This window comes from Battus philenor, unplaced genomic scaffold, assembly GCF_028537555.1.
Source record: "Battus philenor isolate CCGP_79_NKW_IND1 unplaced genomic scaffold, ilBatPhil1.0.hap1 SCAF_23, whole genome shotgun sequence".
NCBI classification, from domain to species: Eukaryota; Metazoa; Arthropoda; class Insecta; order Lepidoptera; family Papilionidae; genus Battus; species Battus philenor.
In genome coordinates, this window is record NW_027181686.1 from 9,171,649 (window position 1) to 9,243,737 (window position 72,089).

At 33.0% G+C, this 72,089-nt stretch overlaps 1 non-coding gene across 1 annotated transcript; it reads right to left on the minus strand.

Annotated features, from left to right (window-relative positions):
* Positions 1-19,912: 19,912 nt before the first annotated feature.
* On the minus strand, positions 19,913-19,985 carry TRNAR-UCG (transfer RNA arginine (anticodon UCG)). The gene has a single exon. It is a non-coding gene; the product is annotated as a tRNA-Arg (tRNA).
* Between the last annotated feature and the right edge of the window lie 52,104 nt (positions 19,986-72,089).

The window sequence follows — 72,089 nt, forward strand, 5'->3', positions numbered from 1 at the left end:
AAGTTATTGGTTGGTTGCATTCCAATAGAAAAAAAAAAACATATTTCAAAGTGATCACTTTATACTGCTTGTTTTAAAATAGGAACCCAAATCTTTAAAGCTTATTGCTCACAAATGAACAATAGATACAACATTTTTCACCTATAAACAATAATTTTGTATATCATACTAACCTGTTAGATCTATATTTAAATATTTAATGGAATCAGGCGTTACCTCGCGGAAGCCCATCCTAAGCAAGAAAAGGACCAATATTTAGCCACTACCGCACATGCGGCGGCAGTCGTGCAACAAAATGCACCGCCCGCCAGCCCGCTAATAAATGCGTATGCGGCAAACAATGCGAATCACACAACCGCCACCGCCAAATTACTCAACACGTGTTTCACCCCTCCACGGGGCATCTTCAGTAGTTATGTTACACCGATTAGTGCCTCTGTGTTTGGCAAAAGGAGCTAAATATTGATCTATATTTAAAACCATTTGTATAAAGATATTACTTTCAGATTTAATACTTATTGTTGACATATTGCTGCAATATTTAGTACATTTTTTTAACTTATTATTTACCTTCGTAGCGTAGTGTATGTTTATTTTACTTTAAGACATATACGTTGCAGTCGCCTGCCTACTGCTTGCAATACGCTATTGCAATAACTACAACTTTGCTAGTTTTATTTATTACAAAATTCGGGTTGAGTTGATAACCTCGTGTTACAGTTATAATATTAATATTAGAATAACTGTAACATGAGGTTAGCGAGTTCAAAGACAAATGTACATGTCTTCGTTGAGAATAATAAGGAAAAACATTAAAAAGATTTTATCGCGTATATGAAATATCATAACTAGATTGTTACGTTTACAATGAAATCCTTATTGCTAAAGGTATTTAAATCTTACTAATCTTCAGTTTAAGTTTATAAAACATTGTATTTGATGTGCTTTAAGTTGTGATGCTAGCCGATTTAGGCTTTGTGTAGTTTCATCGAAATCGAGTCCGCGGAAACAGATGTTCCACGGACTAAATATTTATGCTCGTTGATCCCAGTTGCATCGAAGACGTACGCATGAAGATGATGCTACGCATGATGATATCCGTGTAGGTATATAGTGTAGTGAATGAGGTGTAGTGTAAGTTATGCTAAGCGAGGACTACTCGACAGTCGGGAGCGACACGGGTCTCTCCTGACCGCCCTCACTTGAACGCGAGCTAGGCGGGCGCGGCCGCAGTGTCACGAGTATAAGTGTGATGAATGTTCGGTGCATCGTGCCCTGTGAGGGCACGACCTGACGTCTATATAAGCCTATTACGAGAGTAGAGCAGTTGTAGCTTAGTGGTAGAGGACTAAGCCTAGCGACTACAAGTCGCGCGTTTGATTCCCGAAGTTCAATCTTACATAAGTCATACTTTGTTCATTAATTATAAAGAATTGCGACTGCTCATAAATAAGCTTCCAGAGGATGGGCAACAGCGTCCTCTGCGTACCATAATACCACACTGCGATCGCGAAGCGTTCCCATTACAGTATACCCCCCTATAGATATTTTTGAGGGAAACCTTGCAGTGGTCATTTCTGGGTTGAAACATCGACGAGAACAAACATTCATACTATTTGTTTTTTTTTTTTTAGAGAGATCATTCAGGTCTTATCCGCCACTCGTGTGTAATTCAAAGAAGAATGTTGTTTATATAGGGTCTGTTAATGGATTCTGTTCCTCCTATTATTTTTCTTCACGAATAATAAGCACTGTTACAGTATGCAAACATGTCTCTATCAAAGATGAATCTACTAAGTTACAATACCTAAGTTTATTGTCATAATTGAAGAGTATTACATATGTGTATTTATATTAAAATTTGTCTTTGTTTTATTTGGCCACCAATAACAGGGGAAAGTTTTTACCGATTTCATTTTTATATTACTAACTGATGACTTTGAAAAAGATTGTAATTAGAAACTAGAAAATTGTGCAGAAATTTGAAAAATGTCAGAAAATATATTGATTTCATAGTTAACTATGAGCTGTGAGCATTTGAAAGTTTACATGCGGCAAATTTATATTGTAGTCTAACGCTTACATGTATTTGTATTGACCAAAAACTTATTTATTTATTTAACTTTTAATCCACAAGTAAACTAATCCCATTTAAATATGTTGCATCTATTTATTTTCTTATTAGGAAGCGACAGGCCAATTATTTCTGGCAGTAAAATGTTAAAAGGGATAGCTAAAATAATTCGACTAATGTGTTGGTTACCGCAAATTTTATTGTTTTGTTAAAGGTGAAGTCCGGTTCTTATGACGCGTAAAAATTGTAAAGTGTGCGAAATATAAGAATATCGTATTAGGATGAAACAAAAAATATTGTATACTACAAAGCAGCGGTGGCTAGCATGCGGCTATTTCAAAGATAATTGTGGCTCCCGATAAATGTACCCGATTTAACTTTTTATTTTTGTATCATAATTTAAGACTAAAAATATTGTCGTGAAATTCAAACACCGATCAGTATTAAACCAGCGTCTGAAACAATCACAGAGAAGTGCTGTTACCAATTGTTCACGAAATTTTAAAGAATTAATAAATTTTTAATCATTGCAATTATATACATGTTTTTTACTTTTATTTATGTCAAGGTATTTCTGTGTCTTGATCTCATTTTGCATAACTTTTAAATGCATATGTTTACGGTTCTCGAAAAATTAAAAATTTCGTAAAATAGTAATTTTGATAGTTATCAAGAAGCTTGGCCACCTCTCCTATATCTTATATATCCTATAAAGCATTTGGAATGAAAATTCAATCACATCACTGCTAAACTCTTTCAAAATGTTAATTTATTATAATCTTTATTTGTTATTAAGTTATTAATTCTTTTAATAAAATTGTTACTCTCAAATACAGTTTTTAATTATAAAATATATTGAACTGCAACAGTGACAGTGGCTTTTGACAGCACGAAGTCTGTCAGAGAACTTTGTTTGATAGTAGGATGAAAGTAGTAAAACAATATGTCTACTTATCTTACAGTGTCAATGAATAAACGATGTCAACGTGCAAATGTGGCAATGGGACAAGTGAGTTGTTATTATTTAACGGTCTAAAATTTTACAGCGGCCGTACCTGAGTTCCGTATATCTTTTTATAACTGCATTACATAAAAGCTGTAAAGAAGTAATAACAAATAGTAGCCTAGCGGTAAAAGACTTAGGTTTTCCATCGTAAACTTTAAGGAGTAAAGAGGTTCTGTATACTAAATGAAATGAACCAAAAAATGGCTTTTCCAATATCGTTCTTTTTTTAAAAAAATCCCTTATATTGTGTAAAAAGTTCTTATTGAAAAAAAAATACAATTTTCCGTGCGATTGCATATACAATGTCGACAGTCGCAAAAACAGTGGTTAATTATTTGCGGCATCAACAAAATTAATGTTAATATCCAACTATATTGGAAAAGTGTAAAGATTATTTTTCCACGCACAAGTATATTCAATTATTATTGTTTTTTTATTAATTATATATTCAATTAACTATCTAAGACTTTTATATATTAGACTAGACCACGTCTATCGGGTCAGCTTGTAATTTATAAAAACCAAAACATCGTGATCGCTGCATATTAGAGATATTCCGCCCTGATTTCAATAAAATTTTCATTCAATTGACAAATACACATACGTCAAATATCCAAAATACTTCTTTTAATAATTGATGTATTGCCGGAATAAAACTGGTTTGAATATTTGTCAAAGTCACATTTATACACACGCCAATACTGTTACATATATTCTCCAAATTCGTTCATAAATCATTCGATTTTCTTACTGTAATTTGTTATGTTCTGATAAATATATTGTACGTGTTCGACGAATTGCAAGTATTTAATGTATCAGTATGCATACATTGTACTGACATACCTCATAATAGAAAGTGTGTTGTAAAAACTGTGATATTAGTAACATACTGTCATTGATTTTTTTTATATTATGACTATTATAGCTTATTTCCTGTCTAAATAATACTCTTATAAAAGACTACTTCATTATGGTAATCAAAGGCCTCCCGCCTGTGACTTGCAGTGGGTGTCTAAAAGCTGAAAAAAAAAACATGACAATATATCTCTGTTCATCTGAATTTTTTAAATTTGGAATATAGAAAAATGTTTATAAGATATCTTTATTTTCATTTATTTACTTACTTTCTCACCTGTTTTACTTATAGTAATTACGTGTACGCTAGAATAACAACGTTGGAAGAGGCAGCTCTGGTTTATTCCAGCCTTGAGAGGCTTTACTTCGACGGTCACAGCTAAAATTTAAATTTCTCGTGATAATAATTCTGCCTGTAGTAGTGTAGTAGTAATTGTGCCTATTTGACAAAAAATGGGATTTTATCGAACTCTATAATATTATATAATGACATCTTCTATCTTAAAGCTACATAAGAGGGTTTCTATCCAGTCTGGCCTGAGAACAGACCAAACTATTTATTTTTTCATCACTTTCATAAACGTCATTAACATAGTTTTTAGAGAAAATTATTTCCAAGCTTGATCATCTAAAAAATAAGAAATAAATTGTTTAACGTAATTATAAAATTTATTGTATTGTAGAATGAGTTACTAATTATAATGAGAATGTATAAAATTTATTGTTTTTAAAGTATTAGATTTTAGTATAGCTTATTCAATACTTTTTTCGAGGCACCCAATTTGTATTAAATGATGTTAGAGAATACGTAGAATTGCATGAAACTCGATGGCATTATTGACAGAATAACGTTTTACAGAACTATAATATTTTATAGAGATCTCAAATAACAATCAATTCGCGTGGGTTACATTCGAAGAACTTTATGCGTTGTAATAAACTATATTCTTCCGCCAACACAGTGCTGGTTTCATCTAATATGATAGCAAACAATTTATTACATTGTCAGCATAATAATAAAATTCAAATTCGTTTAAACGCCAGTAATTCTTTTTAAAATTACTGTATCGGTTGTTTAACGAGGAACCAGCTCTTAATTCTCAGAAGTTATGTGAACTTTTTTGTACCAATGACGTCATTTCTTTAAAAAACACCATGACTTTGGAAATTAATTTATTTAAGACAACGATTAATTTATAATTTTGGCGGCGAAAGGTATGCTACAGTTTTTCTCCTTGACGGCTTCTTTCACAACGATTTACCTATACTAAAACATATATTCGTCGCCAGTTAACATAGTGCTCTTTCAACCGCATCTAGGAAAGTGAAAGAGACAGAAGTTTGTAGTGGACGTTATATGGTTTCTTTTTTGATAGACATATGATTAATACCATACGTACAAAATCGTAATTATCAGAAGGTGCGACTAAATACAAACATTATTATTTTGACCTGCATATAATTGAAATAAGAGATAAGGATATTCTATCCTTGTTATCACTGTCCAATAAGTTGTACATTTTTTAATGTAATTTTTTTATATACATCAAAATATTATAATTGAGATATCGACCGGCATGTCTTTCTTGATACATATTATATTAGATAGTATAAATGTGTTATTACTCTCGTAGTACTCTGTACTCTCGTACTCTGTACTCTTGTAGTACTCTAGTCTTTGCATTAGGTTAGCCAACCTACATCGCGGAGTTCAGAGTAATTATATCAATAAGTAATGGTACTAAGTATTCTATTATATGTACGTAGCGAGTTATTTAATTAGCACTTGAGATAAATTTCTGATCATCTTTTAAATCATAGTAACGTTTTCGTATACTATGTTCAATTTTTTTAATTCAAATTCGAAAATTCTTTATTCAAAATATGATAGATTACATCTCATATTAACCGCAAACTGAATATATCAGCTGTTCATATATTATATGCTACAGATCTGAGAAATAAGGGGAACAAAACTCAGCAGGTTTATAAATATATTTTTAATTATTTGTAATTATATATTTAATAAATATCGAAATATTTTGAACGCAATCACCTCATTTTCAAGGTGTAATATCTACTATGAAGTCATTTACACTGTAGTAACCATTATCACAAATGTTTTCAGAGATTTTTTTTTAAATCTAGCAATGGAAGTTTCATAAACATTATCTGGGATCCTATTGTAAAAGTATAAAAATATAAAACGTTATAAGGCATCGATAAGATCAGACTCGACTTTGCACCTATTAAATTTTAATTTTAAAAAAAACGTGTTATTTCAAGGCTGCGCATATAACTAGCGTTTTCATTTGTAATTACACGAATTGTTATTTAATATATAATGACTATAATATAGTACACATATCATAATTACTTACACTACAGAGGGTGTACATTAGTACAGGACGTACTTACTAACTGGACACTTATAAAAGATACATACGAAACGTTTACATCGAACTTCTCTCTTTTACGAACATTGCAATGTGTACTAATTTTTACTATTCCCTGGGAAATAAATACTCCTGAAGCTTCCACAACTAAAATAAACATGTACTATGATCCAGTCAATAAAATAACAAAGAATAGATTCATAATGAGTTTATATACAGTTGAGGCAGGAGCGGGAGGTATAACAGCGATGTTTCTATACAAACTGCTGTAGATTTTGGACCTGTCAACAGCTACCATCAACTCATTTCTAGAATAGACTCGTCGTAAGTGCTGCCCTCTGTAACACATTTGCCTCTCTCAGAGACATCTATGGGGGAGAATACCATAATCGCCTCGCATCATCGACGGGTTGGCGATCCTTCGTGGCAATACGCAGAGGACGTTGCTGAACATCTTCTGTAAACTTGTTTGTAAGCAAACGATATCCTATATAATTAATATACAAAGTGTAAATTATATAAGATTGCATGAATCAAACTCGCTACCAACTATCACAATTATCAGTCCTCTACCACTGAGCTAGCACTGCTGCTACTGCTGGAACGGGCTTCTACCGCAGTAGTAGTAAAACTTGATTAGGTACCGACTCCTCTCCCTCTTTTCGGTGAAAGTAAAAACTAATCTCTATAAACATTTTCGGTGAAAAGGTGAGTCAATGCGTTGTCTATCGCCAAAATTTCAATTCGTTTATGTTTAATAAATCAAATATGTGACGCCTAAATGTGCTTCGAAATTAACACAGACACGTTTCATCCTTCGTCATACGGTACTATGTGGTCATACTGCAAGCCATATATTTCCCCCAAAGATCGCCGCGATGATCGGTCTAAGGCTGCCCGCTTGTTACTGGAAACTTTCCGCGATTCTTAACTATGCAGGGAATTTACTTTTAGAGGCGCCTGACCACGCCGTCTCTACCAGCTCGTATATTATAAATAAAAATAATAATATTATATTAGTATAATAAAACCATTCAATTTTACACAATAGTATATGAGGTCATAGCAAAGTTAATCAACAGGAAACATCTCAACAAACATTATCCTTAACCACTCCGTCGCCCTACTCACGAATAATAAATCCGGGGAAAAACAAATGAAATACAATCGAAATTTATATATTAACGACACCGTCTGTATCTCCGTCTGTACGTATTTTTAAAGTCTAAAACTTTACAAATGCTAATATGACCTTGCTTTAAAGCAATAGAGTCTAAAATTGAAGCACTATTGTGCTGTGAACACACGTGTGTTCATGAATACCTAAGTAATATTTAAAGCACATCTCGGTACGACACTCGCCTTGAATGTTAATATTTCTATCAGAATATTTTAACCCTAACGTAAAAGGGAAATAACATTTTACTTTGAGAGAAAGGATATTGAAGAAAAAAAGGAACATGTAATTCAAAAGGACATTCATCTCGTGATTTAAAAATGGTTATTAATCATTATTTTGTCAGCCGATAGACGCCCACTGTAAGGCATAAGCCAAGGCGTCTCCCACGGACCTCTATGACGGTCAGTCTTGCTCTGCCCAAATTATCTGGACCCCTATCTACATCTAAAGGTTCGTGGTCGCCACTAAAGAACCTTTCAGTCCCACTGATCATCGGTGCTTAGACCTGCCTCAACGATCGCCCCGATGACCTAGTGGGAGGCGTATCCGCACCGCGCCTACGTAGAGGTCGCCACTGAAGAATCTTTTGGCCCCAACGACCTAAGGTTCGATGTGCCCCGCCCACTGCTACTTCAGTCTGATTAATTATTTATTACAACTGAACGATAAACACGAAATTAAATACCTTAAAAAATAATTCTTTTATACGGTTTTTATTTACAAGAACTGGTCGTTAGAGCGTCGTTTTATGCAAACGTATCTGCATTCGTAGTCTGCTAAAAAATTACTGTTGACTCTATATTACATAAATTATAATACGTGTAAAGAAATTATCAACTTAAAACAAATTGACATTTACGGAGTTAAGCTATTAAATACGACATGTGTATGTTATTCTAACTTCTAGATTACTATCGAATAGTGAAATGAAATAAATTTATGAAACAAAAAAGGTGTCCTTGCATCTAAATATTTATATTTTATTTTTTATGCCTTCTATATTGAATTACCACCTTGTATTGCGTAACTGTATAGGGTCGCACAACATACTGTCAGGTAATGAAGAATCGCACCAAGTTGCTTGGAAAGTTGAAGTAGAGATAGTTAGGCCATAAAGGGCGCAGAATGGATGACTGCTGTTGACTTAATGTTCTGGAGTGGAGATCACAAACCAGCAAGCGCAGCGTAGGATGTTCACCCACAAAGTGGACGGACTACCTTGTTTGTAGTAGCAGTAGTAGTAGTAAGTAACTGGAAGATGCTGAATGCAGGCCGCTTCCAATCGATCTTGGAACGAGGCATGGGAAGAAATTGCTTTATTGATGTATCGGGGATATTGTAAAAAACCTCAAAAATCTGGGTTTATTGTTAGCTCTTCCCAAATTAACAAAAAAATTTGGAACTCTTGTGGCATTATAATAAAGGATGCTATTTAGGACAACAGAGTCTGATTTTAGTTTTTATGAAATTGGGTTCTTCTGGTTTTCTTCTTAATACATAGACAAGTGTTCCCTGTTGTCCTTTGTTGATAATGAGTAAATCAGAAAGTAAATCAATTTATTAAAGAAAATTATTTATTAAACGCAGCTGGTTAAATTTTGTTTGTTTAAGTTAAAGAATCTTGAGAATAGATTACTTTATGCGACGTAATGAAAATCAGCGTAATAAAAATCGCTCAGAGTATTTGCCTGTCGGGAATTTAATCTTTGAAGCGTTACTGTTAAAACAACTTACGAATATAATCAGAAAATTAAAACACGATGTTATCTATCTATTTTATGTTTTATATAAATATTCATAAATGAATAGTTTCAAAAATAATAAATATCGTAATGATTAATATAATAAGGAAAATTGGTACTGAAATTCGTATTCATTTATATTATAAATATTTATTATTACTATCTGTCCCTGCTTACTTTGAACTATCAGAAGTAACAGACCAGTTGCCATTAAAATAAAAAATGAAACAATCTTTAGATTAGGCACTTTTCACCGGTAGAAAGGCTTTATAGCATTATATCAAAAAATGAGAGAATATTTCCAATCACCCTGTATATCAGTTGGTTATAATACGTAAACTAATTTTATATGAAATGAAATAAAATATATATTAATTATTGAACTATGAAGTTGAAGATGAAGGTTTCATTACCTCAATAACTACGCACGTTACGGTGTTATCGGTGTATGAAATAATTATTCTCACACATGCTTTGCAGTGGAAATTAACGTCGCACTAGAAACCTTGCAAAAGTGACTTAACATCGGCAAAGTATCGGATGCTTCTATTTTAATATATTTATTGCATAAAATATATATGAAAAAAAAATCGCTATTAAACAATGTCGTCTTAGCCCTTAGATGCTCACTGCAAGGCATTGGCCTGCTCTAAGGATATCTATGTAGGGATATGCCATAATCGTAGTGTGTGTGATATTATGGTGGGTAGAGTTCCCCGCTACCCATCTTTTAGAAACATCTTTGTAAGCAGTGACGATCTTATATTATTAATGAACAAAGACCCGCAACTTTAGATCGCAAGTCGTAGTCCTCTATCGTCGGGCTACCACTGTTCTATGAACTAATATTTTTTTTTATGGGTGATAGTGAGCCGTCTCGTCCTAGAGAGAAACGGGGTTGGTCATGAAATTCCGCAGAACATTCCCAAAATGAATTCTGTAGAAAACTGACAATCTTACTACTCGCAGGCGGTGTTCAAATACATTTATTTGGTTGATAGTAGTTGTGATGTGTTTACGACTTATATAAAAATTATAAAAGACATATGCTAATAGCTGCTGTCTTATTACAGTTTTTTTAGCTATGGTACAACGACGGATCAAGGGGCGGGCAAGCCTGGCCACCAAACCGAGTGTTGCCTGGGTTGTTGTTGTGTGGAATGCCAAAAAAAAAAATATTTTACGAAACTTCTTGTATTTAGCACGTATGCAATAGGAATAATATATTTACTTTTTAAAGGTGCTCTTTATGCAGTTACATTAACAATTAATTTTGTAGAAATAAGTTTTTTTGATATAGTTCTTTACTGGGCTATTTAATTTTTTTCGCCTTTTTTAACAAATGCTCATAAAAATTTATTAAATTTGTATATTCTTGTACGAAAGGGCGTAAAATTTCCCTGGGCTTTTTTAATTTCTTAAGTTATTTATGGTCATCTAAAATTAACAATTTATCGAAATTTTTCAATTGAGATTGATGTTTATCTTATGATTTTTAAATAAGACACCCATTCTTTATTTTCTTTAAGAGTAACATATACAGGCATATAAAACATCCATTCTTTTATTACGTTTGCGGAAAAGTAAAGCTCATATGCGGGTCCGGTCCGAGTGATAGAAACGTTGTCCATTTACTAAACCTTATCGAATTCACATCAGAATATCTAATACGAAAGTTCAATCAATTTTCTAATTCGGAATCCGGAAATTCATTCGTGAGTTCCAGCTTTTCTTCGTTTCAGAATATTAAATTCCACTGTTAAAACAAAGATAATTTTAGATATTTACTTACAAAATTTAGTTATAAATCCTGCGTTTTTTTATATCGTGACTGTCATTTGCAATTCATTAGATGACAAAAAATATAATAATTACTTTACTCTCGCCATGTAGACATGGTATTCTTATTCCTCTTTAAGTGTCTCTTTGGTCTAGAAGGTTGACTTAATGCCAAAAGTAATTTTCCGCGTTGCATCATTTTTACTTTTTATTTTGTCCTCTGTGTCCTTTTAAAACCTTTCCATCTTTATGAGTTTACGCAATTGGTCCTATAGTACCAAACAAAAAATTAAATTAAATTGATGACAACCGCGATAGTTACAGCGGTTTTTTCCGTGTATTTATATTTATTTAAATACCAATAAAATTAAAAGAAATGAATGTCATATAGCCCAATAGCGTAAAAATAAATTATTTTTTCATATAAAATTTTTACAGAAAAATCATGTAAAGATACGCAGAAGAACCAAGGTCAGCTCGAATAGGAGAAGAGCGTCAGCTCGAATAATTGCTCGAAGATGGCTGTTGGGGGAAAAGGATCTCGAGTGGCCACTAATAGCAGGTAGACGCGGTGTGTAAAGTATAATAGTAGTGTCTTCCACTAGGTAGAGAGTCGATCTAGTTATGGTTGCAAGAAGTCGCAGGATGCGGGCAGCCTAAATCCGTTTATCGTGGCGATCTTTAGAGGAGGCTTTGGGTGGCTATTGGAAAAAGAAAAACAAGAAGAAAAACCGTTACGATTGTATAATTGTTTCTAAATTATCAACATATTTTACGATTTATTTTCTACTAAAAAAAATAATTTTCCGTTTGTAATACTCTTCTATGCAGCCAATTATCAATTACAATAGATTCTAGAAATCATCATGTTGACGTCATTGGTATTTCGTCTAACTACGTCATAATCGGTGTGTGACAAGCAGTTGCTCGCTTCCGCTGTTCTTTTGGATGACGCGTCCAGACAAGCCGTAAAAAGAACGCATCGGCTTGCCACTTAGCTTGGTCGTTATCGCGAGGTACTAAACCATATATCGTAGAATACTTAGAGTAATGTAACGTTCATCTAAAATGCAGTAAAAGTTATGTCCGATTTAAAAATATTATATTAAAATAAGATATTTAATTTAATTTTTATGTAAAACTATTTTACGCCATAGTCAATAGAAATATGAGATGTGGCAATATTAATTGAAAATTATTACGTAATAATTTGGTATTCATAATTACGACTAAGTGCCTAATGTAGAGCAATACTAATGTGTTTAAGAACTGTGATTTGATGAGTCAAGGGTATTAATAAATATATATATATATATATATATATATATATATATTTATTAATACCCTTGACTCATTATATATATATATCACTCTTATATATATATATATATATAAATATATATATATGTATATATATTTATATATAGCTCACCTCTGTTCATAAACGTTGAAGAATACGATCATAGAGAAACTAATGGATGAACTGAGGGGACTAATCTGGATCCGCATGTACATTATTTCACTGTACCCTCTCTCCTAACGTTGTAAAGACCACGTAGTGACCACGCACCGGCAAGCACATCATAAGTCGACCATCCACAAGGTGGACAGACGACTTTATAAGATCGTGTTCAATCCGTCCCCTAGTAAATCTATAAAGAAGTCTATGTCCAGCAAAATGATCACGATTCTCTTAGTTTCCCCAGATATGAATTTTTTTACAGATTCTACAAATAATTAATTTGCAATTTTACGTCAATTTTTATCAACATACGAATACAAGTTGTTCAATATGGATTTTGATAATTTCACAATGATATTGATAGCCTAAATTTTTTAAAATATTGTACTTTATGTACTCCGTACCCCGGCGACTCCCGGCTCCACTACTGATAATAAAAAAATACAGAAATAATCTATGCCCAAGTGAATTAATAAACAAATCTCAAAATACTTAAAGAGAATTATTATCTTCATTAGCTGCGGGACGAAAAGAAAAGCATAAAAAGAAGAAAGGAAGAAAAAGAAAAATAACTTATTGATATAATATAGTCGAACTAGAAATGAGGAGATCCGTAGAAGAACCAAGGTCAATGACGTAGCTCGAAGAATTGCTCCTCTGAAGTGTAGGTAGTAGCCGTTGAGGCTGGAAGGTTTTTAAGTGGTGACCACAAGTCGGCAAACGCGTCATGAGTAGGTCCACTAGGTAGACCGACGATTTATGGTCGCGAGCAGTCGCTGGATGCGACCGGTGCCTGTCCCCGTGGCTATCTTTGGGGGGAGGTCTGTGCCTTGTAGGCGTCCATCAGCAGAAAAGAAGAAGTAGTCTTGTTATCTCCATCTGTAATTAGAGATTAGAATATAAAGAATGTTTAACGATTGTAATAACTAATCATGTTAACATACGTATATTTTAAACTATGTTCTCTGTTGGCTATTAAAAATAAATGAAAATTAAAAAATATAGGGAAAAGCGACGTTATAAATGATCAAAATTAAAGAAACGCAGGTCGTTTGAAAAGCAGGAAACATAAAAAGTATTAAGTGTAAAAATAATTCATTTAATTCGTAATTATTGCAAAAACAAAGGAACCATTACTAAATTTTCTTTCATTATTTTTTTGACCCGCAAAATGACTAGCATGTATCAGTGGGATCAATAAAAAAGGTTAAGTATCATTGACGTAAATAATCTATATTCCAATACCGCATAAAGTACTTTTAATATTTCAATTGTAAATAAAGACTGAACTAAAAATATATTTATGGATTTAATGCAATTGTTTCAACAAATTATAATATTTTTACTGCTGGAAAAACTACTTGTGCTATTTACAATTTAAGTCGTAAAGTGTTTTCAAGAAATAAATTTAAAGAAATTAATATAATAACTGTTGCTTCTCAATGTAGTCGTAAGAAAATACCGATTTTCCCAGCGACGTACGCAATATAAATACGAGAAACAAAAACAAATTTTTTGTGCCAAAAGCTTGAATTCATCGACTTTATTAAAAGCAAGCCTTTCTATGGGCAATGTATATGTATGCATTTACAATTTGATTCTAGAAAATATTCATAAGGCTTCTGTTACTAGATTTAAAAAGTGTGAAAGAACTTTTGTGTGCTAGGTTAATACACTGTAAATATCTTCATTTCGCCTCAAGATCATTTCAATGCTTCTTAAATATGTAATTTCATATTATTATAAAAAACTTAGTCTCTCTGTTTCTTTCGTTCGTTCTTCTCAAGTCTGAGGTATTTCATCCGAACAGACTGGTAGACTCAACTTCACGGTAACAAGAGATATAATCCACCGTATATTGAATAAATAATTCTTTCATTTGAATTGTAGATTACACAAACACGACATGAGTTCTGTTCGACTGCGTTCGCGCAATAACACGGTAATCACCCGTTATATGCAAATTTACTATGTCCCATGCGAATAACGTTTATCAGTATCAATAGCAATGACGTTCCTCAACCAAATTGAAATTTCGGTGACGGTACACGAGTTACATGATGGTCGTCACGATTTAGTTTTAATAGCAAATAAAAGAATTAGAAAAATTAAGATTCTGTTCGAGTGTCGAATAAAGGTTTTCCTCTTGCGTGTTCTGATGAAGTAAGCATCTGCGCATGCAGCATTTACGTTTGTCTTCATTTTTAATTAACAATTACAATTTTTAATGCCTTATATATATTTCTATTTTTTGTATATATTTACATACAAAAAGGTATTTATTAATACATACATATACACAAAACCCACGTACTTATTTGTGATTTTTTATTGAAACGAAATTACAACAACCTGTATTCTAAAAAATTTTACTGTAGGATTTATATGTAAATATTAAAGGATTGCTGTGGAGTTTCTTCCTGCTTTTTCTCTACAACTATAACACCTTGCGAAGCAGAGACAAAAATGAAACGAATTAAAAAATAAATAATTTATAAGTTGACGATCAGTAAGATTTCTGTTAGAAGTTCTGATGTTGAATAAACGTATCTTATCTTTATCTTTTAAGGACATTGTCTAGTATGAGCTTTTACCGTCAAGCTATCGGTTACCCACATTTATAAACATTGCGCTCCCAAGTTTGTAACTGTAACCTTTAATTTTATTATATTATTATTATTTATTATTAATTTCACATTTTTTTATTTTGCAAATCGTATATTTAAATATTAATAGTATTTTTTACAGCAAAGATATATACACATTAATAAACTTAAAAAAATCAACCGTTATTATTATTGAATATTAACTTTATTATCACGCAATTCGTTACTTTCTGTACTTTTCGAGTCTACTGTGAGCGGTCTTTTCGGTTCTCTCAGCTAATCCTACTTCTCAGGCCTGCCATGTATAATATCATGTTCATAACAAAACCATTTGTGATAAGACCAAGGCTACTTAGCCCCACCTAAGCCACAATAAGCAGAGGATCAAGCCTAAATAAGCTTATATATATAGGATAACAAAATTGTTGGTTTTTCTTTCTATTTTTTATACTTTTCTTACACTGCAAGATTTCAATAACAAAGTGATATAATCACTTGCTTTTTATTATAATAATTTATGGTATACTATAATTTTTATTAGATTACATCTTAACACTGCTTTTTTATGTTTTCATTGACGTAAATTGTTAAACATCTAAAGACATATGTTTTTATATAAATATATATAAATTACCTGACAATACGGCCACCCAGCGCACACGTAGCGGTTTCCAGTGACTGTGAGAACTACCAATCCTTAAAAATCTGATAAAGAAGAAAGTAGGAGATTATCGGTAATATTATTTTACCAAAGAAGCCTCTCTCACTATGATGAGAAGACAACTCTTAGAGCTTAGTAACACGACTTAAAGAGGAGGACATAGTAACAAAAAAATCATATCAAAATATACTATTAGTGTATAAACTTTAAAGGTATGAATCTAAACCCCATTTGTCAGTAAAAGGTTTATCAAGTTTTTACGCTATTTTCCAATCAAGCTGTATAAAGTGACCACTCTGAAATGTATTAAATCAGCCTTTTTTTCAAATAGATTGCGACAGGCGGTTCTATAACTTCCTGCAGTACAAAATCTACAGGGACAAATAGTAAACAATAATTCATTTTAATATACATATAGACGGATTTTGAAAACACTTTTTCGTACTTGTTTTTTAGTATTTTTGGATGTCGTCTACCGGACATTAAATGACAAATAAGCTATACATTAAAAGCCTTTTAAATAATTTACATTTATAACCAATCAAACTGTATAAATATACAATAATATGATGTAACAATTTAAAAATAGAACTGAAAAGCCAATAAAGGGATAAATGGATTTCATAATGTGTCGATGCGTCACAAGAATCGTCTAATATCGTAAATCGCCTCCACCTGTCGATATAAACTTCTCCCAACCTTGTCTTTGACCTTAACGGCTTACTTCATTGACCATATTTCTAATTTAATAGACCGTTTTGAATGTAACATTCATCTTGTTTTTACACGTGCTATTTTGGTTTGCAAATTACACATTAGGGAGCGTTTTAATTAAAAATTAAGAAACGCGATTGCAGGTTGAGCATCCTTAACATGAGTTTTTCTTGTACATCACTTGAATTTTAATATATTAATAATATTAGAATTGACGTTACCTTTTACCATTTCATTTAAGTAACTTGCGTGGGTTAGTTAATTTAAAAATTGTGTTCAGTTTTCTTCGTATTGGTACAAATTACTCAATTACAACTATTTGTAGCTAGTTTAGATCGAAAATTTTACGTAAACATTTTACCATTAATTTAATTAAAATAAACAAACTTAAAATTCTGTAAATATCGAATGTAAGAGTGGTAACTTCTCAACATTTCATGCATTCATGCGGGGCAGAAGAAGCTGTTGCTCTTCCTCTGAAAACTTATTTATGAGCAGTGGCAATCTTATATAACTAAAATGCGCAAAATGTGAATGTTATGAGATTGTATCCCGGAAATTGAACCCGCGACTTACGATCGCAAGTCTCAAGCTGCCGTTGGGCGAACTTGCTCTCTTCTTGCTGTCTTGCCACCCCTTAGGTCACTTCCGTAGACCATAAGAGCCATTACACGCAATTTGTGTATTTGTTGATGTTTGGTTTCTTTACAATTCAATTTCGTGCTTTAGATATATGCTTGAGTTTACATAAAACGAGATTTATATTTTTTGGTATTATAAGGTGTTCTAATGTATTACTATGTATTATGGGTCATCCATAGGCATCCCAAAATGTGAAAACATGGCTTCAAATTATCCGTAATGGAGAGCGTCTCCGGGATGGGGCCCAGTTTTTTTTTGGGCCAGAACGACAAGGTATCAATGATTAAAAAAATTTTTTAATATTTGGTTGACTTCAATTAAGTTTGCGATTTAAACAAACACCGTAACAAGCAAAAAAATTTGGAAGTAATAAATGTAATTGTAAAAACAAAGGCATGCATGCTAATGCCTGTGGAATATAGCTTTTATAAAAAAAGTAAGACTAAATCTAAAATAAAGATTGAGATGAGTGTATAAATATTTTCATTATTTTCTTACTTTTTAAATTTTTATTCACACAACCCGCTCATACGGGTGTGTGTGCCATTTGTCTTTAGATATAAAAGGTATTGGTCATACTGATTTTCATTCTTGATGTGGTACATTTTTAAAACACTCATATTTTGAATTATGTAATCATTACATAAGCTTTGTTTTTTCTTAATCACTGCTTAAGTAATTATAACATAATACCTTATAATTATTTCCTACTTTTTAATTCTTAAGTATTTGTTTCTTTGTTTTATATAAATCTGTATTTTATAATTTTCATATCCTTAACTGCTTTGCGTCTACAGCACACAGATCAACTGTTCTGGCTAGATATACACTGTGCTGCCGTTCCTGGCCAGTTCTTTACAATACGAGATGAGACAATATGGTTAGAGAAGATGAGACCACAGTTTATCCGCCGAGATAATTTCTGATAGTTTGCCGTGGTGTAGCGTTCTCTCAATCTCGCACTATATCCTGTGCTTACACCGGCTGTACTTCGGAAAGTCCAATAAAAGGAGCAGTGCACCTTCTTCCTCTTCAGGTCGCACATGGTGTGAATCCGCATGAGCAATAATCATCTAGACTTGGATTGGAGTGAGCGGACTGCCGTGCACGCATTCCGGACTTTCTGCAGAAACACTCTCGTGACTTTCGCAGTTTCATCACCAGAATATCTTCTTTACCAGACTTAGCCAGACTAGCATCTCTTGTCGAAGCTACGTGTGAAATAGGGACTGCATCATAGACGATCTTGGTCTTTAATTTCAGAACTGCTTCATTCGCCAGCTGGTCAGGCCGCTCATTCCTCTCCAAATCCACACGTGCCTTTACCCAAGTTAAACATTTATCTTGTTCAAGTTTTTTCGCCTCAGTCAACTTTGTTCTAATCTCCAACGCTATCGCGTGACTCGGCTATCCTAATATAGGTTCACCTTTGTCGCGTGTGTTACAGGTATATTTGTTTTATATACGTTTTCAATCTCGTCACAGTGGTTGTAGTCATATCCCGGTTGGTATCTCGTGCCCCCGTTACTTCTAGCTATGTGTCGTCATGTAGCTCGGTGTTTGAATGAGGAAGAATATTTATTGAATTTTTTGTGGCAGTTTTAATGTCCTTTACATAAGAATAAGTCAAGTTGTAGATACGTCATCGCCATTACTCAGATATAGAATTATAATTGTTACTATACAAATTACGTATACATAAATATGTAATTATTTTTTTGCAAAAAAAAATTACTGAATCGAAATAAAGTTTCAAATAAGGAATTTATGTACATTAATAATGGTTAATTTTTAAATTTTATCGTCCGCTAAAATCAGTTATCGTTTATATGGACCCCTAGTAAAAAATTTGCATATCCACCGTTTCATTTATTTATTCTTATTTACGACTTTGGGAATTAGTGGTATATGTATTTTGAATGTGCACTGAACAGTTTATAATTACTATCCATTCATTTGAGAATAAAGTATAGTTTTAATACAACGAATTTCACAATTTTTCTTATGGTTATTATTCCAATTAAAATAGTGGTCTATAGAAGACAAATCTTAACTTCCCTTAACAAAAGGTTCCGTAAATATTGTTTTATTTAATAATTTTATCACAAGATTTTCTTTGAAAATATTGTCTTCTAATTTAGTTTGAGAACAAAAAAGTCTAAACAAAGTTTATTTATTAAATAATTTAAGCATATAATACTTGGCCAGTATTTATTGAATGTTCACGTATTTTTTTCCATATAAAATGTTTGTGATGTTTATTCAAGATGCTTTCTTATATAATAGTGTAAGGCAAATTTTTAATTTACTGTAATAAGTTTTTATTTTGAAACATCCTCTAATGTGACAATTTTATCTTAAAAAAAGGCATTCGCTCTTTTTAATAGTCTTGGGTGTCATACACAGTAATATAATTTTCGTCTGCATCTTGATTATCCTGGATTATTAAAACACTATATGGCAGCACATTGTCTAAACTCTAAGGTGTAATATGGGTTCACTCAATTACACGAGATCTCTTCACATCAAAATGTTCATACAATATATTTATCAATGTCAAAAGTGAAATATTTATTGTGTTTTTTTTATTCCAAAGACAAACAGAACCTTAAGTTGTATTATTTGTTCAAAAATGATACATTTATTATACCTTAATAAAAATTTAATAAGCTATAAATTTTAAAATGTGTTAAAATTCATTAATACTTTAATATGGGGGATATTGAAACAAATTGCTTGTAATGTTTTTATATTGAATATTAAATAACGTTTTAGTTTAAAAAATAAAGTTTAGTCGACCGTGACAGGACTCGAACCTGCAATCTTCGGATCCGAAGTCCGACGCCTTATCCATTAGGCCACACGGTCGTTGCAAACGTTGGCGAAATAAACGTTTTGTTCCTTCTAATAAAGCCTTTAAGCCGTGACATCATTCATGTCGTCACGAGGTCGCTCACCCGACCTTTGCCGAGATAACTCGTTAGATACAAACCGTGATATATAGTACTACGAATACCTACGCCAAAACATTAATTTAAATCTATTCTTTACGTTAATAGACAAAACTAAGTTTATTAAATCCTTTTACCTGTGATAATCTCATAAGGGGCCTATACAGGTATCCCTTAAATCAAAGTCATTGGGTTATGAGGTTGTGATTAACTATATATAAAATATATTGAAAAATGTTTAAAATGTACGACAATTTTTTTAAAAAAAAGTTATATTTTCATGCATTTTCGATTTCGATTTCGATCAGTCAATAGCATTATAGATTTATGTCATAGAAGTGTAGCTCAAATGAAGGTGAAAAAGATATTAAAAAAGAAAATAAAATTATAATGTTATTGTAGAACATTACAGGTTAAATAAATATAATTTGTTTTTTTTTATGGCCATTAAATTATAAATACGTAATTTATATTACTTGCAGCATATATAGGTATATAAAAGATGTTATTTTAGTTTAAAAAGCAAATTTTAAATTAAATGAAAATTGATTTCATAGTTAAACACCGCGTACTGAATAAAGATAACGAACGATTCGCGTTTATCTGTGATCAGTCTCAGACATAGCATATTTGTCCCTTCTCCATTGTCACGTTTATAGCGCTCCTCAGCAGGAAATACCCCATCCTTCACAATCTGTCGCCATGTTTTTGTATCATGGCGTTTCAGTCATTTAGTTTAGCTAGTAGTTGCTAATGTGGTAGTTAAGTCATTTTGGCAGAGAGCGAGCAGTGGTTATCCAGCGATGGACGACTGAGAGTTGCGATCGTAAGTTACGGGTTCGATTCCTGGAATACAATCTCACATAATCAATACTATGTGCATCAATTAGTATATAGTGTTCCCATTGTTCACAAAGGAGTTTCCCGAGGATAAGCAGCGTTCTCTGCGTACCATAATACCCCATTGCGATCGCCAATCCGCCAGCCAAGCGTGGCGATTACAATATATCTCCCATAGATATATTTGGGAGAGGCCTATCCCTAACGCGTATAGCGTCTGTTTGGCTGAAACGACGAAGTCTTCCGGGTTATTTACTTGTCACTGTATATTATTTATTCCCTGCAACTTTTAACCCATCCTTAATAGATCTTACGTTCAATACTTCGAGGATCTCTGTATTGGTATTAAACCATGCGCGTTTGAAATGGTTCAAAGGATACAATTTAAATTTAAAATTGAATTAACTACAGATAATACCTGATCCTATTTTAGTACGTAGGCATGCTGTATAATAAATGCACTACATCGGTATTATTAGTGCCTTACAGATAATGACTTACATTACAGAAAAACAACTTACTTATTCTTGGTTGATGCTGTTAGCCTGGGGGATTTTACAGCTTCACCGGAGCTAAGTTCACGGAGCGGAACCGTGTCTACCCAAGAGACATGCTGTGTGACATAGTATTAATATTGCGTGTATGCGGCTTGTGACGGCAGCGTGGACCACAGGCGAGTCAAGGAGGTATCCGGGTGCAACCTTGGTTCGCGATTAGGGAGAGTGCAACCGCCCCCTAAAAACAAGCATTGAAGTTATAGTCAAACAAGGCTCTTCTCGTTTAACTATTATTCAGAACTGATGTAATGAATTCAAATAGGGTAGAGAGAGTATTGAAGAAGATCTTATGGTTTACTAATTAATGTCACTATTAAAAAATCATTTTTGAATGGAAAACATTTATTGAGATAGTTGTGATTATCGCTTTCATGCGTACACCGAGAATACATTGTACGTCGCACATGTACAAGGCAATTGGTTACAGGTGTAAAACCTTTTAATGTACAGCGCATTGATCAGCAAAAATCTTTAAAGCTTTTACATCTATATCTAGAAATATGCTACATTAAATTACATGAGCCCTGTCAGTACCAAGCTTGCAGGGACAGATGGTAAACAATAATTAATTTTTATATGTAATAATCCGAATTTCGGAAACGTTTTTTAGAGTTATATAATCATTTTATTTTTCCAGATTTCTGAAAATGGTGCGATTCAGCACGCTTAGTTAATATTGAGTGAGGATTCAAGTCGAGGTCCTGAGAGCCTTTGCACCAGGTCTAAAGAACGTTCGTCCAAGCGATCTGCCCACCGCGCTCTGGCCATTGAAACTAGGTTTACTTTACTGGGATTTACAGATTGTAAATGCCAGTAAAGTAAGTTTACACTCTGTAAATGCCAGTAAGGTATTGATTAACAGGATTATTTAACATTAACATAAAATAAAAAAATATGATGAGTGGTTTTGTAGACCAGTTGTTGATGCTCGTCGCTCTATGATAGAAAAAGAAAATATAAAACTAAAAGTAATCTTTTATTACTTCATAAGTATTTTTATCTATAGTCTTATCTCCTTTGAACAGATCAATTTGCTCCATAGCTATTCGTAAGTTTGATATGGTTGCCAAGATGCGGGCGTTAACACCGATTTAGGGGTCGGATAATTGAAATATTTTGCCAACTTTGCTCATTAAAAGTTCGTATCAAATGACAAAATCTAACCAGTTCTAAACTGGGACAGGTAACTTTCCGCGTGAGCTACAAAATGTCGCATTTTGGTGTCAACGGTTGTTTGGGCTTCCCCGTGTTTTCCTTGACATAATTTAACGGTAAAAGTAAAACTTTACTTTTAGGCCGGAAATCATTTTTTTAAGGACTTAATGTAAACTTCTAAAATATATTAATTCAACATCTACGCCATGTCTATAATATACATAGGCTTCTAAAATTTAATTAATTAAAATACAATATTTAAATATTAAGTAATCAACAAAGCTTGTGTTCAGTACTGGACGTTTTCAAAGTCTTCGACGATGATGACGTATTAACCGTATGCAGAAAAGATTAGACGTGTTCTTGCATTGATTCTTGATTAATATGTGACAAATCATCGCAAGTAACAACGGAGATGGCAATTCGCGACAACCGAAAAAACTATGAAAAAAATTATCTACGCATCTTTTAATTTATCTGCAATTTTTTGAGGCATGCTGTGTGTCAATTTGTCCCTTTCACTTGTTTACAAAGTGAAGATGACAGAACGCTAATTGTCTCCTGAATAGTGCAGGGACTTTTTCAGTTTATCAACAAAGAAACGTTATTAATATTTATTTATTTTCAAAGAGTTATTGTAGACAGCAATATTGAATTCAAGTTAGCCGTAGTATATTATGCCTCATGGTAATATAAAATGAACCTTGCCATAGGAAAAATCGTGACAATAAATTAATGTAGTCATTGAACGTGATGTCGGTTCTTCTAACAAAGATTAAAAAAATCTTTAGTAAATCTAGTTTTTTTTTCTTCAAACATTATTTTCACTTTAAATGCCTGCTTTAATAATTAAATAAATCGGAATTCTCGTTTATATATAGAAATGGTTTCATTGTACTAGGAGACCATCAATTTTCCAAGCTCTAACGAATCCCAGAGGTGCAATAAATTTTACTCAACTTCGGTTCTTCTTAATGCCATTACGTTAAAGTTCACAGTTCGTCGCTTTATTACTATGTATTGCTTTGTCGTTGGTAATATTTTAAGACGCCATTCAGTTATGTATTCTTGGTATATTACGATTTAGAATGTTATTCACTCACTGCTTAAAATAAAATAAAATGTTTGGCGCGAGTGATAGATAGATAGATAGATATTATAAATAAAATGTGCGTATTTAAATATTACTTATGTGTATCATGTTAGTGTGATAAATCTTAAAATGTGAAATGGTGGCGACGTGCTTATAAAAAAACTTACAACATAATCAATTTCAGAGAAAATACGAACGCGTCCGGACTTTTCCAAACGATACATAGATTAATTGGTTATATAGTTATACAAGGATAATAAATGATTTTAGAAATAATAATTAATGTATTAATAATATGATAAAAAAGGCGTTTTTAAAATTCATTTATTACTACGTATTAAAATTAATTATTGTTTACTGTCTGTCTCTGTCATACTTTATACTGCCTGTCGCATTTCAATATAAAAAATAACCTAACAATTTCAGAATGATTGAGTATAGGTAAAAAAGCAATAAAGCTTTTCGTTGATTAATGAGCTATATTGACTCCAAAGGTTTAACACTCATTAAAATTCATCCTGTATAGCCAGATATTTCGTCCCCACTTGAACGTATCGTCGTTTTTAATAACTAATACGTTGTGCCGGGTAATTTTTAACACTGAAATCAACGTTAACAATTTCGTTTGGTTCTATTTTTCACTGACAGAATTTATTTTTCAAATTATTCTAATGAAAAGGTAGTCAACTGAAAATGTAGAGAAAACAAATAAACTTTATATTGCTGAATAAATTATTCGTATAGTTAGACTTGATGCTAACCAAAAAGACTTCAAAGTAAACTTCGAATTGAAATCAAGAAGTGTCTTAAAAACTTTTTTTATTTGAAGAACAACGTTAATAAGAAACGAAGTTATATTAATATTAATTTATTCTTACTGTTTTAAATAACTGTCAAAAAAGATAATAATTTTAAAAGAACAAGTCATCAATAATCCGCCATCTTTATTAGCTTTCACGATAAATCGATAACACGTGTCATCTCTGGAATGAGCGCATTTAAAAAGTTTAAACATTTATGGAGGTTAAACGTAAATAAATGTCTAAAAATGATGTATTTATGTATTATTACAATGTCAAAATATTTTGAAATGTTAATTTTATTTGTATATTTTTAAGAAATTTTTAATTTAAATTAAATCAATACATAAATATTTTACTCGTGACAGGCGTTTATGCGTATGTGTTCGTGTATGTTTATTCATGTTTACACGTGAATTCATTTACTCCATTGTGGAGGTTAGTTAGAAATCAAAAAGATTAATTCCATTTGTGTTCCAATAATTTCATCGACCAGAAACTGAAACTTATTTATAAAGGGTTTGCTGCGTAAAACGGTCGATGGCCGAAGAGATAAACATAAGCAATGCATTATCTTAATGTGTACATATAATTACTACGTGACAAAAAACGTATGGATAACTTTTAAAAACTGGAACTTTAAATTATTCAGATTCTAATTGTATGAAAACTTTTTTTATATTTATTTCAGAACCTTCACTGGAATGTACATTTGTTAACTAAAAGATATATAAAGTATGCATTATAAAAATAATAAACCTTTTTTTTCTACTTGCTTCATCTAAGAGCCTGTTTCGTGAGAGTTTTTTCGTTAACTTTTCTTAACAATTTGTTATCAATTTTTCTTACAAACCGAAATCAATATTATTTATACACTCTTTTAATTAAATTCTTTTTTTCAGTGCGCCGTGGTGATTGTTTACATGACATATTAAGAAGGCATATGATTTTATAAATATGTTTATATCTCCCATAGCTCAAATATCAACTATGAGCTCGAAGTGATAGACCACGTTTCAATGCCCTAAGTCATCACTGGTAACACAATCTTAAGGTATTGAAGTATATTGAACAAAAGGTGTGTTTAATGGAATCAGGCTTTACCTTGCGGAAGTCCATCCTAAATAAGAAAAGGATTAATATTTAGCCACCAGCGTTTGGCACTAATCGGTGTAACATAACTCCTGAAGATGCCACGTGGAGGGGTGAAACACGTGTTGAGTGATTTGACGGTGGCAGTTGTGTAGTTCGCATTGTTTGCCGCATGCACATTTGTCAGCGGGCTGGCGGGCGGTGCACTTTGTTGCACGACTACCACTGCATGTGCGGGAGTGGCTAAATATTGGTCTTTTTCTTAAAAGGTGTGTTGTAGTTTCCCAAACGCTGCTAACCGGTTTTATTGGTAATCTAGGAGGAGGCCTAAGTGATGATGGTGTGCAAATCGAAGCTAAGCACTTTTGGAATTTTAAACAGTATTTTTAAGACAATTTGAAAATTGCGACAGTTTATCAAAAAAAGTTTCGTCTTGTAAATATTCTTCATTTGCTTTTCTGTGCCGGCTAATGGCCGTTGCATGATGTTAGCATTTCCGGCTTTTACAGCTTCGTCCGATATTCGTGTCTGACCTTTAAGCTGTTAGTAACAAGAATAATTAATGTACAATTTTCTACCTACTTCGTAATGAAATATTTACCATGTAAAAAAAAATAATATTTTTTAATATGAATATTTACGAGTAATATGTTTATTTCATAATTGTCACGTGTATGCACGTTTTTGGTTCTGCGTACGTTTTTTAGAGACGTGTATGGTGTCCATGATAACTTACAATTTCGCGGGTACATTATGAAGTTCAATCCGGTAAATTTAAATATAAATAATGGAATAAACTCATTACGTAAAGATTCCTAAGTTCAACAAATTTTATAATAGAACCATGCTTTTGAAATAATATTTTATTTATTGATACGACGTATTGATAATATGTTGTATTCATATCTTAAAATAATACATTAATTTACGATAGGAATACAACAAAGTCCACAGGTGGGACTACGGTCGAACTTTACGAGGTAGACAAACGATAGTAAAAGATATAGCCCAGGAGATAGACAAGTTGAAATGGCAGTAGGCAGGCTACATAGCCTTTAGTGCCTTAGGGTCGGAAGCGCAGCGTAAGAGATCCATAAGGTGGACAGAAACTTATTTAGTTATTCGGAAGACACTTCACTGCATGAAACTTCAAACCGGTCTCTTCGAAAATTTATGGGGAAGACCAATATATAGCCGTGGACGCCCTATCGCTAAAATGATGATGATGATGATGATGATGATATTATTTTCATAATACATATTTGTTTTCATAATTTGTCTTTGAAGCTTTTATAATAGTGCAAATAATGTTTGTCGGAAATATCTACGAGTAGATTTTCTAAAACGAATCGTTAATAAAGATTTACAGATACTTAATAAAAATATTGTAAAAAAAAAATAATTTAAATTTGAATTACGTACAAAAGTATGCACCTGGAAGAGGGCCAGTTGAGATGGATTAGATGCTCTTGAGATGTGAAGTTGGAGGAAGGTGCTGCTGAATATTTGAACTGCATTTCATAACAATGAGTCCGTTTTAATGAATATCGTTTATGAAAACCAGACTTTCCACCATCTGCCCCATAAATCCAGAAGAGACGGCCAAAATTCTGAACAACAGATAGTTACTGGAAGAATTGAGGGAAAACAATTCAAGGTAGTAGTACCATCGGTTCTTCAGACCAAATCTGCAATTTACTTGGCTTGACAAAAATAGGAACAGATGGTGCGGCATAATGAAGACGAGGATTTTTTAGTGTCCAAGGAATTAACAATGCGGAAAAAGGTTACAGGAAGAAAAGCAGGAGTATGTATATGTCGGAGTTCTGTTAATTCGGGCAATGTTCATAGATGTCGCTAGTAGTCGATTGGCTCACGCTGGGATTTGACATAATTAGCATATAAGGCCACCAATCGATTGAATTCTTGTTAATTAACTAAAAAGAATCAATGAATGTCTAAATATACTCGTATAATATTACAAATACAGATAATACCTAAGCATAAATGGTTTCTTTTAAGCAAACAAAATCTAAATAATATTTAATAACATTTTTTTTGTGTTGACATTTTAAAATTTAACTTTTAAAAGAGTATTTAGGAGTAAAATTTAAACAAGTTAAGATATTGATTATAGCTTCTCAGTACGCTATGAAAATGTGTGGTACATTCACAAAAGACTACCGATTTTCCCAGAAACTTTATTATAACTAGAAGCAAAAACAAATTCTTTGTACCTAAAACTCGAGTTAACAAATCCTACTGTGGCAATGTATGCGCTTTTACAATAGGATCTCAAAAACAATTCAGAAAGCTTCCATTGATAGATTTAAAAAAAATATTGTCAAAGGTCGTTTGTTGTGCAAAGGTTAGTACACTGTTAATTACTTCACAGAACATAGCACACTGGTAATGATGCGTTTGCCTCTATGTCTATTATATTATGTAATTTTATACTAGAATTTATTTTGATTGTTTTTCTCAGGTCTTTGGCATTCCATGCAAAAGACTAAACTTGACATCAACAATAGATGTCAACATCGGATGTTAAACTAGAAATATTGAGACACTAACGCTTTTCTAGATCCATTCAAAGACTTATCCTCAGAAAATTTAAAAGCATGTCTCTATAAGGATAAAAATATTGGTCATCCGAGCCACGTGCGCGTTTTTGACATATGCCTTCAGTCACGTGAAATAGATCAAGGTTAGGCCGGGTCATGTGTCGAACTTTGAGATCTCAAGGAGCGGCATTGTAAATAGAAAAAAATGAAATACTTATTGTCCCCTTGACATACGCAACTGACTTTTTGTACATTTGGAAAAAGTTTATATATAGGAAGAAAATTACAATATTTTTATATAAAGCTCAAAAGATATTTGTGAAGAAATCTTAAAGATGGAAAAATAATATTTTACGGTAGATTTCTTCGATTTAAATTACTCCTACTTTGTATATATTCCTACCGGAAAACAATCAACCAGCATTACTGTGTTTTAGTTCGAATGAAGCCTTAATTTACTTACAAGATAAAATAAGTAATTACTTTCTCACGTATGTAAAAAAATCCCTGGACATCGTGGTGCCGTAGAGCTAAGAAAGGTCGCAACTGACCGTTGGCCAATAAGCCCTTGCATTCGAGGACTATCATGGTGTTCTGCCACTCACACCGACAAAGCTATTTGCTATTGTGTTTATAAATATACCGAAAAACGCATTCATATTTATGTAAATGAAAAATTAGTTTTTTGGATCCATGTGTCTACAGTATCCGGCGATAAATATTGCACATCGAGCTTTGGAAAGAGACAATCGGCTAATTTCGGCTTCGTAGAGCGTTATCTCCGTCGCACACTACTTATGTGATGTTTTGTCTGTCGTGCGAAATTAGCCGATTGTCTTTTTCCAAAGGTCGAAGTGCAATATTTATTGCCGAGTACTTTACATATTATATATATATATATCATTAAATGTAATATTCTTGTGTGTAAATATCTATATCAATATTTACACATATAAATATATGAAGTGATAAATACTTTATTACAAACATTTTCTTGCGTTTCATTGTTTTGCTTATTTTTCATAAAAACATTAAATAAAGGTCTGAATTCGCTATTAGACTTCAAGTGTTATTTTGCTAATGAAATAAATATATAAAATATTAATTTAATAAAATAATTTGGACTGCGATTTTGACAATAAGCTATCTGTATTCCAAAAATGGGCAATAAGTTGGGACAAGATCTGGAGAGTATGGAACAGCTTTTCGGGGCGAGATTCAGTAAATTATCTGTTACGATCCAATTTAATGTAAATTTATTAAATATTTTATTATCTAGAAACTATTGCGGGCTTAGTAACGGTAGCGTTTATGTTTCATTTACATTAGACAGCCAAATTGTACGGGCTAACAACCTGCTGTAGTTAAACTATATGGGACCTGGAGTATCTGACTTTTAATTAACTCGTGTTCATATATTTAGCCTGGCCATAAATATTGTTATAATTAAAAATAGAAAAATATTACTTTTGAATATGGAATGTGTCATTTTTATGTCATTGTTCATTGTTTTTTCATATTTTATGACGAAGAGCACCAAGTCGCTGTGGTTGCATTACATAAAGTAGTCATGCTGCTAAATGCAATTTTTAAAGTTCTAAATACACTTTGTATTATTGAAAGGTTGGTTTTCCGAGATGTTAATAGATACAATGTACCAGAAAAACGCCAATTCACAGCACAGTAAATACTTTTATTCCACTTTTAATTCTCTTATCGACCAACTAGTATAGTTTCCACTAGACAACTTATCACCTCGATTCACTGTCAGGAGTTATTTTCCTATCGCATTTTAATAGAGTTTCAGAGTGAACACTTTATACAGAATGATTGGAAATAAATGTAAAACTATATCTTTATATATAAGAAGTAACGTAGGCTACTTTTATTTTCGAAAAATTCTAAAACGAAAAAAAACTAAATAATTATTTTTTTGTGTTATGTAATTTATCCACGCAGACGAAGTTGGGAGCACAGTTAGTATTAAATATTTTTTTTAATGAAATAAAGATTGAAATACATTATAGCTGAAATTAAGTACTTGATAATTACTTACTGTAAGCTGTAGTTTATACACGGTAGCTGAATGAATATTGTCCGAAATTCGTTTAAAAATGAACCATAAACAATTTCGAAAGCATAAGAAAAAAAAATTGTCTGCCATGAATCTCACGCGGAATTTTCTAGAAATATAATTCACTGTTCTGTTGTTTAACAACGGTGTAACGTGCGTACATATCACAGATAAGCAAATTGACACCGGCTTGCAATGAATGTAAAAGCTCCCAGGAGGCTAAATCTATTAAAAGGTTTATATTGGACCTAATCCAATCTGCGGCGTGTTTAAAAACATTGTTTTTGATATCGCCGAAGCTATCGGACAAGTGGGGTCTTTGTTCTATTATATAAATGTAATATTTACCTTTTATTGCGTGATAAACGAAAACATGTAAACTAATTTTGATATCGTTGTAGAAGTTTCTAGATATTTTATTTAACAAAAGGAAAGCTTACTAATAATTTAATATATGTTAAGATCGGCAAAATGGGATGAAGAGAAGAGAGCTTTATGTGCAAAAGTGGACAACCAAGGGCAGGAATGATGATGTCCCAAGCCAGGGAGCTTCGGTGAGACGTAGAACTAAGTATACCAATATCATTCTAGAATGGAGACGACAAACTGCCAAACTAAGCGTAAAACGTCCACTCACAAGGATGACAGACGATATTGCAAGTGTAGTTAAGTTAGTCGCTAGATGCGATGCCTGAATGGGAGATACCGCGGTCCCCCGTTTAGCGCAGAGGGCGACCACGGGGGGGGGGTTAGTGGGTAGGAATCCCACATACCCCTGTCCTCCCCCTAGAGGCAGGGCATCTTGAATACCGGAAGATTTCCCGAACACCGAAACAAAAAAAAGTCGCTAGATGCGGGTAGCGCAACATCGGTCATCTTAGCGATCTTTGCAGAAGACCATGTTTTGCAGAATGCGCCCATTGACTGGAAAGAAGAACCAAGTTCATGTAACTGTGGAAGGAATCGACTAGACCTCTGTTTTTACTTCTTTTCCTTTTGCCTATTTTGAATGATTTAATTTATTTCATTGTCCTTATCATTTAACTCAATATTTAAGCTATTGCATCTTTTAAGAAGAAAGCGAGCGCTTTATTTTTATCGGAAGAAATAGTCACTAGTATTATATCAATCAAAACTACCCCTTATTTGAGACCTTACTATACATTTGTTATTAATCTATTATATTTATCCCTTACTTTTTTATAAATAATTAATAAAATATTAAGAAGGTTTGATATGTTTACATTTCGATTACATCTATCCGCTATGAGCATTACGCTAATAGCGAATAAATGTAAATAAAGGTAAAAAAACTCAGCACGTCAACGTGATTGATGTAACCATTAGGAATGTTTAAAAATCGTAAGAATATATTTTACCTCGCATTAATTTGGCTGGATGAAACGGAACAGCTATTGCGATGTTCTAATCCAGTATTTCTTTAAAAGATTGCAGAACAAAAATTTAAAATTTACTATTTAACCTTTAATGGTTTTGTTTTTATTTTCCATATCAATGAGTTTACACTTACATAAAAATTAAATTGTAAAAAAAAACTATAAATAATAACAATAATAATCAATTTTAGTTCAGAGTAGTGAGTCCTTAGAAGTATTATTAAGCAGTAATTTGCACTTAAAGGCTAAAAAAGATGAACAAAAGGTTAGTATTCTATACTATTTAAAAATATTTAATATACAAACAACTTAACAAGTTAGCTTATTTTTGTAATAGTTGTATGTGCATTATTTTTGTAATAGTTGTATGTGCATTATTTCTGTAATAGTTGTATGTGCACCTCGCGGCTAATACAAAATTAAAATTACTATTTATATTTTAATTAGTACTACACAGAGTGGAGTAGGTGGGTAACATGACAGCATCTTTGTGCCGACTTATTTAGTTACAGGTTCCTAAGAACTCTACGGATTGTCGTTACACAGATTTTAGCCTACACTATGACACCAATCTGGTCCCTAATAATCATACGACGCTTTCTGCTCTATCTCCGGTGACTTTCAACAAGGTAAAGGAAATCATAGAGACTACATGCAGGCGATGGTTGAACTCGTTAGAAAGCTCATCATTATGTCGCCTAGAAGTACGTTAATGCAATAGCTAATAAAATTACGAGCTATATTAGACCATATAATATCTCGAAATAGCGAACGATGCTGTGTGTAACATGCTGTTACATAGACGTTGTATTAGATTGAGTTATAAAATATTATAAAATAGTACGTGCGTCGTTTACGGATAAGGATATGGCTTGCTCAGTACGGTACTGGTACAACATCGGCACGTAAGATTTAGATTGTCAGTGCTGAGTTTGAACGTGTATATATTCACTAATATTCTCCTTTTTCAGCTAGTGGACGACACCCACTGCAAGGGAAGGCCTCTCCCAAGATTGCTACTATGTTGGCCTTGCACTGCATCGCATCCAGCGATTTGTCTAATACTCACTCATCGGCCATGAAGATTGGCTCTCTTCCAACCCATACCTTAATCCTTTGGATCGCAGAGAATAGAAGGTTTTGTAGGTTAGAGTGGCACTCACTTAAATCTCATAAAAATCTGTTCAGCCCGAAGTCAACTATGAGAAAAGCAGTGTCCAAAATATACATCAATATAGTGAGTGCCGCGAACGAATCGTGGCCGCACGGACTAACGTACTGTGTTAAATATAGAGATCGACAATTTGGATGAACTTTGATTTGATATCATGGTGATACATATCTTAGTAAATCAAATAAAAAGCCTAAGTTTTAGTATTTAACGACCGATTGGTTAGTAATCTGAATTTTGTAAACGCTTTTTCCTACTATATTATTATTACGACGTATATTTTACTGAAATCATAACCATCGTGCGCCTAGAACTTGCATCGGGCTTACCGTAGTTTAAATTTTATCGTATAATTAAACCAAAATGCGCGTATTGTGAAAATCAAACCTACAACCTGATCGTAAGTAACATACCTTCGCTTCTATACTATCACTGCTCAAATAAGAAAATTTGTTACACTTCGTTGAAAATTAACTGCACTACTGAACCGAATCTCGGGCATCAGGCAGTTATTCAGGCCAGTAAGCCATATAATAGTAAGGATCAGATAAATCCGAAGACTACAAAGTTACTAAAAATAAACCCCACCAAATACTCCACGGTTACTTTGTACGAATTAATAGATACTTCAGCTCTCGAACGTAGTTGGTATAAAAAAACTTTATTACGCAATAAATTAAACAATGATCTTGTTTTATGCCCGCTCTCGGGCGAGATTGTGAAATATATTTTGGCCACGTGTTGCCCCACACCCCTGTTAAGGTCATCGCTTTTGTACCTTTACTTCATTATTAATTTATGGTATATATGAAGAAAAATATATCCTCAGTAGCTTTTTTTAAAGAGAGTGATGTATTTGTGGACATTGTTAATATAATTTCAAATTCCAGTGCGACAATATTTCAGACGATATCCAACTAATAGCATAACAACGTCTTGAGAGAACTTATGCATCCAATTTACTTCCCATGCAGTTTTATTAGTGGAATAAAAGAAAACAATTGTTATGATAAAATTATTTAGTAGAATTAGTGTCTGTTATTATGAAAATAAATTCTCAAATTTTATTTCAAAATTTGGTATGCTTATCTAAAATCTACTAAGGTATCTTTACAAATAATAACTTCAGTTAATCTATAAGATGTTACTGATTTTAAGAGTTTAATTTTACTGTAGAGATTTGAAAAAAAAAATTATTTATATGTCGTAAGATGAATATGTTTATAAAATGTAAATTATTTATTTATTCTTCCAAATCAATTTTATTCCCTTCGAAATAATCCCCGTCCGATGAAACGCACTGTTGCCAACATTTTTTTTTGTCTTCGAAACATTTGGAATATTGTCCGAAAAGTCTTTTTCTGGTATAGCATCCAAGAATTTCATATATTCGGTTTTTATCTCTTCAATTGTCTCAAAACAGCGTCCCCGCATGAGAATCAGGCGAATACAGTTGCTGCGTTACGATATAAGTCAAGTTTTTGTCGCTTTTCAAGAAATAGGCGATTTAGGCACCGTTCGAGATCTCAGAAAAAGTTGAAAAAGCTTTTATAGCTATATTTAAAAAAATGTCAAAGATTTATGCTATACTAAGTGCTACTACTGTAATGATTTCATAAATGATTTTATAGTAGCAAGTAACCTCACGTTTGAAATCATGCGGTAGCCACCGGGCTATTTTAATGTTAATTAAATACGTATTTTTAAATTCTTTATAAAACATGCAGTTATGCCAAGTTTACTTTATTTATACTTTTCAGATCTGGGGCATTTATCATCCGAACAGGTGGTGGTAGGTCGTTGGAAGACGCTAGATGCAGACCGCTTCCAACCAGTGCTACTTGAAATCTATTGGAGAAGCATGGAATGATGATGATTGTTCATCCTATGTTGAATATAGAATTTTTGAATTTCAATTTTAATGTAATTCTATATCACTTTATAAAAACTTTAATATTTTAAGGATTGAAAGCGTGAGCATTAACCAGAATAACATTGCTCCGTCGCCCGCGTTCGTCGCTCCCTGAACCTTAGCTGCAACAAATCAACAATTTCGAAATAAATCTATTTATACTTCCGCACCCGATTTACATTTAAACTAATTATTACCGTTTGTACAATAACAATGGCACAGGATTTTCATTACCGCGTAAAAGATTTTTAACTTTGCTCGTTAGTTAGTAGGTTGATTTTGGATTGTATTACTATCAAAAATTTATTTGAATTACGCATTAGTTATTTCGATTTCGTCTGCTGTCAATAAATGCATGGTACACTATAATCAAAAATCAATAGCTTCAGAAATAATAAATAACGATAATAGTAAATATATGCATTTAAAAAATTCAGATTACTAGATATTAAAATTCATTATTTCTTACTATCTGTCCCTGGAAAATCTGTACAATACCCGACGATATTGTACACGATTTTTGACCGACCTTTGGAAAGTGACAATCGGCTAATTTCGGCTTCGTAGAGCGTTATCTGTCGTACAAATGACAAAACGTCACATACACATTTTGGTAGTCATACGTGTGGGACTGTACTACCAAAAGTTATTGATTGGGCGCATTCAAATAGAAAAAATAAATTAATCCAACATATTTTAGCGTGATCACTTAATACAAGTTGATCCGTTAATCGACTTTATTTACCAATTGTTGCTTGCTTGGATTTGGCTGGGATTTTTTTATTATTGATAATTACTTACAAATTTTTCTTAAACTTGGTCCTAGATTTCTTATTATTTAAAGTTATGAAAACTTTGTATATGATGTTGTTCGGTTTGATTTTAATGTCTTCTTCCTAATGTCTTCTAATTTTAATCCTTCGTGGCTTTTATTTCCTCAACTAAATAGTGCCAGTACTGTCGATATGCCCAAAGAAATAATTAAGTTGTACAATGTAAATTTTGGGTTCAAGGCACTCAATTGAAGCGTATTTTCTGGCTTTTGTTAGAAATTACATAATATCCGTGAATTGTTTTGAAAGAGGTGCCTTTTTAGCTTATCAAAGGCTGGGTATCTTAAGTCGTCTTTGAATTTTTATAAGGGTCGAAAGGTTCTCGAGTGGCGGTCACGATGACAATCACCTGATTAACTAAGAAAGGGACTAATATATAGCTACTTCCGTTATGCAGCAATAGTCGTGCAATGAAGTGCACCGCCCGACAGCCCGATGATAAATGCGCGTGCGTTAAACAATGCGATACAAAACTACCACTGTTAATCCACTTTACACGTGTTTTACTCCTCCACGAGGCATCCTCAGGAGATGTTAGACCGATCAGTGCCAAACACCGAGTGGCTGGCACTGGGAAGTAGCTATATATTAGTCCCTTTCGTAGTTAGGATCGACTTCGGTGAGGTAACGCCTGAATCTATTAGTTAATCACCTGATTGTCAACCGAGACACAATGTGGGTAAGGGTACTCTACTAGGTGATGCGAAGACATAGTTAAAGTCACTTTAACTATGTGTGTGTAACATTGTATTGTTTGATGATGGTTCCAAATAAAACAGACTTTTATTAATATAGGCATAATGTGATTATATTCACGTTGTTTATATTTTATTCGTAATATTATACCATCACATGCTATCCTTATAACAGGCACTGTAAATTTGTATATTTCAAAATTACTATTCGAAATTAGAAACACTAATCATCGGATGTATAGCATAAGCAAAGCTAATTTCGCTCGCTTGGCATGGTGTTTACAAAGAGATTATTTTCGTTTGACTAAACAATGGAATCGAGTATTTGATGAAGTAAAAAAAAAATTAGCCGCACAGTAGTGTCTATAATTCTTTTTATTGTTTTCAGCCGATAGATACCCACTGCCAGCTGCTTTACTATTGGCCTCCGTTATTGGGGTTCTCTTGTTCTCCCATCTAATTTTTGAGTTAGGGATATAACCTTTCTATTTTCACCCTTTCTCATCCTTCACAATTTATCTCTTTTTTTCCTCTTTCAACCTTCTCACAGCATTCATTTACATTACTGCCTGGATTTGACCTCCCTCGAAGATTGCCACAATGAACGACCTTGCTCTGCCTACATCCAGCGACTTTTCCGAAACTCCGCGAAATTTACTATGTCGTCGGTTTACCAAGTGGAGGGTCTATAGCATGGTTGCACAGACTTATAAAGACTAGGGGCCACTCGATCAAATCATAAACTGATGGCGGGCCCGCCGCCAGAAGTATAGGCAATTAAACACAATAAAGAATTGATAATAATTTATAAAAATTGACAAAAAAAATATTAATTTGAAGCGTGGCACTGCATAGTGCTTACAATATTTTTTTTATATTTGGCTCAAATTTATTTGTAGCAACACATAAAACTGCTTCCAAACTTTCATTTGCAAGGCGGTTTCGATTTTTTGTTTGTGTTGTATTATTTTTGCTGTCGGCGGGCCACCAGTATTCGACCGGCGGGCCACTAGTATTCGACCGGCGGGCCGCGGTCTGTGCATCCATGGTCTACAGCGTCTATCGGCTGCCGGTCAACACTCGGGAACATTTCTGTCCCAACAGCTAGTAATTCTTCGAGCTACATCTGTGATTTTTTTATTCAATCTCGCAACGAAATTCTAAGCATTGCTCTCTCCATTGCCCTGGGTGACCATGAGCCTTCTTAAAAGGCTTACAGTACCCGACTACGTCCCGGATCCGTAAACGATCATCGGCAACATACACTTGTCAAATTTTCAACTTCGTCTATGATTCGGTTACGTAAAAAAATTGTAGCGCGCTTACGAATATTTCGATTACAAATCAATCGAAATTATGTTATCTAGGGAGTCCTATCAAACAACTGATTTGTATTGATATGATTCGCTGTAAATAAAAAAAATTATAAATGTAGAACATAGCGTGGTGCACTAAGTTTACATTGGAAATAATTATAACTAGAGATAAGACTGAACATTTCTCTAGGATACATATAAATATTACAATACACTCTTGTGTAATATCTTCCAGTTGAATATACATTTTTTCGTATTTCTGTGTAATAAAACTATTTAAGGATAATTGTAAAAGTGATCTGAGGAAAATCATTTAAGTTGGTATTGGTAATTTTGTTTTCAGTAAAATCAAGATGTACTGGCAGGTTTGAAACATCGTAGCTCTTTGTTTTAGATTCAACATTGCCGCTGAAAAAAGGAGCTAAAAATGAAAGTATTTTTTATCAAATTTAGCTGGATCACTATAAATGATCGTAAGTGTACCCACTTGAATAAACACAAATCCATATCAACAAATACTCAATTTAGAGATACACGACCTAAACAACTAAATTTTAAAAAGAAGAAGCACATAGATTGTATTTCTTCTTCAGGTTTCTAGAAACAAAAGATACCTTTTTCTCCTTTAAAGATGAATTGTTATTTCGTACCATTTTGATAGTAGTGATTATTGATAAAATAATTCACTCAAAGATTTCTAATTTATGTGAACACGTCATACTTTTACGCGTAATTATACGTATTTACGGCAACATAACCATAATGAAAACAATGAAAATGGATAGCGCACGTTTGACATGAATGCGTGCGATCAATTATACTGAATGACTGGTTAAGTCACGTAGGTTAGTTTCCACTTTGTTGGCAACCGGTGTCTAATGTATGCGAATATATTAATTTATTTGTTTAATTATATACCGGTTTTTTAATGTTAGATTTTACGTTTGACGTCCGCATATTTTAAGAAGCTCAGCGACTAATATGTAAAAATTTGCAGGATATTCCTGATCTGATCAACATATTTTAGTTTTTGACGACTTTTGTGAATATGGGAGAACTGTAACCATCAAAGAGGTCTATTAGAACCGTCTAATGGTATAAGATAGGTTAGTTAACTTACAAAATGCTATGCTGAGGCAAAGTAAATTGCCATTGAAAAAATTAAGAAGAATGGTTTCATCATGTAAAGTGGAGTTAGTTCCTAAATTGTCAAATAATCAATAAACTTATTTCTTGAACTATATTAGTGTATCTTTATAATAAACTTCTTTCTTTGAGTTAATTACTAGCCAGTAGAAAGAGTGCTTTAGAATGGTGGGCTTTCGTAAGACGCTTTTAAGCACAGTATCAAGGTCATTTTTATATAGAAGTTGGCAGGTTCCTCTAGAGTAGTGCTTAGAGTATTAAAAACGATCGATGCCAGAATTTGTGGGTAATAATTCCATATAACCTTATATTTTCTACGATTGTATTTAGAAAGTTGCCACCAAAACCAACTGAAAATGGTTAAGTATCTTCACCAGAGAGGCGTATTACTTAAACGTGACAGCGAATTAGCGTTCTTGCGGTATTGATAAGTTCTAGGTTTCTTTGAATAATTCCTGGGCATATACGACTGTTAACAAAACAATGTTATTTTCATATAAAAATATTTTTCTTTCTTCTATGTCAATTCTGCGTGTACCAACGAGAATTTTGCTAAGTCTCTATTTAAAATTTTAGTAGTCATTTGGGCCTTTTCGGCCTTCAATCTTTGACTCGTGAGTTGATGAAGTCATGCATCTCTCAAACTGGTTTGAAATCAATACAAATGCACTCACCAACCCGCTTGTTACACTTGACAAGTAGAAAAGATTTAATGGAATCAGGCGTTACCTTGCGGAAGTGGTCTCTGACTCTGTGTTTGGTACTAATCGGTGTAACATAGCTCCTGAAGACACCCCTTGGAGAGGTGAAACACGTGTTGAGTGATTTGATGGTGGCAGTTGTGTAATTCGCATTGTTTGCCGCATACGCATTTATCAGCGGCTAGCGGGCTGTGCACTTTGTTGCACGACTACCACTGCATGTGCGGAAGTGGATAAATATTGCTCCTTTACTTTACTAGAAAAGAGCTGGCCACCAGTCTCCAGCAGCTCTGGTTACAGGAAGACCCTGGAAGTCTCTGAATAATGTTGATCTTAGACCTCTGCATTAACAATATCATTAAATTAAAAACTGCCATTACCATATAATACTCACGACTAGATTGATTCGAAGAATCATATCGCAGCGATACATTACGGTCATGTTCGTTTTAATTAGTACTTAGTCGCTCACGAGACTCGCTGTGTGAGTTCTCTATCTAGAAATTTCGCAGAAATTGATGCAGCTACCGAAGACTATAGTATTACTAAATTGTTGTCAAGTCGTTCATTATTATGAGTTGCAGATTCGATTCTGGTGAACAATTTGTCTGTCTTATATAATATATACCGCATCACACATATCTGATAAAGATACTAAGATAAATTACGTCCAAAAATCCACTAATACGTTGATTTTAAGTTATTGATCTGTACTTTCTCCTCTAAAAAGCTCATACACCTATAAGCAAAGACCCTGTATAATACTACATATTATCCACAAGGCATATGTAATCAATCAGGCTAAATAATTGTGAGTTGGAACACAAATGTTAAATTAAAAATAATATAAACATTTAAAATGATTGTCTCAGGCTAAAAAGCATCTATTCATCTATTACTCCATCCTCCAATAACTCCAGTTATATTTGACGTACAGTTAATCTGATCGTAGTGTCGATATTTTTGGCAATGTAAAGAAAGCTGGTAGGTGTTATTCTAAGGCGCAAAAGAAAAACAACCGGCACAGAAATCAAAGGAAAAAGTCGCAGATATCGGCCTAAGAATGGCAAGAACGAAATGGGAATGGGCCGGGCCAAATGGCCAAAAAATAATTTTTTGATGCAAGCGCTTGGTAGAATGACGACTATGGAGACAAAAAAACCACGATGTGATGAAGAAATGACATCATAAAAAATGTGAAAAAGTGGAAGGAGATAGAAAAAGAAAGAAGGAGATCTATACTAAATTTGTAGTCTAGGAAGGTTGAAAAGTAAAGAAAATAAGAATAAATCTATTTAAAACACATATTGAAAAAAGGTGTTAGTAGACTTGACATCGTGATTTGTTTAAAGACAAACTCATGTTTCTTCATGTTGAAGAGCAGCCCTGCGAGCTATTTATCGATTCCGTAATAATACCATGATACAAAGCAGAAAAGATTTATGAGCAAAATGACTAACAGAAGCCAGTCGAGTCCTAAAAAGAGTTTCCTAATTCTTATTAAATTGTAATTTCAGTCTAATGTTGGTTATAGACCCCCTCATATATTTTAATGGAACCGGTTCAATATGGCCTGCACTCAGCGTTTTCCGATGATCTTACCTAGATCATTCACCAACCTTGTGAGTAAAGACTAGTTTCTACTCCAGAACCTTATAACCTGAGCGGCCATTTGTATTTAGTAAATAAAATTTATTATTTAAATTTAAGATTGAAAATTGTCGTCACGTCGACTGACGTCAGTGCATATGTAAGCACTTAGTCTCTAGTGGATATAAAATAGCAAAGTCATCGATAACCGTACGTAATAATTACTTAATAGCCATACCAAAAATGACCTGAATGGCTTAAAACTGTGTTACACGCGTACTTCACATCGCTTAGCATGAGACAAGACCATCAATGACACATTCGACCGATTTCTGTTGCTAGACGACTTGCATATGCATTAAGCGCCGTTTACACTCGACGCGTATAGAAACGTCGTTTCTATCGTCTTTTGCATGCTGCGTTTTATCATGATAGAGATATCTACAAGCGAGTAGGTATTAAACGATATCGCTGAAGTATTTCGAAGAATTGCTCCTCTGAAGTGACAGTGGGCGGTGCACATCGCTCGTGCAACCGATGGACCTTGGGGCAGAAAGGTTTTTGAGGCTCTATCGGCTGAAAATAACAAGAAGAAGAGCAAGCATTGAGATGTATTTAAATTTAACAGCCACGAATAATAGGAAGGGAATCCCTTAATATAACTAATACTAAAGTACAGCTTGTATACAGCTATGGATTTTCTAATTGGCAAAAGTTGGAAGTGAGAAAAGTGGAACAAATTCAGACATTAAAATCAACAATTAATTTTAGCAGTCACACAGACGGTATTTACTGTCTAACATAACAACACCAAAGCTAATGAAATTACATAGCTAGTACATGGCTACGTAATTATTATGACATGCGAAGACAGTGTTGTGAAGAGTTTTAAATTTTTAAAAGGTTATTTAATCAATATTTCTAAAAACACTAACTTTTGGAGACTTAAAATATCTCTTAATTTATATATCATGCGACGCGTGCTACCTTTGTTTTAAAAGGCTCAATGTATTGCTCATTTTTGAAAATTCAGATATGGTAATAATAAATTACAAAACAACTCTCAAAATTAGTTTTCAATATATTTATTACATAATATAGAAATTAATCATTGTTAACTGCCTGTCGTATTCCTATAGAGAAATTATTAATGTTACATATATCAGAGTGATACAAATTGATCGTAGATAACTGTCAAAGCTTTTTAAAGCTTTTTGCAGACAAATGACAAAATACATTGACCCCTTTAAAGATTTTATATCTATAACCAATTACCCTATAAATACACGAGAGGATGGCAAGAATAACGCGGTCTAATTAATTGTCAATTTAAATTAATAAAAAGTCTGTTCAGCCAGGCCGTACAACGAGCCATACATACATATAGTTTCTTTAATTTTCTTATATTTTTATATCCTGTACTAAATGTCATTGTAAAAAATGTGTGCAAACGCGTAGAAATAATATATATTGTAAAAGGGTCTTTATTTCATGAATCTAGGAAATCGATTTCAGCTAATTAAAAGCTTATGAATGCATTCGTGCAATTTTGCAATTGTTTCTATTTTTAGATCGAATATAAGGTCAAAATTTCTTTATAGCTCGCTTTTCGATGATCGATTTGGTGAGTGACTTGTTTTAGTTGGTGAGTCTTAAGCATTTTCTTCTAAAAACTCGGTTTGTTAATTTTCATTGTTAGACATGGTTCTCTTCCATAACTTTCGATGGTACGGTAGCGATTTACAAGCAAGCGGGGATAACGAGAGGTTTCCAAAAAGGGTGGTCCAGAAAAAAAACCTCAATTCCCACGAAGGCTATGTCAGTGACTTTTGTTCATCTACGGATCTCCAAGGCGACGTCACTGCAAAGTTCAGGACTCTCTGAGAGATCGTCACGATCACCAGTCTCACGCTGCACGCATCAGCTACATCTCGGGACTTTAACTTTGTCGTCTGTCCAGGTACTGGATGTCTATTCTGTTAGTTATACTTTGTCGTCATTGTTATGTAATAATACTGTTGTAAAATCTTGTTAATGGTATATTTTGTATAATGGTACTTTTAACGAATGATTAGAGATGATCGGGAAAGAAGAGCTGTGAGCTAGATGAAATATATTATAATTTGATTTAAGACTTGTTTTATTTCATATGCATGGAATCATCAAATGTCATATAAAATAAAAAGGAAATCCTGTTGAAATTTTTAGACAAATGTATATTTACTAAGAACTAATTATTTATGTAAGCAATTTCAATACGGATACCACAAAAGATGTGCTTTTTTAAAACGCTTTATTCAAATCGAATATGGCCATTTTATATCTTTATATATGTTAAAGGTATAATAATAAGGTAATAATTTTTGTGATTTGTACACTATTATTTTGGTATTCTATCTTTCCCTAATTCTATTCTATTCTCTTATAATACGTATTATCAGTTTCTGTATTTTTGTGGTATATAAAAAAATTATTAATATTTTGAAATTTGCAAAACCAAAATTTTTAAACATTAAGAAGAAAATGCATATTTTTTTTGAAAGTAGTTTTCCTCATAATTATTCGTCGTCGTCGTCGTTTTAGCCTAATGACGCCTATTGCAAGGCTTGGACCTGCCGCAAAAATATATATCCGATATACCATAATCGCCATGCTTGGCAGGTTGGTTGGCGGACGCCCATACTTTGCATACTTGTTAGTGAGAAGGGGCAATACTGTATAGTATTCTTCTTCTTCTTCTTACTAAAGTGTGAATTATATAATTATACAATTAATGCACAAAGTGTGAATTATATAAGATGGTATTCCGAGAATCGTATCTGCGACCTACGATCGCAAGTCTCAGTCCTCTACCGCTGGGAAACCACTATTCATAATAATTAATTTAACTATATTCCTCATAATCGAAGTTTTACATGAAAGAAAACTATATATTTACCCTGTATTTACCTCTTAAAAGCTTTTTCACCTGTAACTAATCACCCTATAAATGTATATGATAATATATATAAAGTTATTCAAAGTATTTATATTTAATAATCAATGTATTTAATTTAAAAATACGGCGATTATTTTATATAGGGCGCCGTCGTTAAATTCTACGGTATGCAGATAGCTTTGTAGGTGCCGGCTAGTTCTGAAATATACATTAAACTTTTGAATGCTGTTTTATATCTCGCTTAGTATGCTGAACGAATCTGCAAGTCTATGACGGTAAAACAATTAAAAACTCTTTACCGTTGGCTCGTTTTTATGTAGTATAAACTAAATGAGTAGGAATAGTTTATAGGTTTAGCATTGCGATGTCGGATACCAGGTTCAATCTCCGACAAGCGAAACGAAAACACTAATTAAACCTCCTTCCTTAGATTGTCGAGTGGTCTACGTTAGTCCACACAACCAGGTGAGCCTCGTCTTCACTGCTTCCATCTCCATCGGAATGTCAAATGTAGGTTCACAAACACGAATGATTTAGTTTTTAATGGAGTTCACTGACCTTTCCGCTCCGTGATCTTATGTCAACATAGCTGTAAAAGCCTTGGGGCTAATTACCAATACCATCGAAACAATACCGAACAGTACTAATTAAGCTGGTATATCATAAATACAATTAATATTAGCGTATTGTTGTCGTAGTGGAACGACTACAGCTATTTTTTTTACATTCCTTTAAACATATTATCATTCACTTAGAATAATTTAGAGTGACCACATGTGCACGTTTTGATAGAAACTAGATTCAGATTGAACTCCCCTATAATGGTATCGAATTAAAGATACGATGATTCCATATGCGCCCTGATAAAAATGTTTGGACAGGTATTTCTGTCACTTTCACAATATCCTTATTACAATTAGCAATTAATATCACTAGAAATCCTTTCAGGAATTTAGATTTTTTTTCAAGTTTTTGTTACACAGACCTATAAAATTTATTGCATGATATTTCGGAGACAGTACTCGGGAGTATATTGTAAAACAGTTGACTACAAAAGAGTTAGTAATTTAATAAATCCTGCAAGATAAAGATATAAAAAGCTTATATTTATTTATAATGCTTACCTTATGTAGAGTGAGTTTTCGCTTCTGTTTGACGCTATCCAGATTTATCGCCCCGCAAACGTTGGTCTAAATTTCAGAATTATCTCACATATCATTACTCCGTGTTTTTAAATTAGACTTTAAATTACATCTGTTTAAGTACCAGACAATGCTGGAACTTAAATGTAATGATTTAAATTTATCGTTAGTCATATGTAAAAACAATGTTAGATCGATTAAGTTACTTTGACAACACTTTATTTTCCGACTAAGCAAGAACACCTAAACGAACATGTAAACATAAAGAATTGCAAGTATTGAAGCGGAAATCCCAAAGCTAAACACGAGAAGCTACTTCATTCGCCTAAGGCATGGATGCATAGACCGCGACCCGCTGGTCGGATACTGGTGGCCCGCCGACACCAAAAAAACTTGTACATTCGAAAAATATCGAATTCCAGAATAATACCAAAAAAAAAATTAATTACCTATACTTCTGGCGGCCGGCCCGCCATCAGTTCATGATTTGCCCCAGTGGCCCCTAGACTTAATAAGTCTGTGCAACCATGTCCTGAGGTAACCGAAAAATAATTGGACAATAATTTTAGAAGATTATCGCGGCTGTTCGGTTACTTTAATTTTGAGTATATGAAAATGTTACGGGAGTTCTTGCATCAATGTTACTGAAATTGCGGACTGCAATCGTGGCATATAATTATAGCAAATTTTTTTTTCTTTAGAAAATCTGATTACGAGATGAGGCGACATCTCAAAACTGCCCGAGAGCCGAGATCTATCCCTAGCTGACTTCTTTTTATGGTGTTACTTAGAAGGTAATGTCTATACCTATAACCCAAACATGCTACGTCAACTGAAATAAAAAATCAGCGAAGAAATGTGACGAGTATTTGAAAATTTCAGCACTCGCTTAGAAGTTCGAAATAATAAAAATGTTAGTTTAGATGATGTTATTTAAAAAAAATATACCACCAACTATTACTGTAAATAAGAAAAATATACTACATAATGCACATTTTTTAAAAGAATTTTTCAAATGTTAATTAATCCATGATCCACCTGTACATGGCCATTTTTATTAATTTCACATTGTTTATAGAGCAACGTAAGAAATAAAGACTTGCACGAGAATTTATTTTATTCCCATAATGATATAATGCCGGAGATAGACATATTTCTAGTCAAAATATGTACAATATGATTTATGTAACTATATGTGCTTACATATATTATGTTTCGTATATATTTTGATATTTGTATTTATTAAAATAAAAAATAAAGTGAATGTTCTAAAATACGTAAAATAGGTTTATTTTCTTATTGGACAACGAAAGAGCAATAACTTTTAACAATACGAAGTCTCTCAAGGTAGCAAGTTACTTACCCCTCTGTTCACCTTTTTATCGTGCTTCTGAGAATAATGGATATAAATATTATGCAATACAATAGTAGGCACGGACAATATCGAAGCAGTTTCCTCGGTTATAGAAGTGGCTTGTGCAGATAGTTTCAATGGTGTAGGGACATAGGCTATGGTAAATGCCCACACCATATACAAAAGATCACCGACATGTGCCACAATTGTGGTAGTGATGAGGACATGGACACGCTTGAGTTATGGATAGCGAAGGCATAGCCGAGCCCAGGACTCACTACCACAGCGATATCTCAAGCAAGAACAAGAGGTCATAGAGCGCTGATATAACTTTCAGCAAAAATGTTGCAAGAGGAAGCTTTGATGAAGAAAACTATCAACATCAGTGTTCCTCATCAGCCCGAGATCAAGACATATTTCTCCAAACCACAGATCAAGACCGACCCCGATGCCAGGTTTGCAGTAGCGTGCTGCACCTATCTTGGCCCCGCGGTCAGACGCGTGCTAAATATTTTTTACGGCTTTGTGATAGCGGATTGGGGCTGCAGTTCTACCCAAAAATCTTGAGGTAATAGCCTAACCCACAGCTTTTGACGGAAGACTTGAAAGAAAACCGTGAGTGTTTATTCGGTAGGATTTCTTAATTAATCAACGTTGCCCATGCAACGGAGTGGTATACCACATAGAATTTCTTTACGACATAAATAAAACGGTTAACGAAATAAGGAAGAAAATAATGTTTACATCTTATAAAAGTTTTTAGATGGGTTTAATATAATTGCGACTATTGTTGGCAGACTCCACGTATTATCCAACTATTTCGTCTTCTCTGGTGTAAACATAATGAGATGAGTCTTAACAACAGGCCTGACCTGTATCAAAAAGTCGGTCATCATAGATGTTCTGTTATATGATTAAACGAAGTGTTTTGGAATGCTTCATCCCATATAGCTAAAAGGAATAACGTAGTTTGACATCAGAATTTTTTTATATGACATAGAGAAAGTAATTTCATATAACTTTGTCTCACTACTTAAGTTACTAACTTATTAAGTTTAAAAGTTTGCTGAGCAAGAAATTTCTGATATATGAAGTATTTGTCGCCGTGGGTCAACGAACTGTGAATTAAAATATGTGAGGACCTCGTGCGACAAAAATCTAACGTTAAAGTTTCTAGAGAAGAAGTCATTGTTAACTAAGGTTCCCATAAGTCTTTATTAATGCGGTGAATTAGTATAATTCATATAATGTATGAAATTGTGTGACGTGAGAGTAAAAAGATATTTTAATAAGATGTGACGAGACAGGTTGGGCCTTCACCTAAGCTAGAGGTGTCATGTCCATAATAATACGGTTTTATAATTTTAAGATACAAAATGCCATAAGCCGACTTATGAATTTACACTTTATATCTGCATTCCCGCGAACTTAAGTAAAATGGTTGTTACTTTAATTTGTTTTGGACTAAAGCTGCTATGTTTTATCTTTTCTTTGGCGTTTACATCTTGGTTATAGACGACAGAGCGCGAAAAGTAATTATCTCTCATGATACTGGACTCGAATTAGATTATTTAAATCATCGGATTAGGAAGCTACCAAGTTTATCTAGGTTGGACTAACCGTGGATTAAAAAAATAGCTTTATAATGTAATATAATAAAATGAAGTAAACACAAAATTAACAAAGAGAGCATGTTCAGTACCTTCGAGATATTTATTGATTTATTATATTAAGATTGATAATTGGTGATATATTCAGTATTGCAAATATACCTGTATTCGTCTTAGCATACTTCTATTGTACTAACAACAAAATAACACGGCTAACAGACATACCGTTTTCCATAAAAAATATAATGCTGTTCGTCATTGTAAATCATAATCGCCCACTGCAATACATAAACCTTCCCAAAGATATCCATGGGGGAAATACCACTATGGCCACGCTCGTCGCGCGGGTTGGCGACTGTTGTGTGTATGGTAAGCAGAGGACGCTGCTGTCCATTCTCTGGAAACTTGTTTGTGACTAGCGGCAAATCTATATAATTAATGCTCAGTGTGAATTACATAAGATAGATTCCCGGAGATTGATCCCGCGATCTACGATCGCAAGCTGCAATCCTCTACCACTGGACTATCACTGCTTAAGATAATAACTACTAATCTAAAATTAATTAACAATGTTTATAATATATTTAAAATAAAATACGCAGCCATAAATATCCGTAAACTAAATATTATGCAAGAATACAAAAAAAGGGACCTAAGGTCGCAATTCTTAGTCCTCTACTGCTGGGCTGGAATTATGAAATGTCAAATATTAACAGATATTTAAAAAAATTGCGTCTACGACAAAATCAGGCCTGGACTGACAAAGATGTCAGTTCTTCCTCAAAACTAGTTGTATGTATTAACTGTGAGCAAAGGCTCTTGAAGTGATGCTTCAATTTAGGCTATCAATCGAATGTCGTTAAGCATTCTGATTCAAAGGTGCCCGGGAGTACCGAACGTTGGCTGTAGTTGGGTGTTATCGGATTACGTACGGCTATCTTATAAACTAGAATCAAATGATATCTAACTACATAGCACCCTTTTCCTGATTTTTAAGATCAGACGTATTCGATAGGAGTGCTAAACACGTTAAGACTGCTAGCGGAAGTCGAGTTCCATTCGTTCAATCTTATATATTATAACGACTCGAGCCGAGGAAGCATAAGGACTCCGCAAATAGAGCAGATATCGAGGTTAAATGTTTAATACCTCTGTCACCCTCATCCGATGAAGTGTAAATTAAAAATTTAAAAAAGTGATATAACGAGAAAATTAAAAAAAAAATGCAATTCGCAAATACACGTATCTTCTATCAATCTAAAGTATGTTTATAGGTACATCAAGATTTACGTAAACTGAAACGAATTATAAACGAACACAAGTTCTCGAATATCCCGCGTTTAAAGAATCGCTGTAAACACCGATAGTTTCTTTTTCAGGGGTAAATGACACTTATTTTATCAATTAGGAGACATGTTGCGTCAAAATTGCAAATAAAATGACTTTATAAAACAGAAAACATAGATCGAATTCTCGAATTGTTGATATAAATACGACACCGAAAACGTGGTCACGTGTTTCTCATAACGCCGGTGGCGCCTTCGTTGCACATACGAATGCGTATTTTGATCCTATGCGCCTATAACATATAATATCATATTGCCAATCTAACTAGGTCAAGATTATTTAACTTTAATGATTTTATTAAATCGATGTAAAATTTACGTATAATTTTCCATATCTAACATTCCATTAATTATGTTATCCTAGTATATTCTTACATTCAATAGGAAGAAAATTATCTATTGCTAACATAGTCAGTTGTTAGACGCCCACTTATGCTTACTCTTCCTCCAAACATCACATCATCATCATCATTATAGTGGGGGTCTACCCGCGCCGTCACCTCGTGGTCACCACTTGAGAATCTTACGGCTCCTACGTTCGTCGATTGCACGAACGATGTACGCCCACTACCACTTATTACAAGTAACTTATCGAGCTAAGTGGGTGACCTTGGTTCTACTGCAGATCATCACATTACGTTCTCGCAGCAAAGCTCCTACCATAGCCCTATGGGATGCCTTAAGCTTTCTTATAAAGTTCATCGTAAAAGACCACGTCTTAAATCCACAAGTCACCACCGGCAACACACACTGATCGTCTTCTTCAGGCATTGTCGTTTTTAAAAGGAAGAATTCTTTTATTATTATTATTCTGTTCTATTTAAACAAAAGGCAAATAATAATAAATAAAGCAATGGCTTATTTATTTTTTAAGTGTAGCAAATTACATAAATTTTTCTTCTACTTTTTTAGACATAAAACTGTGTACCAAACGGTTAGTTAAACAATTCATTTTCAGGTATAAAAAGTAGCTCCACTTTGAAGGCACATTTTTCTCTCTTTTTTTCTCCAACAGTGAAAGATGACTTGTGAATGGTCTCGGAACTTGAATTTCCGTAACTCAATAAGGGTTGGCCGCTAAGCACTTGAGCCGTTTACTGCTAACACGATATTATGAGGGCGTTGACCTCTCAATTCAGCGTGTCATCATCGTTAATGTTTGGGACGTAGAATTTACTCGTAAATAAGTATTTGGTCTCTACAGATATTATTCATATTATAAAGATTCCATAATTTTTACAAAGACATGTTTACGTATTACGTATTAATCATTTAATCAATTTATGCGTATTTTTTAACTGAATTTTAATTAATTTAATTTAATTTTTTACTTTTTTAAAATGTCTTACATATTTTCGGCTAACAAAGAAAAATTTAGTAAGATAATTAGGTATCGCCCAATCGTGATTTCATACGATCATGAGATCGTAAGATGAAGAATGACGACTGAAGTGTGAATGATTGATGAAATGATTACTGAAGTGATGATGCTGATGTTATCATCATCTCATAATGATGATGATGACGTCATAATCATATCACATAGATCTCGACCATAGACTCATCATAACTTCTTGTACAAAGTCTGTAGGAATCTTAAAGGATAACTTATTTTAATATGAAATCCGAGTTTTGAAAATGTTTTCATTATTTATTGGCGTATCATACATTATTTGATTGCAAATGAACTATACATTCACCTCTTTAAAGCAGGTACTAGGACTATAACAAACATATATAAGTACAATTCGCAGATTATTAACAAAATTTTGTGTTATATGTCATTGATATTGAAAAAAAAAAATGTATGTAAATTATGTAACAAATGCAATAACATTTCATAATTATATCTCTTTATATTCGCCACTATAAAAGGGAAAGGCAATTTTATATTACTAGATAAAAACTTGTTACGCAAACAAAAAACAATTCTAACGTACTCGTGATAAATCTTCTTCAAATATCTGGAAAATGTTTTAAGGCTAGACATCATTACAGAATAATCATTTTTTTCTTAGTTTACTTTATAATGTTATATAACAATATTATTTTTTATCCGTTTACGAAGGTCAGAAATTAAAATCATAAAATAACCTATTAAATCGTCTTTTGTAAAAACAGACTGGGAAATTAATAAGAAAATTTCCCTTTGCTTCGTTTAGCTGGAGGCTACCTTAATAAAGCTTTCGTAAGTGATTAAATATTGGATTTTTTAAGTTGTTGACAAAAGAGTAAAGAAGGAGAATGAGTGAACAGAACCTTAAAATTTAAAATACAACCGTAACACCGTGTTATTGGCTGTTAATTTAACACTTAACTCCGTAATCGATCCACCTAATGGGAAGCCTACTCATGTCGCGTGTTACGTATCCATAACTTATAGTTTTTGATATCTAAGACCCCTTCAAACCGATATTTTTGTCGGTAATTCAAAACTTAAATCTAATCACTATAGTGACTATAAAGAGTACGAGTATATTGTTTTCGACGATACTAGGACGACCATTTGAGGTAAAAACTTCGTATTAAAAATTTGTTTATCATTCATCATTTGAGCTTTCTATGGCGTCCATAACTTGACATAAGCCTTTTCCATAGATTTCGAATAGGACCGGTCGAAAGCGACCTGCGATCAGCGTCTTCCAACAAGGTCGTCTGTTTGCTGGACTTGCCGGACCGGAGCTTTTTCCCAGAACCTTTAGGTTTAAGTGGTCGTTTGTTCTGCGCTGTGACCTGCCCGTTGCCACCTCGTCTCTCTAATCCGCTGCGCTTCGCAGGTTACTTTCGTTCGTGTATCGATCTCTCGTAATTTTCCTTATTCATGATTTAATCATGGCATTTAATTGGGTGTGCCATGATATATATACTAAAATAAGTAGTAATAAAGCTTGGTACTACGACGTCTTCCGAAGTTTTAACAAAATCGGCTGTCCTGTTCCTTGCGGAAAAAATGTATTATTTTTGTATTATTCCTACTATAAGTATATATACTTTTTCGGATAAATATTACATATTATTATTTACGATGTCATAGTAATGTATGTATATAACAAAGGTAGACAAATTTTTTGATAGTCTAAGCGATTTCAATAATCATCAAATCTGATACAATAATCAAATTCTATAACTTTTCGCAAGCCGCAATTAAATCCGTGTCTAAAAGATATACAAAAAATGTAAATTTTGTGTACATACAATATGTGTTGTTAACATATTAATATTAATAAAATATGTAAGATGCTGGCTTGGTAATACTGGGCAATGTTTGAATTTTACGACAGTATTTTTTTACATGTACCAAAAAATTAGAAGCAACGTTAGGTTCACTTAAGTATTAAGAGTCAAAAATGTTCCTGCGAATAGCCGCATGTGACATATTCCTGGTACATAATATTCTCTTCCTAACTGTTAATTATTTTTAACTTTTCTATTTATTTGAAATTTGCTTGGAAGTTTCTATTAACAATAGTTTATTTTTATTAGCGGCTTTTGAATAGATGTTATTTTTATTGATACTGCGTGTCTAAATTCTGTAATTCTACGATATGTATGTATATATTCCGTAAAATCTATGATTGTACGGAATGAGTAATTACAGGTAAAATAGCTTTAAACATTCATCATGTATGTATGTAACTTTAAATATTATTAGTTAAGAAATAAATGTTTGAAAACAAAAAGCTTCAAAGTTTTTACACATATTCCCAATAACTTTGTATATATATATATATATATATATATATATATATATATATATATATATATATATATATATATATATATATATATATATATATTTATATATATGTGTATATATGTGTGTGTGTGTGATCACTCTGAAATATGTTACATATACTTTATAAAAATGCGACAGGTCAGTAGCTTCTGGCTGTATAAAGCCTAAAGGGTGAATAAACAATAATTAATTTTATTATATAGTAATCTGAATTTTAAAACGCAATTTTATCATTGAGATTATTAGTTTTCAGCTAGGGTGTAGAATACATTAACTGACTGCAAATAGGCTACATACTTTACCCATTATAGCTTTAACACATATAACCTTGTATAATGTTGTCAGTGGTATATTAATACAATTTCCTTTGTACATGTACACTTTAAGAGGCGTATGATTGATAGGTTGAAAGAGCCTTACTCGAAGCACGAAGGACTTTTATAACTGGAAAGCTTTTATCTGCTTTCAACACTGTTTCACGCTTTTCAATCTCGAGGTCCAGAGACTCGAGTTATGTGAGTAAAGGACGTTTGTATTCTTGAAGGATTCTTGTAACAATTGAAATGTATATAAAATATACCTTGATAAATAATAATTTTAATAGCTGTTACATTATCATTATATAACCATATTATTTATTGATATTAAAGAAGTTTTTTGCCGCCATTGAGAAATATTCATTTGTCAAGGTTGGCTCCTAATAAAAAAGAATAAATCTCATAAAAAAATAATAGCTGTCATCATCGTTGTAAGTAGCCAGAATCCTTCGTTTTCTGGTGATCTTAATTATAACTAAAAAAACTTTTTAAAGTACGCATTTACACGCAGTTTTGAAGCGTCGACTATTTCAACATGATAGATAATAAGCTACTATTGGCTTGGAATGCCGATCTGCTAAGAAGAGTTGGAGCTGGATTTACAATGAAAAACGCCCACTTGTAAAGACAGACGACCTTGTTAAGATCGTCGGATGATGGTGCATGGATACCGCTTCCAACCGTTTCTTTTGGAAGTCCTATGCCCAGGTGTGGACTTCCTATAACTGAAATAATGATAATCACTATAAAGAGTCTATTGGGTGGGCACCGTAATGACATTTGCCGACTTTATTGGACTTCCGTATCACAGGTCTATAACTAGCACAGAAGTCAGGCTCAAGAAATTTTATGTGAAATAAATTATTATTTTAACATGTTTCAATTATGCATTTATAGGAATAGATCTCCGAGACACCTAGGGCCAAGAACACCTGTAATTGAAATCTATAATGTATCGCATAAACATGACAAATAAATTAATCAAATAAACCAGAAAACCGGCATCAATTTCTGATATAAAATTCCGTTGAATTCACTGGACTGTTCTTTGTAATTTAAGCGTGTAGGTAGCAATAACCATTACGTGAATTTCGTGCTACATTATCATTGAATGTTTTTCTGGAATAACCACTTTATATTATTAATAAATATTACATAAAAAACTGATACATACTAATCGTCGAGAGCACTTGCGCCACAAGGCTGGACAGGGACAATGAATATTAATGTTCCGCTGTCCTCGCTGCCCACACTTAAAGAAAGCAGACCTCCGACATAATTCATTTCTAGATGAACAATAGTCATTGTTATTATGTATATTTTCTAATTAAAATGTTTGTGGAGCAGATTGCTTTAATCGATGCCATAATTTCAATGAAATCTGTAAATTTATTACAGTGTGCGCGAAATACAACGAGCCTATAGAAGACCAACACGCCGTGATGCCATCTGAAGATATCTGTTCACGCACACATATACGCACACGAACGGACACTTTTCCGTTTCATACAACTAAAGAATGTTGCTTTATTGAATAGTATGTTTATAATCTAGTTTTTATAACAAAACTTAATTATTATTATTAATTAGTACACACTTATTCTCGTTTAGTTATAAAAATTAGTTCTTTAGTTCATTCTGTTTTACTTACATTTTAATTTTTAATCTTATTTTGTGTATTTTGTGTCGTAGATAATTTTTTATCAATATATTATTCTCTATATATACTGTTTTCCTGTTGACATATTCAGTTTCACTGGGTTTGATGTGATGGAGTTTTGAAGACGTTCTTTTCTGTAATTAAACTTGAGGACTTTTTAGGGAACATCAGTTTGAGTGCTTACAATCCTTATTTTACCAAACAGAAAATAGCGAGCAGTGGTAGCATTACAACAGCTCAGCGGTAATGCAACGAGGCTTACTTGAATAATGTGGGATTTCCACAACCCACAACCAGATTTCCAGAGGATAGGCAACAGCGTCCTCTGCGTTCATGCGTGCATATAGCACAATGCGCAAATGAAGGTCGCGGTATGTTCTTGTTTGCGGGCGGCGCGAGACCGGCCATCGTGACGATCCTTGGAGGAAGCGTATTCCTTGCAGTGGCTGTCTAACGGGTGAAAACAAGAAGAAAATGACAATACAAGAAAACTTATTAATGCAACGCGAAACTCACTTACCTATTCAATTTCATAAAATACTACATAATAATTATTTGAGACAAAGGCTGAATTATTAATTTTCTACACATTAAGCTGTCGAAATTTACTACATCTAAACTATTTTTATGAAATGATTTATTTTTATTATCTAAAACTCAACGGTACAAGAAAAATTCAAACTGAACAACTAACCCCTCTCTCCATAATTAACTACACAGCTGCCCTTTGTGAACACTAGACTCAATCGATATGTTTACCAGAATAAAAATAAATAGAGATGTTAATATAAATATAATTTTGGTAAATAATTATTATAAAAAGATATAATACATTTATACCAGACCTTAAAAAGAAATAGAAAAAAATGTTCGAATGTGAACTCCTCACATATATTTAAAATAATTGCTTGAGACTATTACGGTATTCATGTTCAAAGAAAAATAAAATAAGATATGGCTATTCTGCCAACAAAATAAATGTGACACACACGTAGTACATATGTATAAAAATTGTTTCACACTTCAAGAAATTACGTAACGAGTGTTATTAACTCTAATAACTGATGGTGTATATTCAGTGTTTCATCATTATCATCATTTCAGGTACAACTTACAGGACGTTCACTCCTGGATACAGACCTCCATAGATGCACCATCAGACCAATGAGTAGCGGCCCGCATCCAGTTTTTCCGACGACCTTGACTCTGTTTACCTTATGGTTGCATATCATAGGCAGTAGTTGCCGGTTCATGGCATCCATTCCACACACTTCAGTCCCCAGCGACCTTCTGTTTTGCGCGCTAAGTGGCCTGCTTACTGCTACTTCATTTTGCCAATCTCCTGTGCTACCTCAGGCATATTCGTTTAATGTGCACTAATAATAAATTCAATAACAAAATCTTTTGCCTTATTTTTGTCATTGTGTTCCGTTACAATCTATTTTGCGACTCTCGATCAGAGGGATCGAGTTCAGATCCACAGATGCAGGACACGCTTTGTGCGAATTAATAATATTGTTATTGCTAAGTAAGAAAAGGACCAATATTTAGCCACTTCCGCACATGCAGTGGTAGTCGTGCAATGAAATGCACCGCCCGAGAGTGAACTCTGTGTTTGGCACTAATCGGTGTAACATAACTTCTGAAGATGCCCCGTGGAGGGGTGAAACAGGTGTTGAGTAATTTGGTGGTGGCGGTTGTGTGATTCGCATTGTTTGCCGCATACGCATTTATCAGCGGGCTGGTGGGCGGTGCATTTCATTGCACGACTACCACTGCATGTGCGGAAGTGGCTAAATATTGGTCCTTTTCTTACTTAGGATGGACTTCCGCGAGGTAACGCCTGATTCCATTAAATATTGTAATTGCTCACCCGCGTGGTCCGTCTTTATTAGAAGTGGCCTGTACTTCAGCAAATAGAAAATTATTAGGTCACTGCGATAAATTAAAATAAATTGACACAGTGCTATGCTTTAATTATTACTTACTCTAATTTTATTTAATACTCTTTATTACACGTAACATCAGAGAGATAAACATAGAGTCATAATAACATAAAAGAGTACAAAAAGCGGTATTATTACTTGAAACAATTTCTTACAGACAACCATAGTATGGGCACAAAAGAAAAATAAGTAGCGAGTTGTCGACGTGTACAAAATCACAAACATATTCATACATTTATATACACATAAATAGAAGCATTAATTTTCAAATAAAAATAATAAATACCGTAAAATACCTTCATGGTTTACGAGCAGTGGTAGCCCAGCGGTAGAAGACAGAGATTTGCAATTGTAGGTCGCGGGTTCGATTCTGGGAATACAATCTTTTATTTAATTTAGACTTTGTGTATTAATTACATAGAATTGCCACGGCACACAAACAAGCTTTAAGAGGATGGGCAGCAGTGTCCTCTGCGTACCATAATACCACATCACAATCGCCAACCCGCCAGCCAATTATGGTGATTGTGGTATATCCTTTAGATATTTTTGGGGGAGACTATGCCTTGCCGTCTATAGGCGTCTATGGGTTGAAACGACGAAATACGTTCATCCTTATCTTTATCATTTCAGCCGTTAAACGATCACTGCCAGACATAGGCCTCCATCGTTCATTGCCAATAGGACCAACTAAAAGCTGTCTGCTACCAGCGACGTCTGATGGTATTAAGCAAGTCGTCTGTCAACTATGAAAATGGATGTGCTACGCTGCGCTTAATATGTTGAAGTATATAATGTTAAATTTTTTTCTAAACAAAATCGGAAATAATGAAGCATAAAAATATCACATGAAAATTAATCAAGTTCGCTCTTAGATACAAGAGAACTAAATATATAAAAACTTATAAAAACTATAAAATAATTATGAATAAACGATATTATCATGTGTTAAATAAATTAAAACAAGCATAGAAAGTTCTAGAAGAATATTGCCAAAAATAATGTAATCTTCGCAGATATTTTCATCTCGTGAGGTAAAACTAACACGTCGATTGGTGAATCCCAGAGGAGTTTCATAAAATATGTCGCTATCGGAATGTTTACGAATTATTCAGAGCACTAACATTCTCTGTTTTACTGCAGACTGCCTGAGTATAATAGAAAAAGTATTTTCGCTGCGAATATGTTAATAAACTTTGAATCACATTCTAATGTGAAATCCCTTAGTATTTATTATTCCAAATACAATGTAAATATCTCATAAAAATGTTTTAAGACAGGTGTCTCAAAAGAAAATTTGTATTTTGTGGATCCATTAAAAATACAAGTGGTGTTTTATTAAAATATTCATTATTTATTAAAAAGCAGAAATTCGGAGTTTATTTGTAACATTAATGACACTTAAATGTAAATTTTAAAGTACGTGGATTTAATCGAACCGTGTTGTAATATTATATTCTATGGCTTATGGCTTAGGTAGAAAAATAATATTTGTCACGAAATAGCAATTATCGTGACAGATAATATCTTTCTTCGTTTTAAGCAATCAGGATACCATGAAATTCGATGTATTAACATATAATATAGATTTGAGATTGTGCCGTTATAAAACTGATGTTGGTAACAAAAAGGCACAAGAAGAATAATATATATATTTAATAAATATGGATAGTGGGCAGAAGGCCTGGTCTAATTTTGCACCGCAGCTCGGTACTCCCCTGATGGTGGTAGTGGTCAGCCGCACGATTTCCCAGGACTGGTCAGGCGGTAGCAAGTCGAGAGCACTCCTGTCGCTGGTGCGCGGGCGCATTGGAATTTTTGTTATAAAAACAAAGATCCGCTGAACCAATAGCACGCTCCCACGACCCCACGCCACTTGAGATGTACCGTTACCCGCTAAGGGTTGAACAACTTTTTGCTGTATTGCGATTTATGAGATGTTTCTCGTGTTTATATTTTTTTGGTTAAAATTTTAACTGAGATTTATGGGACGTTAACTTGCAACGTTACAGGATAAACTGGTAAATAAGGAAATAATACATGTATATATATGACGTGAACATCAAACTTACTTCATTTTTAAGACACAACAACGTTTATATAAACGTTTACGAAAACCATTACAACAAACCTTAAAACTATTGCACATATACAAATAGGCGCAACAAATCCATTAAAAACTTTTTGAAATTAAATATATAAGCAAAATTAAACACAACGATAAAAAAGTAACTGATAGTCCAGCGAATTGGCAAGATGAAGTGACAGTTGACAGAACAGATGACCGCTGGGATCATAAAGTTCTGTAATGGATACCAAGGATTGGACAGCACAGCATAAAAGGACCATCAACAAGGTGAAAAAGGAAGACGCTAGATGCTTGCCGCTTCCAACCTGTCCTATTAAAAGTATATAGGAGAAATCAATATCCAGTTACTGATGTCTTACAGTTAAAAAGGTGATGATAAAGAATAAATAAAGACAATAAAGGCATAATATGCAGTAAACAAATAATAGAGAATTTGTTGCTGGCAGTAGTTTTTATTAAATCACGTGGTCCGATTATGAAAAAATATTCAGATCAAGCAGTCTGTACCGATTTAAATGTGGAAGTAAGCCTTACTACGGGTGAACTACATAGTACGATGTTTCTATGGTTTTCGAGAAAGGTTTTGTAACTGACACCAATGTTTTACAAAAAAATAAAAGTTCCTTTGAGATACTGTTTCTTAACGCAATAAATATGTAAATGACAGTATGCAATAGTTGCATCAACAAAAAATATTCCACTTCAAATGGTTAACAAGCTTAAATGTACTTTATTATATTACATGTGACGAAAATAGATCAAGGTTAAGTAAAGTGTATGGTCAAGGTGAGAGATTTTGTGTTCGTTTCTCACTGTACCTATAGACCACACCACTAAGATAAATAAATACTGCGACCTAGTCAAATGATTAATAATCAAGATTGGAGCGAGAAGTGTATCAACGAAATCTCTCTGACATGCTGAAAGGTCTGGGCCGGCCAAGAGTGAAAATCAGCTCATTTTGGAACGTACTTCCAAAGGAACATTGGTATAAAAGTTCAAAATACGATTAGATAGGTAGAGAAGTCTGGTCGGTGACGCGTGTCGGCAGCTCTGAGGATTGTATCCAATCCCTCTTCCTACAGCGCGATGAAATTGACAACTAAACAGGGGATGCAGTGAAGGCTAAGTTACATCAGGTTTTAACATTGAATTAAATCTCTCAAAATGCTATTTTATCTAGTGATGAAGTCTAAATATTTATTCAAAGTACATAATTATTAACTTTAAAATGGCTATTTCTTGACTAAATCTCTAATAAGCTTTTACCCATATTGAATATTACGTAAACAAATTCTTTTATTTGAACTTCATCAATAAGAAACTAATCTTAGACTAATAAAGACTAACCTGAAATTATCTTAAAAATTAGTACAATTAGTGTGAGGTAAGTCAATCCACTAACTACTAACAGTTATTATCAATGGCACTGTTTCTTTTTAAACTTCAATTATATAATCATTGCACTAAGTAGCGGATAAGACAAGCGTCAAAACATTAGAAAAGTATAAAAAAGAGATGTTAATCAGATAAAAACAACCATTTCAAAATCGGAACGGATTTTGTTTTCTTTTTTTTCGGTCTGGATCTACACTATTCTTTTGTGAGTGTGATTGACATTTACAAATTCCGCGGGCTTAAAGAGGCAAAGCGCGAAAGGCGCGTAACCTTAACCTCGTTCACATAACTTATCTCGGGGAATCCCCGAACTCGGGAATCTGGGCTCGAGCATTTACATAAGATACATTATTGGAGGATAACGAGCTCTTAGATTGCTTATGTCAGTTACTCCATAGGCGTATAGCATTCCGTCTCAAGGACTTCCGAAAAAAAAAACCTTAGATAAAAAAAATTGCCTAACTTCGTTTTATCCTATTAACAGAAACGATACTAGAGTTTCTATTGCCGCTTCTCTGCTAACGTTTTCCGCAATGGTAATGAAGCTAGCTTTACAAGTTCACCTGGTAATCTGCCAACAGAACCGAATCAAGGTTGCCTCTTGAAAGTTCTTTCTCCGCGACATCAATCCACCGAGAGTCGGACCCTAAAAGTTACGGGATCTCAGATGATATAAATAATAATGGTCCAAGTTGAGGTTTTTAAGAGCGGGCACCCTTAAGCTAAGTTAAGCCAAGCTAAGTTACACCAAAATCTCTTTGAAGTTTTAAGTGCAGCCAAACATCTTTGTCCTTGATAACAATATAAAGTACTTTGCAACGGAAAATTAACCCAAAAATTGATAAACAATAAATAGTATTATCTACTTTGACTGGTTCACCTGCAAGTTTTTTAATATCTACATTGAACAGATAAAATTTTAATACATTTATATTAGAATATATTCGCCATCTGAAATTCTTACAGTAAAAAACAAAATGTTTACACCGATCTCTAGCGTTAAGACGTGGGCTACGGTGAAAAGTTAATTTCGTAGTAAATTAGGCTTAGTTTACACTGGGAGTCCAGCCAAAAGGGATGAAAAGACTATAAAGTCGATCATTCGTTTTCTTTATGCATCTATCTATAAATAAAACAAAAAAGATATTTATAAATCTTTATTTATGATTATTTTAGATCCCCGAAATCTAAAACTAAAAATTAAATCATATGAAAGTTAAACTATATTAATAAAAATAAATAGTGTTAATTAATATAAACACAATCCAAGAGCAGGCCGCAGCACTGTCGAAGCTGTTTATTCGATCCTAGGGGATGAACAATCCTGGGTGAACAACCGGCACGGCTTTCCGACTTTCAGCAGGTGATTTTAGGGCAAGGTTGCTTTGGTAAGTAATTGTACGGTACAGGAAGAGAGCCGTCAACCATGACCACCAGTGTAGTAGTTACGAAGATACGGTTGTCCACATGCTCGGGGAGTGTACAGCTGGACCGTGGATTGAGTTGCGCCGAGAACTCAACGACATTAAGACGACCTCTCGTTGTCAGCCTTGTGTGCTACGGCACGTACAATCTATTCGGCGCAAATATGTTTTAGCCCTGCGCTGGTTAAGCTAAATATCAAGTGTTTATAATAGAGGAATAGGGGGCTGCAGATCTATCGTAAGGAGTTAACTACTGAAAGGCGTTGAAGAAAACCAAGTGGTTTTACCCAGTAAGAGTCCGGCGAATCCATATCGTTGCCTCAGCAGCGAAGGGGTATCCCATGAAGGATTTCCCCGCGAAAAAAACAGTATCTATCAAACAGTAATGCTCCAACATTTATATGTTCCAGCTAAAAAGCCAAAACTAACACCAAATTACTGAGATTATAATTTGAACTATGTATTTTATGTCTTTCAAAGAAGCGCGCATAAAAGCAGTATTTTAAAAAGATTTTTTCCAAATAATTACGATCAACTGTTAATAAAATTTATCATTAATATTATTTAATTTGAAGTAAATGAAGAAAATTATTTATTTCGTTTTAACGTAAAACTTAATAACGAAATTCTAGACGCGGGCCTCCGTTTTAAACTGAATTTTCAAATCACTCTGTTTTCATGAATATAAGGTAATAAAAATAATTTAATGATAAGTTATAGTCGTGAATGAATATATTAATCAGATTTTTTAACAAAGCGTAAATTCGTTCCATTATGTTGAGGAAGAACTACCACCAAAAATGTCATAAACATACTGAGGTTGGCTGAAGTAGCAATAAACAGGAAACAAACAAGCATTCAAGTAGCTAAGAAATCAGAGTAAAGTCACAGATCTACCTTAAAATGACAAGACTATCATGGTAATAGGAGACGACATTGCCAGAAAAGTCGACGGGGAAGACCGTAATTAAGACATGACCTATTAAAAGTGGTGGGTAGCAACTGGACCCTAACCGCCCAAAAACTATGCAGAGTAGGAATGAAATGATGAAGGACTATTATCCCAGACATACCCAAATTTCTAGACAAAGAAAGCTGCAAAAATCAGAACGTAAGTATCCACACGTAAAATAAAAATTATGATTTACATTATGAATTTTGTAAAAATAAACTTGATTTTTTAGGCATAGTTGAGGTAATAGTAACACATAGCAAAATCACTACTAAAATTTTGAACACAATATTAGTAATTTTATAATAAAAAATCGACTTTCACGTTTTATTGTGAGAAAGAAAAATAAATCGTTTCTAATATCATCTATCAAGTTATTGTTCGCTTTCGACCTCTGAGTGGCATAAAAAACCTTTTATTTATTATAAATGTATTAAAAGCTATCGTCCTAACAGCTGTCAACTCAAATCCAGTCATTGACCGCCTAAATCTCGCTAAATCCAGTCCCATCTGATACGTGTGATAACGAAAGGAATTTTTCATTTAAAATTATAAATATATTGGCAGCAATAATATTTTATCTTTTTAATAATGTGTCAAACTCGTCGCAAATTAAAATCAACGTAGAGCTCTTATTTAAGTTTTTAATGTTCATTGTTTTATTTTATTATCCTATAAGATAAAGTTGAAATTTTCCTACTATGAGCTATCTTCTTAAATAAAAAACCTAATATTTACATATGAAGACAATCGGAGACAATCCATTTTCATCGAAGATCATGACCATAAATATTGCAATATAATAGATATAATGCCGGTGTCCTAAATAGGTCGTAAAACCTAAAAGTGTCTACATTTATTATATTTATTGAAGTAGAATTGCAAGTATTACAATTATTTACATCTACTAATTATTAACGAGCAATGGTAGCCAAGCGGTACAAGACTGAGACTTTTTTAGGTCGCCGGTCTAAAAGATACAATCTTATGTAATTCACATTTTGTGCATTAATTACATAGGATTGCCCAGTGGCGTAGCTAGAGTGTGGCGAGCGGGGCGGCCGCACCAGGCACCACAAGCAAGGGGGGCACCAAAGTTGAAAATAGTTTTTTTAAACTATTTTTTTTTGAATGAAAACCATAATTTAAAGTAAATAACATAAAAAGAATATCGAATTTTACTATTTTTGTGCTAAAAAAGTTGTTAAATAACATGAACTTTAAAAAAAGTAAACGGTTTCAATTAATAATATACACAGTGTTTTAAGCCTTTCATTCGCAAAACACATAAAGTGTTTTTTAAACGGGCCCTAAATCACAAAAACACATATCGGTGTTTCGACACTATTGTTTTGAAAATGTGATTAATGACTTTGCAGGCCAAAAAGCGAGGAATGTTCGTTTTTAAATTTTCCTAATAAATTTTATTAAGATCTAATGTTATTTTATATATATTTATTATTATTTTGAACCAAAAAAAAAATAATATATTAACTATTAACTTTAGTATATTCTTAAATAAATCTTATTATACCGTTTAACAGCTTGTGCGGAACTTTTGTTTGTTGACTCATTTACATGATTGATGTTTAGTGTACACATGAAAAATTGTTGAATTTCATTTAATAGAGCAAATTTTGAACTTCTGGTCGGTTCTTCTCAACAAATCAGAGGTCCAAACCAGTGGCAGATTACTATTTACAATGTTAAAAATCGCCGATTTAAAAGCGCATATAAACGCCTCCTTAATTATAGATATTTTATTTATTTATTTATTTATTTAACAGTTTATTGTACACAATAAAAACACTAAAGTAACAATACAAATATAACTGACACAACAGGCACTACTTATTTCTAACCAGAAATTTCTTCCAGTAGGCCTACGGAAGGAGATTCATAAAAAGTAAGGCAGACACAACGTGCACAATAATTAAATTGAAATACTTACAATAGATACGACTTTTGACGATAATTACATACTTAACATGAACATAAATGTATACTTACATATTATATACTTACATAAATAAGCATAATAAATAATATATATACATAATTTAAGCATAAATACATATATAACATATATAACTAAAAATTTTAATTCGAATTAGAACAAAAATTGGATTTGAATTATTTAGAATAGATCGAAAGTCGCCCGCGTTCAGCGTCGTCCACATCAACGTCCCACGCTGCTTTTGTCAGTCCCGTAGTCAAAGTAATAAAAAGGAAAAAATATAGTCTTTTCAGTAAAGCTACATAAGTGTATTAAATTTAAATTGTAGTTATATATACTTGTATATGTACAGAAATGGTCTTGTTACAATGTATAGAGCGCTTTTCTAATACATTACGCCCAGTCAACTGATGACTACTTAGACGGTATCGTAAATAGTCGCGGCACTGACCCTACAACACGGTGACTCGACTTACACGTGCCTTCAAACACTTATCAATAGTATTTATAGATCTTACATAGTATGTTCACAAAGTAACCTTAAAGATTTTTACTATTTCTGTTTTCAAATCTAGCTTAGTATCTTTTTTTCCTTCCAAACAAACTGTTTTTTTCCTTTTGGCCTAAAACCATGGGAATAACGCGTGCTAAAAATTAGTGCTTTAAAAGAAAGCCACTTGTCATACTCGTAGCTATAGGCCAAAGGTTAAGAATTTATTTATAAATTGCTATTAATTCATTATATAATTTTTAATAATAAATTACTTTTGTTAACTAATCAATTTAATAAACTTACAAGCTAAAAGTCTTTAAATTACTGTTTGTACCTAAACATTGTTTATTATTTAACATTACTTTCGTTGCACTGAAATACATATGTCATGCCAAATATACATTTTGCGTGGTGGGTACACGGTTGAACAGTTGAATGGCACGATTTTCTTGTTAAATATGGCAATCGAAATTAGAAAAAACCGTGAAGGCTAAGGGGCTAGTAGGTTTTCATTTCAAGTCTCTATTGTATTTGTCTATGACTTATATGTTTATATATATGTTTGGACTATGACAAACATAGGGTTAAGTTTTAGATTCATAAAATCACACCATACACACACACCAAAAACACCACGTTTTTAAAAATAGATTTGTGATGAAGATGAAAAGGCTCAAGCTAGCGTTAGATACGAACGTTACTTTAAAATAATTTTTTTATTTGTATTATCTTATTAATTTAAGATGTCTGTTATCAATCCGTGTATTATATATTTAAATACGATGACTAATCGACTTGGTAAGTTGATAATTTATAAGTTGTAGAGATCAGGCTACATAATGTGCAGAATAAATGACAGCTATATTTTCTCACATACACTGGTGGCCAATATACTACATCTATTTATACTTTTATTTAGCAAATAACGCACTCTGTAGTTCAGTATGAAAGAATCTGATAGCTAACTGTATAAAAAATATAGGACTTACCTTTTGATATTATGTCGATAGAATGGAACATGAGACACATTGATAAATATATATTACTGGATTTTTTATTTCAAAATAGAAAGTATATTCAAGGTTTTGAATGCCTATATTACATCATTCAACAAGCGACATCGTTTATCGTTCTTATAATAAACGAATAAAGTTTAACGTTGTAATTCTATTTATACTCTTACTGAAACCTTTGTTCCGCGCCTTAGGAAATCACGGTGAGGCGAAGGCTGAGGTAAAAAGAGAATGAGCACTGCCGTCGCAAGTGTTGACGAAGTACCTCCGAACTTCCCTATTTCTCCGTGTATATACCAAATGCGAGGTACAGCGGGTTCGGTAGCATTATTTTATTACATGCTTATGCCAAATTGTAAAATATTAAATTTGTTTGTTAAACGATGTTTCAATAAGAAAAAAAAATTGATGATTCGTAATGAGATATGCAGCACATAATTTAACATATACACATGAATTTCTAGTTTGTTTATTTATAAATTTATCATCACGCCAGCCTATAGAGGCCCACTGCAAGGTAGGCATTCCCCAAAGTTCGCTAACATGACGGGTTTTGCACTGCCTGCATCCGGACACTTCCCGCGATCTTAACTATGTAGTTTTTCACTCAGTTTTTATGTTCAATCGCTAAAGTAGTTTTCTCTAATTATATTCATTGTTTCGCTTAAATCTTTACAAGAGGAAAAAGTCTTCTTATATAATATTTTGCACGAAAGGAGACTTCATACATTGCAGTTGAATATAAACTATATTTACTAATTAAATTGACATCTTTCATTCATTTTTATAAAGACATACTGATATGGTGTTAAGGAATATACATTGTTTTGTACTTGACGTTGATTTAATATACAGACATAGGTTAACTGTAATAAAATTCTTTAGTTCTTTCCACAAATCTCTCTTTTCTATGTTTCCATACACTTGCGATTCGTTGATGAGCTTTGTTTTATTTGTTTTTTTAGTATCGTATATTGACTTGTAGGTATTTACAATAAATATACAGGATGATTGGTGATAGATGTAAAAGATTTACAATAATATAAAAGAGTAGCTTATTAGTTTACAAGTTTTAAGTTTGAAATATGTTATATCGATTGACTGTGTCTGTTCGGGTGCGAAAAGTTGAAAACTTCTGGTTGTATATCCGTGTAAAGACGTAGTATACAATAATTACTTCAATATTTAGTAGAACAAATTTGGAAAACGTTTTTTTTTTCTCTACTATCATTGCATTTTTTTATTAATTGTAATTTGTATCGCTAGCGTTTTTTTTTTACAATATTTATACACTTTAACTAAACGCAGACAGTTGGGAGAGGGTTGCCGCTATTTGATACGGATCTTTTTTCTCCCAGCTGCGAGGCACGATAGCGTTTTATAATTTTTTACAATTTTTTTACACAATTTTCTCTTATGGATACAGCTAAAATTTATACATATTAATAATACAATTTGGAATACTCAATCATATATTAGTTGCTACATTATTTTATTTCAAGTCGCTGCCCAAGCGCTACAGACCGTTAAATGCCTTGAGATTTATTAATTTTTTACGTTATTACTAAAAGCATTAATTTTTGGATACATACATTTAAGTCATATTTATAGGAGATAAGGTAACATTGTGGCGATTTTTGAAGAATATCTATGCCCTGCAGTGGGTGACTAACGGCTGGCATGATGATGACGATGGCGAATTATACATTCATCCTTTTAAAGCTTTTACACCTATATCAAATCTCTCTGTACATTGAAGTGTTCTAGACTGCGTTGTCCTCTTGAGAAATAATAATTCGAAGTACTTTTCCTATAAATGAAAGTTCAACCTTGGTTTTAGAAGTACTTCGAATAAAATGTATTAGGCGAAGGAACAGAGATTCAGACGTTGAAAACGTACAAATAACATACATATCGTTTGTAAGCAAAAAAATTCTAGAAAGAAGTAAATTAGCGTCCTGCAATTGGTCCGTAAGGTTTGCGTCATGTTACATTGACTAATTCGGGAGCGGCGCGACACCGATGCGTAATTCTTGCCTTCCGTTTATCTATTGTTACAGCACGAAGTAAAAAGAAAACTTTTTTTATATTTCAATTTGATAGCTCATAGTGAACATAAACTGATCTGAAAGTAGAAAAGAAAATCATCATTGTGAAATTAAACAACGCAGAAACATATTTTAAGTAATGCATTATGTTTAACTTTCTTTGACGATGTTAAGTACACAGATATTTTTTAGTTCTTATGCTACCTTTTTTGTGGTTTACAGTTAAAGAGTTTTTCAGTCAGACCTGCTAAATGTGTATATATATATATGTGTATATATATATATATATATATATATATATATATATATACGACGATGATGTTATATATATACATAACATCGTGTATATATGTGTGTGTATATATATAGATATAATTGTCATTCATCGTCATAGGGTGTCCATTGCAGGATGTAGACTTGTAACATAGATCTATGGTGCTATCAGCGTCAGGAATAGCGTAACTGGGATCTGGCATTTTCATCAATCATACATTAGCATGTACAAACTATCCATGATGTGAGTTGGCAAGAGTAGATTTTTTATTTCTTTCCAGATTTTGGAAGAGAAGTTTATAACTATTCTCCGCCCACACACAGTGGATTTTCAGCCTCAGTACATTTCTCTTATGATTAAAAATTGAAAATTCTTTCAGTATAATCCTTTATTTCAAATAAACCTAGGTAAATGTAATTTTAAAAATATCATGTAAAAGCCTGAGCAACAAGATGTCATTAAACTTACATGCAAACCAATCACCGTGTCTTTCTTTTTTGAATAGAAGGTCACTGTTGCCTTATAGGCATTTATAGAATACGCAAATTTAAAAGAGCATGATGTAGAAGGAGCTTAACCTCGCTTTAGTTAGTAACCTCAAGGGCTACCTTGGACGTCTCGAAGCGAACCGTTACATGCGTTTATTATTACCGAATCGGAAATATTTTGGGTGAACGCCGCGCCCACCGTCTGCTAACATCATTGACCTACCATCATTGTTATTTACGTACATTGTTCACAACATTTATATTTGATAAAACAAACAAACAGTTAATTTGTTTATTTGTCTGCTCAATTGTTTTAACAACAGGTTTGGTAAACCGTTCTTTACAATTAATATACCTGTGTTAGAAAAGTCCCGTTTGGTCTGAAATTTGTTTATTTATTTTTTATTGTACATCAACTATGGTCTTATCGCAAATAACTATTTTTTTAAAGACAGCCATTGTCTTTATACTTATACTATATTAAGCCAACATTAAAACCAATTAAAACAAATTATATAAAAGAAGTTATGTATGTCAGTATAAGAGCACATAAAATGAATATTAGGTAGGTGTATATAAATAAATATACATGTCCTCATATATTTCAAAAATACAGTTACTGAATTTTTAGTGTTTTGTGTTTTTGGGTTGTATATGTATAAACGTATATATATAATGTAATATGTCAATACATAAATGTTTATGTCAATTAGTCTATTATATACGTATTACCGATTAAAATAGAAAATGTTATTCACAATGACCAGTTGAAATAAAATTTTCAATAGGTCTTTATTATTTACTATGATCTGATAGGACAGCCGGCGTTCTACTTTTACTATGAGTCACTATATTTTAAACGCGAATGGATGATAGATTCTTTTATGTATATTTAGAGAGAAAGATCTTAACGGTGTTTCATACACCTTTTGCCACTCTGTTTTGAACGTTAGCGATTATGTGAATTTAAAAATATCAATATTCTGAATGTTCAGAAAAAAATTGAACAATCATTACATCTACGTGATGGTTAATGGTGTATAAGTTTAAAATTTGCACATGTATTGCTCATTTGCTGTCGACTTATATATTCCTATATATAACATTATACATATATATCTATATATGCATACACACACACAAATATATGTATAGCAAAAGCGGTTTGGTTGCTCCTGCCACGGTTAAGGGTATGGCATCACAAAATAATTAGGTTAAATAACTTTTTCATATGTTAACATTATTTCTTCCTTTTTACGTATCCTGATTATTCATACTTCTATCTTTCATTCATTTTTGAATCTTTTATTTTTAGACATTCTGTTTATCTCTGTCATCATCCTTCTTTTATGTTTATTTCGTTTAATTATAATTTGTTTTATGCTATTTATCAATACATCTATATTTATGCAATGGTTGTCATTAGGTCATTTCTAGCAGCGACATGCTGCGAACTTCTGGCAGTACAAAGTCTGCCGGGATAGCTACTTATCGATTAATTTATGCATGTACGTGTGTTTTTTACTTGATATAAGTTGGTATGCTAGTCATAAGATGCATAGATGTAAGTGTTAGGTCATTAGTATATATTCTTCATAGTATATGAAATATCACTCTTTCTATAGAGAGATAAAGCTCTTTAAATGTATACTAAAATTCTCGGAATAAATCTCCCTATCTTCTTTAATGTTTTATATATTTTTTTATTTCAATTCAAAGAATTCTGAGCATAGACGATTGCACACAAAGGTCAATTTAGTTCGATTGACGCGGTGTCAACGTTGGAGGAGTTTTTAACAATAAGTATATAAGCTTTTAAAAAAAATTGTGAATTCATAATGTTACAGAGAAAATAAGGGTGATTTTCACTGTAAAAATGTTCTTAAAATAAGAGTGGCCAGGAATCATTGTACATTCAGAATTAAAATTCGAATGCTATTTCATTTTGCATTTTTTCTGTAGAAGTGGTTGTTGTTAGCCCTAAGGCTTTACATCTTCATCTAAACTGAGTTCACGGAGCATAAAGGTTCGTGAAGTGAATGCTATGGCAAGCTGACGCAACTCTTACAATAATTGGATTTTATATATTATTTGTTATAACAGATCCCATTGATTCGAGGTGACAGGGAACAGAGGGTACCTAGCCTCAGACCTCTTTTAAGGTTACGAAGCTCGAAGGCTTCTGAGAGAGACTTGGCTTGGATCGCTATATACCTATTTCACCGGGATGGAAGGCTGCTGAGCTCTCAGATCGTTCTTTCCATAGAATGACTAGGATCAAAGGCAGCCACGACAGGACCCTAGCTTGGCCTGTACCTCGTCGATAATATCCACTTAGCACTCAATAAAAGCCTACAAAACTATTCTATCAATAAAAAATGTGCTGACCCTTGCGTTACACTATCAACTCTCTGCAAGACACTATAAGCCACTTTATGCAATTACAAAAATTAAACAAGATTTTCCGTGACTGACGTAAAACAAACTTGATGTTACTATGACGTAGGCTGAACTCACAGTTTATGCGTAGTCTATTATGTATTCGATACGAACCGATTGTATCGCTATATTAAACCTTCATTGTAATAATTCTTAGAACTTAAGCCGGAAAATACTTGAATATAAATTTAATAATCATTTTTTTACTTTTCTTTCTCATTTGTATCAAAGAAGCAGACGAAAAATTACCATTAACACGTATGTAACAACAGATATTTAACATATTTAATTTTAAGAACACGTGCAAGATCAGAAGTCAAATGTAATTAAAACTAAATTGACAATGGAGGTAACAGATGGACTCTCTATAAAGAAAAACTACTTTGAAATTGTGTACGCTTTTATAATAAATTAATTTAAAATGCATCTTAATTATCATGCAATACATTTAAATAAGTTAT